This window comes from Zingiber officinale, chromosome 9A (assembly GCF_018446385.1).
Source record: "Zingiber officinale cultivar Zhangliang chromosome 9A, Zo_v1.1, whole genome shotgun sequence".
Lineage (NCBI taxonomy): Eukaryota > Viridiplantae > Streptophyta > Magnoliopsida > Zingiberales > Zingiberaceae > Zingiber > Zingiber officinale.
Window position 1 is genome coordinate 66,881,739 of NC_056002.1, and position 72,089 is coordinate 66,953,827.

At 40.2% G+C, this 72,089-nt stretch overlaps 1 protein-coding gene across 1 annotated transcript; it reads left to right on the forward strand.

Moving 5' to 3' along the window:
• The first annotated feature begins 15,636 nt into the window (after window positions 1-15,636).
• Window positions 15,637-30,322, forward strand: LOC122020488. The gene is made up of 5 exons (XM_042578435.1): window positions 15,637-16,475; window positions 27,133-27,491; window positions 29,199-29,356; window positions 29,704-29,770; window positions 29,857-30,322. Exons 1-5 carry the CDS (start codon window positions 15,698-15,700, stop codon window positions 29,896-29,898), a joined length of 1,404 nt encoding a protein of 467 aa, XP_042434369.1. The 5' UTR covers window positions 15,637-15,697; the 3' UTR covers window positions 29,899-30,322.
• The last annotated feature ends 41,767 nt before the right edge of the window (window positions 30,323-72,089 follow it).

A 72,089-nucleotide genomic window follows, 5' to 3' on the forward strand; every position in this document is an offset into this window, starting at 1 on the left:
TTGTGCATTTTTTGTATACAGGAGTCGAATTTAGTGAAGATTCTACATTCTTGGACAAACTTATGAGCTAAGCATTGGAGAAAGCACTTGGCCGTGTGACACACACGACCCTGCCTGGGTGGAGTGCTCTGGCCGTGTGGTCAACTAGGAGAAGCAGACAAGGAACTTGGCCTGGCCAGTGTGAACCTCACACGACCGTGCCAAGTTTTGAAGCAAATCAGAGTTCAATCCTTACATAGCAGCGTGGATCTACATGGCCGTGTAAGGTTTCCAGAGACCTAGAAGGCCTTGGCCGTGTGCATCACACGACCGTGCAGGGTTCCCAGCGCTTAAAAGTGTTCTGGCCGTGTGCACCACACGGCCGTGCCAGGTTTCCAGAAGCTGGGGCAGTCCAGGCCGTGTGGATCTACACGACCGTGCTTGGAGGTCTTGATGGGAGTTGTCCACGACCGTGTACACCACACGACCGTGTATAGATGGCAGAGAGGGGAAAGGCTCTGGCCGTGTGAACCTCACACGGCCATGCCTCGGGGCCGTGTGGCGCCCGAAAGCCCCCTCTATTTAAAGCCTCTTTGAAGATTTGAAAGGGGATCTTCTCCCCTTTGGGAGAAAGCAAGATTTGGTGGATTCCTCCCATTCTTGGGAGGATTTTTGGGCGATCTAAAGGGAGATCTTGGCGAATTCGACTCCGGGAGCGAGGATTGGATCCGAAGATGGAGCAATATTGTAGATAAGTTTTCTTTCTCTCCTCTTCTTGGATTAGGATTGAAGAAATGCTTGTAATCTTCTTATCTTTGGTTTTCTTTCTTCATTTTATGGAGTAGATCTTTGTGTTCTAGGATGGAGGGAGTATTTGTGAGATAAATTGATGTAAACTCTTGTGGATTTGCCATTTCTTTGTTTCTATGATATTGCCTAGTTTGTATCGATTGGATCTTGAATGATTAATTGTGATTAGGGCTTAATTCTCATTCTTGATTGATTATTTAGATATCTTATAGACTTTGTAGAGATTAACTCTCACTCAATTTTCCGAGGGATCCACGTGACAGGTGCAAGCCTGTGTAAGGACGTTTGAGAGATAACCTTGAAGGGGAAATGAGAATATTCAAGAGGGTAGGATAGATTTTATGATTCAATCCTTCTATCTTTATGGGTTAAGAAGCTATGAACTTCTATGTTGATATCCGAGGGAAGCATAGTAATAGGTGTAATCCTGTGTAAGGACAACGTAGGTTCAAATCTAATTGATCACATTTAGGTACATTTTTTAGTCCTAAGCCGGTTATCTATTGCAAGAGAGAACCGGCAACCTTCTACAAATATTAGACAATTGAGAAATAAGAATTGGTAAACCATATGTATTCAAGAGATCTTACAAAGAAACCAAAACTCCTAGAACCTCCCTTTATCATAACTCAAACCCCAAACTCTTGTTTGTTAATCTTTCATTTTAGATTTATTTTTCATCCTTAGCATTTGAAACCAATTGATTAGTTGTTTAGCTAATTCGCTTTGAGATATTTCTAGTGCTTATTCCAGTCCTTGTGGATACGATAATCTTTTATATTACTTGCGACATTTCCGTACACTTACGGGTTAATAGAAAGCTTTAGTTAAAAGAGGGTGATGAAAAATCTTGCTAGAAAAAAGAAATCTATATTCTTTCAACTTGAGTATTGGAAATATCTGCATGTTTGACATGTTCTTGATGTGATACACATTGAAAAAAATATTTGTGAAAGTCTCATTGGTACGTTCTTGACATTCTAGGAAAAATAAAGGATGGAGTAACAGCAAAACTAGACCTCATGGAGATGCATCTGAAGATTGATTTGGCACCAAAGATGGGGGAGAAGAGAACGTATTTACCAATAGCCTGTTATACACTATGTAAGGCTAAAAAAGAAAAATTTTCAAGTCTTTGTTTGGAATAAAGGTCCCTACATGTTACTCATCCAATGTTCAAAACCTTGTGTCGATGAAGAACTTGAAACTTGTTGGCCTAAGTCGCATGACTATCACACTTTGATGCAATAATTGCTTTCAATGGTCATCCAAGGTATTTTACCTAAACATGTTAGAGATAATATCACTCAGTTGTGTGCCTTCTTCAATGTGCTATATAATAAAGTGATAGATATTTCAAAGTTGGATGATTTGCAAAGAGAGATTGTGATGCTATTATGTTTACTTGAAAAATAATTTTCCTCATCTTGTTTTGATATAATGATTCATTTAACTGTTCATCTTGTACAGGAGATCAAATTGTGCTGAATGATTTGGTATAGACATATGTACCCATTTGAAAGATTCATGAAGATCTTGAAAGACTATGTGTGAAATCGCAATTGGCCTGAAGGGTATATAGACAAAAGTTATATTACTAAAGCGACTTCTTGCACTTTTCTTACATTCAATTGGTTAACTTATTCCTAATCATTTCATCAAGGAATACATGGCATTTTTTAATATACAATTTTTGCATAAGGCTAAGTCCAAAATGTAGGTGCAGCGGAGGCCGACAAGAGGGGGGTGAATTGCTTCTGAAAAAAAAATAAAACTATACCCTCCTCAGATTTTAACTCAAGTAGTGCAATAGCAATAATGAAAATAAAACAACAAAGAAATAGGAAGACAGGAATTTAACCTGGTTACAACCAAGAGGGTTGTTAATCTAGGGCAGTGAAGAGCGCACTAGAAAAAGTCTCCTTTACTGAAGACGGAGAAGCCTTTTACACTCTAATAGCTCAGAACTATTGCTAGGAATTGATTACAGAGTTGATTGAATAATCGTTATTGAATTCCTAGCTCCAGGGGTCTTTAAATAGCCTCTTGAAATTTGATCTCGAGGGTCCAAGACGCCTCCAATAAAGGTCCAAGGTGCCTCCAAGGGGTGAGCGGATAAAACTTTATCCGCAGCTTGAAACGGTCATTTTGACCAGTTGGAGGTGCCTCCAACAAGACTGGAGGCGCCTTCAAGTTGGAGGCGCCTCCAAGCCTAATGGAGGCACCTCCAAGCTGGCAGGCTGCTTTTCCAACTTCCTTGCTTCAGCTTCCGATGCTCCGTTCTTTTGGGTGATTTCGGCCAACCGAAATAGGGCTCACCCGAACCCAATTTCTGGCCTTCTTCTCGAGCAGTCTTCCTCCCCGGCTTAACATCCCTCGAACACCGTGCACATTCTTCTCGCCCACCGGTGTACTCTTCTGCAGCTCTCTCATCCTTCGGACGCACCGAGCCCGTCGGCTCCCTTCCCGTGCCGTCCTTCTCGCTAGCTGCGTGTTCCGCTCAACTTCCTACGCTCCTAAGTTCCTGCACACTTAGATACAAGGATCAAACACAAGCAGAACCTAACCAACTTGGTAAGATTGTCAAAGTAATTTTTTTTTAAAAAAAAAATCCAAGCAAGATTGTCAAAATAATTTTAAAGAAAAATTTTTTAAGAAAGATTGTCAAAATAATTTTAAAGAAAAATTTCCTAAATAAGATTTTCAAAGATATTTTAAAGAAAAAATTTCTAAAGAAGATTTTCAAGCTAATTTTAAAGACAAATTTTCCTAGGAAAAATTTTCAAATTAATTTTAAAAAAAAATCTAAGAGAGATTTTCAAAGTAATATTAAAGAAAAATTTTTCTAAGAAAAAAATTTTCAAAGTAATTTTAAAGAAAATTTTTCTAAGAAGGATTTTTAAATTAATTTTAAAGAAAAATTGTTAAAGTAATTTTAAAGAAAATTTTTCTAAGAAAGATTTTTAAAATAATTTTTAAGAAGAATTTTCCTAAAAACTATTTTTAAATTAATTTTAAAGAAAAATTTTCTAAACAAGATTTTCAAAGTAATTTTAAAGAAAAAGTTTTCAAAACAAAATGCTTTCAAAATTTTTAGGTAAACATTTCCAAAAAAATTTTAGTAAATATTTTCATAAAAATTTTAAGTAAGACACATTTTCACAATAATTTTAAGAATACCGATTCAAAATAATTTTCCAAGTTTTAAAAGTTATCTGATTTTTCAAGAACTTTCAAAATTATCTATTTTCAAAACAAATTTTAAAACATTTTTAAATTGTCCAAGTAAATCCTCCCTTTTGACCTGATATTATTAAAAAATAATATTTATCTAAAAATTATCATTAAATGTCTAACTGTTAGTTACTAACTAACTATTAAAAGATAGTAGTGTTTACTTGGTTTGTCAAGTTAAGTAATAATGTCTAGTTAAAAATTTATTTAAAAAGGACTACTTAACTTAATCAATGTATTGTTGTATTTATAGCGCAGACTTATTTTAATGTATTAATATAAGCATCTGAAGTCTAGGCAAAATACCTACGTATTTCACTCCATTTTATGTTCTTGAATATACAATCAAGATAGACCTAGTATGTTTATGAGATACTCATTCCCTAGATCTATAGGATCATGCTTTCTATGGGTTCGATCTAGACAAAGGCAAAATAATTTTTGTAACACTAGAGAAATGAGAAATTTTTAGAAAATATAAAAATTAGCTTAGAATTTGAAAATAATTTAAAGAAATATACTCCCCCTTAACCTAAGGATATACTTATGATTATTTGTAATTTTATTTAATTTAAATTTGATCGATCCTTATTCATTTCACCCTATCTATATTTTCAATCAGGAAATCCTATAATTTTATGAGATGAGTTAAGTTGAATTTCAAGGTTTGGTTTAACTTGTGTTAGATTTAAATTTAGCTTTGAGTTCAACAAATAGACATTCTTTGGACAAACGTCTAAGCTGTGGTGAGTCACTAAGACATCATTAGAGTAATCACGCCTTTAAATTTTTTTTCAAATATCCTACCCACTGAACTTAGTGCAAAACTTTGGTTTAACCAGCTAGGATTAGTAAGGGGTAGCTTCGATTAGTTCCACTAAGACAAATGCATCAGGTCGAAGCCATATCTTCCTAGACATGGATAGATAGAGCTTTCCTAACATTCAACACTTCTCCAATATTATTTGTCAAGTTAATCTTTTGTCCCTAATTAAACTAGTCTTAATTACCCAGTCAGGTAAGTTATTATTTTGATGTGCTCACAAATTTGGAATCTCCTCCTAAATTATATAACTTTTATTTTATTTTATTTAATCTTAATTACATTTTAGTTAAGGTTTAATTAATATTTAATTAATTATATTTTAAGTTCAATTTAAATTTTTTATTTTGAATTAATTAACTTGATTAAATTATCCTTCTTTAGAAAAGTGTACTTAAGATTTAAATTTTCTTTTAATTTTTAATTTATTAAATTATTTAAATTATTTTTTTTTAAATGTTTATTTTTTTATTAATTATTAATTTTGAAATATGATATAGTTTTGATTTTATCAAATTAGTTTTATCTATAGGTTTATTCTTAAGATTTAAATTCTTATTTATTAAATTATTTTTATTTTGGATAGAAATTTCTAAATTAACATTATCTAGATTATCAAATATTTTATTAAAAAATTATTAATTTTATAGAAATCAATATTGACTTCGTCATTTTTATCATTTGAATTTTCAAATCTATTTAAGTATAAATTTTTGTAATTATTTGAATTTTTAAGATTATTATTTATTTATTTAAATTCAAATTGAGATTTGGCGAATTACTTAAATTATATATTTTTTTATTAATTAGTTTATTTAATTTTAGATTTTATGATTTAATTAAATCTAAATTGTTTAATATGTTTATAGGAGTATTTTAATAAATATCTAAATCATCATGCATATTTATAGAAAAATTTTCTAAACTATTGTGTACATTATTTAAAGTGCTACTAACAGTGATATTTTGGTGAATATTACTAACTTTAAGCACAACCCCTAATTCTGTAGGCTTCTCCGTTAGATTTAACTTGAGTCTGAATTCATTTTTGTCTTGTTCCTCCAGCTTCAACAACTCATGAAGCTTGGTCAAGCAAGTCCAAAACTCATGGACATCTTTGACCTTTCCTATCCTTCATGTAACTTTACTAAGTAATAAATTTGAAATTAACTTTATTTTCTTTTGGTTTGCTTCGGTTCTGAGAAGATTGCTTCAATGCCATGCCACCATCGAAGTCGTTCATCAAGATGAAGTTTTCCATTTCCATCCTCCATAAATTGAATTTGTTCTTCTTGTATATCTCGTATGGAGGTGGTTGGTTGACGTTCCGCTCGAGCGTCTCTTTGTGCTCCATTTCACTTACACAACACAATTTTATAGAGAAATTCCAAGATTATATCTTGAGGTAAGTAGTGTGAGAGGATGATAAGTATAAAAAGAAACTCGATTGGTGTTGCACCAATTAAGAGCATTTTGCAACGCGAAAAGCTTGTCCAAAAGAGGTGATTGCACCAATTTGAACTAGGTCAAAAATCTTAAATCAAACGAGAAAAAAAGGAAGAAAACAAGAGAACCCCCCCTCCCTCTTACTTGATTGGTGGTTACACTAATTCAAAGTGGTACCTCACTCTGATACCATTTGTTGGATCGTAAAGACGCTAGAGGGGGGAGGGTGAATAGCGTTCGTTGCTTTTATGAAAGTCGAGATTACGCAACAGAAAAGAATCATGAAAATACAAACGCTAACACAAGTAGTTTTACTTAGTTTAGAGCCTTTCATTATTCCTATTTCAAGGCCCACACTCGTTGAATACTTTCGTTGGGAAATCACTATCAGTTCAAAATTAAATTACAAACTTTAAGTATACGAGCTGCAAAATGTAAGATTGCCTACAAGAAGAAAGTAGGAATAGAATTCCTTAATCGTAGGTTGTCAGAGCAGCTTTTCAGGATCGTTGGAGCCTTCTTAGAGTAGCGCGCAAGAACAAAAGTCGTAGCAATTGTTATATAGAAGTTCTTGGTCGAAGGTTGCTTTTATAGCCTCGTCTGGGCACCTGGATCCCTTCTTGGGTGCTTGGACTGTGCTGACGTGGCGATCTCTCATTAAAACTTCATCCTCAAAGTTTATCCACCTCCGGGAGCCTGGATCGTTGACGAGGGTGTTCGACAAGTCATCGCACTCCAACTCAGTTTCTGGATGAATTTTCTGGTCTGAGTGCCTCGACCAACTCTGGACGCCGAGACCGCTAGGGTACCTGGCCAAGCACCTATTCGGGCGAATCTAGTCTGGGCACCCAGATCCCATCCGAGCACCAAGATCCCTTCCGGGTGCCTAGATCCCTTCCGATCACTAGGACACCTCTTTTTCACACTTCTTTTCCTAAAAAAATAAGTTAGTCTAGGCAACCAAAGCATGTTTATCTTGTAAAGTAAAGTTAGCACAATAAGATAGTAGTATTAATTAGATTCTGTCTCCCCAAGATTAGAATCTATTCAAGGTCTCAGCTTAGGTTTCCCAAATAGACCTAAGCAGGACCGAAGCCTACTGTTCCCTCAACTGGGAATGCGTCCTTACTGGACCTCTCCTCCAGTAGTTTACATTTTATTTCCAACTACAGTCGTTTGACTTACCTTTGACCCACCAGGTCATCTCACTAGTTGTCAGACCTAACTAGACTTCGATCGGTTGTCAAGTCCCGCGGACCTAATCAGTGTCACGCCCCCAAAGGAGTCCCTGTCCGAAGGAATTTCGGCAGCATCTCCCCTGTACGGGGGACAATCTGAAACATTACTACATACAAAATATACATCAGCCACACTCGGCTGGAATATATGCACAAATAGAAACAACATAACACGAAGTTTAATATACTCAGCCTACCCGGCTGGACAAAATGAAATAATGCATAACCACCATCTATAACCATCAGCCTAAACGACTGGAACAAAATAGAAACACACACAACGGAAGACAGAATGATAAATACTCAGCCGTCACGGCTGGATGTAAACGCAGCGGAAATCACAAAAAGGGAACAAATGTATGACCAACAAAGTCACTAACTAACTTACCTGCAACCACCAGACTAGACTCCAAAATCCATATCGAAGCATACAATACCAAGTTCACAAAAACCAAAACATAAATAGCGGTTGCAACCAAAACCAGAAAAAGAAACTATCCTCGGATGTGTCGTGGGACTGACAGCTGGGACTCTCCAAGCATCCATGACTCACCTACTGCTACCTGGCGGAAGAAAACCAATTTGCGAGGTGGTGAGTATTGAAACTCAGCGGGTATAGAAAGATAGTGCATGAATATAACATACAACTAGGAAGTGAGCCAAGAGTATACAGTCTCATAAAGGAATAGTAGACACTAAAATAAAGTCATAATAAATGCTCATACCTGAAACCATATCCTATGCTAGATATAGTAGGTCAGAACTGGTACTAAACTGCTACAGTACTGCTCATACTATAGAGGTAATAAGCAAGATATATACATATTTCCAATGACTAAACGTCTACAATGAGAATATATCTCAACCTAAGACAACATATCAGCATACGTGAACCACAGCAAGAAACAACGGCAGCATAAATATACCACATCAGCATAAGTAAGCAATGATAACATAAGTAAACAGCAGCAGCCAAAGCAGGCATAATAACAGCGTATGCACGGATGGTCACCCCGTCCACCTCTCTGCACCATGACCCCTGTATGGTCGAGAGGCCGGATCAATGACAACTGTACCACCCAAAGGCCGCCACTCCCGCGAGTGACCGGATGGACAGGTGCTGAGTAGCTAACTAGCTACACAGCGAAGGGGGTCTCTGCTGCTCGCAACTCCAGCTACCACTACCCACGCGTGGCCGAGTGCAGCACGACAGGACAAGCGACATCAACTCCAGCTACCACTCTCTCGAGTGGCCGAGGATGCGGCATGCATGCAATGACATGATGAATAATGCAACAGTCATCATATATATATAAGCAGAAATAGGTATGCTACATGAAGCCAGCATGCTCAATATCGTACATAAATAAGCAACAGTCAAAACCTACAAACATGGTATCTAATATCTGCTAATTATCATGGACAACCACAAGAGACTGTATAGATATGGAAACGAATATCTCAAAGATCACGTGGAAGTATCAAGCGCAGGAAAAATAAGAGTGGAGTCAAGGTAAACAGTCCTTATCCAAAATATTTCATGCACCAAGGTCAAAGTACTAAAAGAAACAAAGCAAGAAGTACCCGCCTTTATATGTAGATCGTGTCAACCGTCTTCAATCAACGTCCTGCAAATCACGTGATATACAATTTAGCTAATCATGTTATACATCAACTAACTAAACCTAGTTCCCAAAACTGATAAGGTAACTCTCTATCGCGATGATTATTAATCAACACTAATCGTCGGTTTACCTTGATTAATCCAACCAGTAAATCCTTAATTAAAAATCCACACCATCTGAATCTATCCCAAGAGAAATCAGAATCACTAAAGGCAGAGACTAAATCACAGAACTTAAATTAGCTATAAGGAATTAAAGTATGACCACACAAATTCGGCAACCTCACATGACATAAGGAACAATCAACATTTGAATTCATTACAGAACCGCAACAGATCGAACTAAAGTCTCCATTTGCCAAAGGAACAGATCTACTTCTGCCAAGGCATAGGCAATCACAAGTTAACGAAAACATTCGTGAACCCAAAACTGTCAATGGACTAAAACTGCACAGAGAGCAAATCAACACTATCAAGAACAGCAACTGAAACACCGAGGTAAAAAATATCATGGATTTAGCCTTCCATCGTCCATCCGAAACTTCCGAAAACTCAAGGAGAAAACAGATTGTTCTTAAAATTGACTCGGCAACCTCAAGAAACCAAAAACAAAATTCAGAAATCCACAAAGATCAACACGCAGCTTCCATCTCTATCTAATCTCTCAGTAGGCATTCAAGCAAACAGGTAGCATTCAAATGGCTCGGTGAATTTCTAGAAATCATATGCACCAAATGAGGATTGCACTAACACCTTAAGACGAATCAAACTCCACAGAGGAAACTCGAATCAAAACCAACACCCCGTCGAACCTTTAACCCAAAAAATAATCACCATAGAAGGTACCACAAAGTCTAGCCATTCCATTCCCAGTTGCAAACGCTGAAATCCATTGCGAATACTCAGAACAACCATTCGGACATCATGGGCAAGCCGATCGACACCTCCTAGCTACTCATCCCTTACTTCACAGATCTTATACCGTCATAGAAGAGGGTACTTACTGGCTAGCCCTCGTCGTGGCCGGAGGTGGCAGTGGATCGGGCGGTCGGTGCTAGGGCAGAGAGGAGAGGTCGTCGCCTGTGCTGCTCGCGTGCAAGGAAGGGAGGGGACCGACAGCTGGGCTCGTCTCGGGTGCTGGCATGAGGAGGAGAGGGAGTCGGCGCATGAGGGCTCGGGGAGGCGGCGTCGTGGGCTGGCTGGGGAAAGATACAGCGGTGAAGGAGAAGAGGGAGATTAGGTTTTTATATAATTTTGAACTTAGGCTTAGGGAAATTAAAATCTTTTTCTCAATCAACTCCCTAATAAATAGGTATTCCAAATAGACCTTTTCCAAAGTCTATAATTTTATCCCCTCAAAATACGCCCTACGGAATCCGATTAAATCCCCAAAAATTTCTAAAAATTCCCAAAAATCCCATTAAGGCTATTAGCCTATTAAACCTTATTATTTAATTATTATTTGGTTCGGTATTTTACATTCTCCTCCACTAATAAAAATTTGGTCCCCAAATTTACTACTCAACTCAGGGAATCATCATCCGAGGGTAACAACCAAATAACACACCCATATACTAGTTCATCATAGTATCATGATCAAATCCTTGCTCGAAACGGACGCTTTTGTGGGTTATGAGCTCACCCTGCCTCCACTGCGCCACTCTGATATTCTACCTTCGCTTGTCGACACACAGAGAATCAAACTTCAAAGTTCACAATATCAACCTCTGCATTTTCCCTTTCCATAATTGCTATATATACAGGGAGTCTTAGACCTATGAAAGAGTAAGTCGGTCTCCTACTGATCAGGCTAATTAGAGTAAATCAGTCCTCTGCTGGCCAAACCAACGCGAGTCAATCGATACTCTATACATCGGGTCCATAAAAATATATAGGGCACTGTAAACTTAAATAGCAATATCAAGGACTCCTCATGTTCGTACAACAAACATACCCAAAAATAAGATCACTGACACAAAGTCTGTAATCTAACCTTCAATTACAATTGCCAACTTCATAAATATCAAGGCATTATACTCTTTAAGTTACTATCAACATCAAAGACTAAATAATAGACCATCAAGTCTAATATCCACTAATAGATCATCAAAAGACAACTAACAGATCATTAAAGGACAACATATCACCATATCTGATCTAACTAATGATTGACACTACAAATCATACATGATATAAACACATGGTACCAACAACTAAAAACACACATGGCATAAACAACTACCCGAGTACTAGCAAAAGTGTATGATAGCGGTATACCACATACCTCCTATAGCTTGGAGATTCCTGCCGCTGCCTGGTCCCACAACTCGAGAGTCACATCGAAGGATCAGCTTACAAAGGGAAAACAAAACAATCGGAACACCGAAAATCATAAATCGAAACAAGATCCAAATTTCAAAAACAAAACACAGCATTTGACTCGAACCATGCTCTGATACCATTAAATTGGTATCAGATAAACTCGAAAATCCACAATACGAAAAATGACATCGCAAACCTAGCTCTGATACCACTAAATTGGTATCAGACTAACTCAAAGAATCCAAAACGAAAAGCAAGTATTGCAAACCCACTCTGATACCAAAAATTGGTATCAGATTAACTCGAAAATAATCATAAATTAAAACAAGATCAAAACTGCTCTGATACCACTAAATTGGTATCAGATTAATTCAAAAATACACCACGCAAAAACAAACAGACATCGTATACCTGCTCTGATACCACTAAATTGTCACGCCCCAGAGGAGTCCCTGTCCGAAGGAATTTCGGCAGCATCTCCCCTGTACGGGGGACAATCTGAAACATTACTACATACAAAATATACATCAGCCACATTCGGCTGGAATATATATACCATAGAAAATGGAAACAACATAACCATGCAATTTAATATACTCAGCCTACCCGGCTGGACAACAATGAAATAACGCATAACCACCATCTATAACCATCAGCCTAAACGGCTGGAACAAAATAGAAACACACACAACGGAAGACAGAACGATAAATACTCAGCCCTCACGGCTGGATGTAAACGCAGCGGAAATCACAAAAAGGGAACAAATGTATGACCAACAAAGTCACTAACTAACTTACCTGCAACCACCAGACTAGACTCCAAAATCCATATCGAAGCATACAATACCAAGTTCACAAAAACCAAAACATAAATAGCGGTTGCAACCAAAACCAGAAAAAGAAACTATCCTCGGATGTGTCGTGGGACTGACAGCTGGGACTCTCCAAGCATCCATGACTCACCTACTGCTACCTGGCGGAAGAAAACCAATTTGCGAGGTGGTGAGTATTGAAACTCAGCGGGTATAGAAAGATAGTGCATGAATATAACATACAACTAGGAAGTGAGCCAAGAGTATACAGTCTCATAAAGGAATAGTAGACACTAAAATAAAGTCATAATAAATGCTCATACCTGAAACCATATCCTATGCTAGATATAGTAGGTCAGAACTGGTATTAAACTTACAGAGGTAATAAGCAAGATATATACATATTTCCAATGACTAAACGTCTACAATGAGAATATATCGCAACCTAAGACAACATATCAGCATACGTGAACCACAGCAAAAAACAACGGCAGCATAAATATACCACATCAGCATAAGTAAGCAATGATAACATAAGTAAACAGCAGCAGCCAAAGCAGGCATAATAACAGCGTATGCACGGATGGTCACCCCGCCCACCTCTCTGCACCATGACCCCTGTATGGTCGAGAGGCCGGATCAATGACAACTGTACCACCCAAAGGCCGCCACTCCCGCGAGTGACCGGATGGACAGGTGCTGAGTAGCTAACTAGCTACACAGCGAAGGGGGTCCCTGCTGCTCGCAACTCCAACTACCACTACCCACGCGTGGCCGAGTGCGACACGACAGGACAAGCGACATCAACTACAGCTACCACTCTCTTGAGTGGCCGAGGATGCGGCATGCATGCAATGACATGATGAATAATGCAACAGTCATCATATATATATATAAGCAGAAACAGGTATGCTACATGAAGCCAGCATGCTCAATATCGTACATAAATAAGCAACAGTCAAAACCTACAAACATGGTATCTAATATCTGCTAATTATCATGGACAACCACAAGAGACTGTATAGATATGGAAACGAATATCTCAAAGATCACGTGGAAGTATCAAGCGCAGGAAAAATAAGAGTGGAGTCAAGGCAAACAGTTCTTATCCAAAATAGTTCATGCACCAAGGTCAAAGTACTAAAAGAAACAAAGCAAGAAGTACCCGCCTTTATATGTAGATCGTGTCAACCGTCTTCAATCAACGTCCTGCAAATCACGTGATATACAATTTAGCTAATCATGTTATACATCAACTAACTAAACCTAGTTCCCAAAACTGATAAGGTAACTCTTTATCGCGATGATTATTAATCAACGCTAATCGTCGGTTTACCTTGATTAATCCAACCAGTAAATCCTTAATTAAAAATCCACACCATCTGAATCTATCCTAAGAGAAATCAGAATCACTAAAGGCAGAGACTAAATCACAGAACTTAAATTAGCTATAAGGAATTAAAGTATGACCACACAAATCCGGCAACCTCACATGACATAAGGAACAATCAACATTTGAATTCATTACAGAACCGCAACAGATCGAACTAAAGTCTCCATTTGCCAAAGGAACAGATCTACTTCTGCCAAGGCATAGGCAATCACAAGGTAACGAAAACATTCGTGAACCCAAAACTGTCAATGAACTAAAACTGCACAGAGAGCAAATCAACACTATCAAGAACAGCAACAAAAACGCCGAGGTAAAAAAAATCATGGATTTAGCCTTCCATCGTCCATCCGAAACTTCCGAAAACTCAAGGAGAAAACAGATTGTTCTTAAAATTGACTCGGCAACCTCAAGAAACCAAAAACAAAATTCAGAAATCCACAAAGATCAACACGCAGCTTCCATCTCTATCTAACCTCTCAGTAGGCATTCAAGCAAACAGGTAGCATTCAAATGACTCGGTGAATTTCTAGAAATCATATGCACCAAATGAGGATTGCACTAACACCTTAAGACGAATCAAACTCCACAGAGGAAACTCGAATCAAAACCAACACCCCGTCGAACCTTTAACCCAAAAAGTAATCACCATAGAAGGTACCACAAAGCCTAGCCATTCCATTCCCAGTTGCAAACGCTGAAATCCATTGCGAATACTCAGAACAACCATTCGGACATCATGGGCAAGCCGATCGACACCTCCTAGCTACTCATCCCTTACTTCACAGATCTTATACCGTCATAGAAGAGGGTACTTACTGGCTAGCCCTCGTCGTGGCCGGAGGTGGCAGTGGATCGGGCGGTTGGTGCTAGGGCAGAGAGGAGAGGTCGTCGCCTGTGCTGCTCGCGTGCAAGGAAGGGAGGGGACCGACAGCTGGGCTCGTCTCGGGTGCTGGCATGAGGAGGAGAGGGCGTCGGCGCATGAGGGCTCGGGGAGGCGGCGTCGTGGGTTGGCTGGGGAAAGATACGGCGGTGAAGGAGAAGAGGGAGATTAGGTTTTTATATAATTTTGAATTTAGGATTAGGGAAATTAAAATCTTTTTCTCAATCAACTCCATAATAAATAGGTATTCCAAACAGACATTTTCCAAAGTCTATAATTTTATCCCCTCAAAATACGCCCTACGGACTCCGATTAAATCCCCAAAAATTTCTAAAAAATCCCATTAAGGCTATTAGCCTATTAAACCTTATTATTTAATTATTATCTGGTTCGGTATTTTACAATCAGACTTCCCACCAAATATCATGCCACTCCTAGACTTATTTGAACTTCGCATCAGCTATTAGGTTCAACAAACCTAGTTAGATTTCAGCCTGGTGTCAGGTCCTCAGACCCGTCAACTCCTATACACTTGGTAAAATAATTATATTCATCTTGTCATTTATCAAAACTTGAGTTAAATCATTAGTGCCACTTGCACCAACGTATTATATATATTTAGGATTTAAGATTTTTTGATTTAGGAGTTGGATTATTATAGATTTGAATCAATAAAATTTTTCCCTTTAGTAAGCTTCCTGCTTGGGTTATATTGTTCAAGATTAAAAACTTAAGATGTTCACGGAGTATATTATATATATTTAGAGTTTAAAATTTTAAAATTTAAGGATTGAATTATAATGATTTTAAATTAATAAATTGTTTTTAATAGGATTCAGACTTCTTTTTGAATTTTAATATTTAAGATAAAAAATTTTAAATTCTCACATCGTATAATGTTCTTAAAATAAAAAAAAAGCTATTGATTTTAAAAAAATAATAAAAAAAATAAGAATCGAGATGCTTCGATCATTTTATCTTGCATATTTTTTTTTTCGCTTTTTAGGTCAGAATAATTAATTCATATCTTTCGAGAGAAGCCATTAGGCATTAAATTTGCTTTCATCTGGTTGAACTTGAAACCGACCAACCTCTTCGGCTTCGGCTTCGGCTTCGGCTCCCCCCTCTCCGCCACGATGTGCGAGATGCTTGATTCGGTGGTAGCGTCGTCGATCCTCGAGTTCCTCCTCCGCCGCTCAGACTTCAGCACCTCCCTCGCCGGAGAATGCCTGATCGCACTCCCCGTCTCCTTCCCTCTCTCCTCTCGCCTCGAAGCCTCTCTCCTCCTTCGTCGTCTTTCTGCCGATCTCTCTCGCCGATCTATTTCACTCAGCACCCTCCACACCCTCGAGCACCTCTACCGTCTCCAACGTTTCCCTTCCCTACTTCCTGCCTTCGCCTCTGTCGCCGTCGAGTGCACTGTCGCTCCCCTCCGCCGCCGCCCTTTCTTCTCATCCTCCTCTAACAATGACGCCGAGTTCTTCGACGCAGTCAATAGGATATGGAATTGTAAGGTGTCTGACATCGAGCAGTCGGAGGTCTCTGAATTGGTGTCTCCGGCGATGAGAGAGGCGAGAAAGGAGATGGAGGCCGCAGTAGTGGATCCTGCATTGAGGGAGGAATTGGTCCGGCGAGAGACTAAGGAATCGGCTCTGGAGGCTGTCATGGTTTTTGTGGAGGAGGCGGGGAAGGAGATGGGTCCGACGTTTCTTGAGGCTGCCGCGGAAGCAGTTCTGGGTTGGGAGAGGGAAGATAGCAGGGCATTAAGCAACCTTGACAGATCTTTGAGAGCACTGCAAGGAAAGATCAAAACTTTGCATTCCTGTAAGTTCCAGCCAACAGAAAATGATGCTGAAATGCATCGCGCACCAAGCAAGATGAACGCATCAGGATCAAAGGTTCTGTCCGACCAAGGTAACCTTTTAGACTTTTTCCTCCTGGTCTACACAAAGTGTCACGCCCCGAGAGAGTCTCTGTTCGAAGAAATTTTGGCAGCATCTCCCCTGTACGGCGGACAATCTGAAACTTTTCTACAAGCACTATATACCTCAGCCACATGCGGCTGGAATAATAACAATAAAAGAAAACAAACACCACGCAGTTAAAAATAAAGCAGCCCACTCGGCTGTACCAAAACCAAAACACAAAACTGTTAGCCGGCTAGGCTTACACAACCAATAACAAATACAAAACACCACATAACAACATCAACCCTCCAAAAATAAAACCAGAGTACAGAGCTAAACAAATTGATACATAAAACAAACAAAACATACGTGAAACCGATAAGTCCTCTGATGTGACGTGGGGACCAGCAGACAGGATACTCCAAGCGACACCAAAACCAACCTGGTACCTGAAAAAGATAGTATCAACGGGGGTGAGTTCAACAACTCAAAGAATACCAATGGACATGAGTAGTAAGATATATCTAACAGCAACAAACATGGAATACAGCTTCCTAATCATATATAGGGAATACGCAAAACTGAAAGGTAACTGAGGAAGCTGTACTCACCAGAAACTCCTATCCAGACAAAAGGGTCGTCAAACCGAAAGTGTCAATAATCCTGTATGCAGGTCAAAAGTATGTATCCAACCAAAATGCAGCAACCAAATGCAGCAAACACAATCATAAAAATATAAATGCATCAATGCATATGATGCTAATGATGCGTCCTGGTCACCCCTCAGTCATCTCACACACAAATGGTGAGACCGAGTGGGTAGGGCTGACCGTGCACTCTGTCGTCACTACTCCCGATGAGTGACCGAGTGGACGGATGCTGTCGGAGTGTCCTGTGACCCCAAATCATAAATGGGGAGCTCAATGCTCTCATCTCTGTGACACGATGACGGGAGGTATCTCTGCCGGCTACCACGCTGAGTCACCGACCAACGGAGCCAAACAGTCCATCGTCACGGCCATTACGCTACACTAAATGCCACGAGCCAAACAGAAGGAATCGATCACGGCTACCACTGGGTCATGTGACCAACTGAGCTAAACAGTAACCGCCACACACCGCCTCGATATACCACTAAACCATGAGTGGGGGTGTGTGCAGTACATGTAACTGGCGATGGGCTCAACCATAGTGGAGCCGACAATCGCACAACATGCAATCATGATGCATGTCACTATGCATAGCAAAAACTGATCAACATAACCATATCCATATATACAAAATGGGTACTGTAAAAGTGATGGTCACATACCAAAATCTAAATTACACAGGTCAGATAGAATATCAAAAAACCTATGTCCTGAACATAATAAGTATAGAATATCCTGATCAGCATAGAAAAAATCCATATATACATAATATGGGTACCACAGTATCAGTAGGTCAATCCACGGATCTAGAGTATACAGGTCCTCTAGGGTATAACAACCTAGATCCTAAACATATCCCCCTTCCATAGCATATGTACTAGCAATATGCACAGATCAAAGCCACAAGGTTTAGGTACACGAATCATATATGATATACTAATAGAAATACACAATCCAGGCATGACATAAAAACCTAAGTATCAGATAATTTGGATATATATGTCAGAAACAAAAATCCAAAGTCTAACCCTAACCTCAGTAAAGCATGGTATGTCACTCTAGAAACTAAGATACTCATGGCAATAAGGTACTCATGACAACAAATCACGAGATATAAGTACGGATACTTCACAGGTGACAAATCTAACATGCTATGGATATCAAACAGTGACATACCAAAGGCAAACATATTCATTGCTTGTAGTTATAAAATACTATGCATATCCAATGACAATATCATAAAAGATAAGTCAAGAGGTACCCGCCTTTAACTGTAGATCCAATCCAGTCAAATCCAACGTCGAGATGCTCGTCTCGCGTCAACGTCCTGTGTCACCAATAAATATATATTTTATTTAGCTACATTCCTATAATTAACTAAATAAAATCTCGTACACTAAATTAGGGCAAAACTCTAGTCAAACAAAATCAGTGGGTCCACTAGGGTTAGTTCCTTAACCCTAATCATCCTTGCATAAGGATTAAACCTAACAAACGGAATATCACTCACCTGAGTTGAATACCTCAGTAGAATTTCACAGCCACTAGTTTGTACTGATATCAAGAGTTGCTGGCTGGAAACAAAACAAACAAACCAAATCAACAATTCTTCAAGATCCTTGAACTTACAGAATTTCCAACCAAAACCCAACCTTACCGTGATTTTGATCCAGACAACGGGCACTAGGGCAACGATGTCGGCACTGTGCAGAGGTGCGGCGGTCGTGAGCACAAGGAGGAGAGAAAGTCAGGAGTCGGCCTGACCTAGGGCAGAGGAAATCACGGCGGTGTAGGCTGTGGATAGAGCTCGAACACCAGAAGGAAGCTCGGACTGCCGGCGGTGGTGCTCGGGTCAAGGGTCGGCTAGGGCAGGGAGAATTCTCGGCCGCGTCGGCTGTGGGGGGCGTCGCCGCTGTTCCGTGTGGTGGTGGCGGCAGTGGAGCAACGCTAGGGAAAGGCGGCAGTGGGTCGGCGGTGGCCGGCGCTACGGCTCGGCGGTCGACTGTAATGGCGTCGTCGCTCGGCAAAAATGGCGAAGCAAGGTGGCTAGGGCAGAGGAGGAGAGGGACATAGCCGCCGCCGGTTAGATCGCGAGGAGAAGGAAGAGGCGTGAGGCTTAACCACTGCTCTCGTACCGGAGAGGAAGGGAAAAGGAAACTGCCGGTGTCGCATGGGTTAGGGCACGAGGTCGGGGGAGATCGGGAGAGGGAAACGGCGTGGGAGAGGAGAAGAAATTAAATAAAAAGAAAAGGAAAAGGAAAAGAAAAAAATTAACTTTTCCTCACTTAAATGGGGTAGCCTAAACATGCTTTACTGGATCCCATTTTTATCCCCGTAAACTCATCCGTACGAGTTCCGAAAAATTCCCGAAAAATTTCTAAAAATTCCCTTATCAATATTTGCCTATTTTCGGTATTTTACATTCTCCCCCACTAATAAAAATTTGGTCCCCAAATTTCGTTATCTACCATCAGCAAACACTAATAACAGGTAAAGCGTATAAATGCTGAACGGTAAATTAAATCACATACCTCAAGGAAAAGATGGGGGGTATCGAGCTCAGATAGTATCCTCGAGCTCCCAAGTAACCTCCTCGTCCAAATGATACTGTCATCCGACTTTAACCAGTCGGATAGTCTTGTTCCGCAACTAATGCTCTTTTCGGTCAAAAATCCGTACCGGAACCTCCTCATAAGTGACGTCAGGATGAATAGGAACTGAGATATCAGACAACACGTGAGCTGGGTCTGCTATGTATCTCCTCAGCATAGATACCTGAAATACGTCATGAACTCCTGCCAGGAACGATGGTGGTGTCAACCGGTAAACTACCACTCCAATCCTTTCCGAGATATGGAAAGGTCCAATGTATCGCGGAGCTAGCTTACCTCTGAAGCCAAATCTCTTCGCTCCTTTTGTGGGTGAAACTCGCAGAAATACATAGTCGTAAATGGAGAACTCTAGGGTCTCCGATCAGTATAACTCTTCTGGCGGTCCTACGCCTCTGACATCCTCCATCTGATAATACGGACCAACTCTACCTCCTACTGAGCTGAGGTCCCAACAGCTGGGCCTTCCTAACCTCATCCCAGAGGGGGGGTGTCCGACAAGGTCTACCACATAACACTTCAAACGGTGTCATCGGGAAAGCCGAATAAAAGCTGTTATCATAGGCGAACTCTATCAATGTCAGATGATCCTCCCAACTGCCTTCAAAATCCAATACACAAGACCTCAGCAAGTCCTCTAGAGTCTGAATGGTCTGCTCTAACTGTCCATCTGTCTGCGGATGGAAAGTTGTACTGAAACAGAGCTGCGTGCCCAAGGCCTGCTGCAGACTATGTCACAAACGAGACGTGAACCGGGGCCTCTATCCGAAATAATAGTCAATGGAACATCACGTGATCTGATGATCTCCCGGTAAAACAGATCTACCAATCGATCCAGGAAATCAGTCTTCCGGATCGCTAACGAGTGCGCGGATTTGGTTAATCGATCAACGATTACCCAAATCGCGTCATAACCTCGTCGTGTCCTCGGCAAACCCACCACAAAGTCCATAGTAATGTGTTCTCATTTCCACTCAGGAATAGAAATCTGTTGAAGTAAGCCGGCAGATCTCTGATGCTCGGCCTTCACTTGCTGACAGACGAGACATCTAGCTACAAAATCTGCGATGTCTTCCTTCATGTCATTTGCTCCACGGATTGAAACATCTAATCTTCAAGCTATTGTACAAATAACTTTCATGCCATGAATTCAAGAATTTTATAAATTTATCCGAACAGGTATCTCAGTTTAGCCATGGATCATCATCTCGTTTGTGGCTATACTAAGGTTCTCATCGAAGCTATCTGGCTGCAAATAACCCGCAACTACAGCCTAGGGCTCTCGGATCCTCGTCCTGATCGACGACTGAGCAACCATGGTAACCAGTCTGTGACCACAACTCGGTGGCAAGCTAAAGTCACTCTAGACTTCCAGCTAAGCGTGTCAACAACCACATTAGCTTTTCCTAGGTGATAGCTAATGGTACAATCAAAATCCTTCAGGAACTCCATCCATCTCCTCTGTCGGAGATTAGGTTCCTTCTAAGTAAAACAGATATTTGAGACTCTTATGGTCAGTGAGAATCTCAAATGTAACGTCATATAAATAATGTCGCCAAATCTTCATGGCAAAATAATGGCGACTAGCTCCAGATCATGTACAGGGTAATTCTTCTCATGCTTCTTCAACCGACGAGAAGCATAGGAGACTACTCTATCGTGCTGCATCAAAACAGCGTCCAAACCCAGTAGAGATGCATCGGTATCGAGCACAAATTCGTCCTCTCCAGAAGGTAAAACCAAAAATCGGAGCCGACACTAAACTCCGCTTCAGCTCCTAAAAGCTGGTCTTGCAAACCTCAGTCCAAGTGAACTTCACGCCTTTCCTGATCAGGCGTGTAAGTAGCATAGCAATCCGTGAGAAACCCTCAACGTATCTCCGGAAATATCGAGCCAAACAAAGGAAGTTGCGAGCCTCTTATATCGACTCCGTCTACTCCCAACGGTAACAACCTCGATCTCCTGTGAAACCACGGTATACTCCTACTGGTGACCGTGTGTCCAAATCATCATCACATAAGACAATCCAAATAAGCACTACTGATCATCACATATAGATGTTCTCGTCGAAACATCTCTAGATCTAAGCAAAGGTGGTGTACGTGACTCACCTCGGATCCGAAATAGATCACAATATCGTCAACAAAGAAAATGGAAACCGATCCAAACATTCTAGGGATACCCAAATCATCGAGTCCATGATAACATCTAGGGCACCGCAAGAACTAATGGTAAAACCAAGACACATAATGTCCGTATCACAGACATTCCTAACCATAAGATCCTCAACAATAAACAGATCTAATCACCAACGATATATAATCACCAAAGAACAGAATCTCCAGTGTGAGAGCAATGCTCTATCACACGAAATACCACATATGTGGGAGCAACGCTCTACCACAAACAATCCGTAATATGTGGGAGCAATGCTCCACCACAAACAAACAATAATATGTGGGAGTTACACTCCACCACAAACGATCCAAAAATATGTGGGAGCTACGCTCCACCACAAACAATACATAAATGTCCAAGGCACCTAACTATCACACTAGAGACTGCATGAGATCTCTCTACCACAGATCAATGTGGGTAGCCTAGGGTATAATCACCCAGTAAGCAAATCAAATCCATAGTCAACTCTATCATCCTCCTAGTGGGTCGGTCACCCACTAATGAAAGAATTAGTTGACAGGGTAAAACAACCAATATCATAATGTAGACATTTAATACCATACACCTGACACACGTGCACACACAACATATGTATGATCGTCACAATCCTCCAATTAGTACACACCAAAAATACTCACATCATAGGTATAAATCACTGTGATACCTCCAACAATGTATACCGAACCCGTGTGCACATATCATCGTAGGTAAAATCAACAATACCCTCAAACAACACTCACATGACAAATATACACATATGCCAAGAGTATAATCAACATATACTTCCAATAAGGCATACTAAACCCAGATGCACTCACAAATCACACATAATCAACAAGATACCTCGGATACCACACCAAACACATATGTACATATCACAACACCGATGTAATAGACAAAATACTTCCAACATGACACTCACACCCATGTACACATACCACGACACAGATTTAAATAGATAAGATACCTCCAACATGTCAATCAGTCACGTACAGCTAACTAAATAGCTATAATCCACAAGGAACCTACAATAACCACATCAAGATGGGAATACCCACACTATCTGCAAATGAACTATCCATCATAGAATTCCTTCAACTCATAACAATCATATCTACACACCACATAAATATGCATAATCAATATATTTTAAATCCAATCTACCACACAAACCCTACGCCACCTTCTAAGTTATCCTACAAGGTACTTACAGTCTAAATTTAAAGTACCCACGGAATAGGATAAATCAATCCTCTAAAGACTGACCAAACCAACAACGATATACGGCTAATTCAGTCTTTTCCCACGTCAGTAACAGTCATGTACTCCAATGTGCTCATAATATCCAACTAAGCACGAAAAAATCAAAAGATTCGAACCTCTAAAAATAGAATATAATTGTCCTCTACTGATCAAACCAACAAAACTAAATCAATCATCTTCTAACTAATCAAGAATACCTTAATTCCCCACAAGCAACTAAGGTATATCAATATACGACTACCCAAATCAATAAGTGTAAATCAGACTCCTACTGACTGATCTAACAAGAGTAAATCAATATTTACTGATGAAATTAACTAAGATAATATGATATACTACTGGCTAGGTCAACATAAATAGGTAAATACTATCCACTACATAACTAATAAAGAGGCTGGTATGTGCCTCAATCTGCTAACCAAATAGTAGTAACAGAAGCTAAAGCTACTAGGGGTATGATATGTAAAATCACCAAAGCCTATAATCCTTAATCTCTATTAAGGTCAATCAAGATCAGTGGCTAACCCATCACATATAATATATGCTACAACAACCAGACAGGTACTAGTAAAGAGTGCTAATACATGTCATAGACTGTAATAATAAACAGGGCATAAACTAATCAAAAGGTAGGATAACATATACCAACATACCTCCTATAGTTTGGAGATGTCCTGCTTCTGCCAAGTCCCAAAATCCAAAAAGTCACATCGAGAAGACTAAAACATGAAATCCGAAACACGAGAAATAAAACTCGTAAGCCGATCTCTGATACCAAATAAATTGGTATCAGATAAATCTAAAAAATCCAGAATACGTAGCAAGTATCGTATACCTGCTCTGATACCACTAAATTGTCACGCCCCGAGGGAGTCTCTGTCCGAAGAAATTTCGGCAATATCTCCCCTGTACGGCGGACAATCTGAAACTTTTCTACAAGCACTATATACCTCAGCCACATGCGGCTGGAATAATAACAATAAAAGAAAACAAACACCACGCAGTTAAAAATAAAGCAGCCCACTCGGCTGTACCAAAACCAAAACACAAAACTGCTAGCCGGCTAGGCTTACACAACCAATAACAAATACAAAACACCACATAACAACATCAACCCTCCAAAAATAAAACCAGAGTACAGAGCTAAACAAACTGATACATAAAACAAACAAAACATACGTGAAACCGATAAGTCCTCTGATGTGACGTGGGGACCAGCAGACAGGATACTCCAAGCGACACCAAAACCAACCTGGTACCTGAAAAAGATAGTATCAACGGGGGTGAGTTCAACAACTCAGCGAATACCAATGGACATGAGTAGTAAGATATATCTAACAGCAACAAACATGGAATACAGCTTCCTAATCATATATAGGGAATACGCAAAACTGAAAGGTAACTGAGGAAGCTGTACTCACCAGGAACTCCTATCCAGACAAAAGGGTCGTCAAACCGAAAGTGTCAATAATCCTGTATGCAGGTCAAAAGTATGTATCCAACCAAAATGCAACAACCAAATGCAGCAAACACAATCATAAGAATATAAATGCATCAATGCATATGATGCTAATGATGCGTCCTGGTCACCCCTGACGCCAGTCAGTCATCTCACACACAAATGGTGAGACCGAGTGGGTAGGGCTGTGACAACCGTGCACTCTGTCGTCACTGCTCCTGATGAGTGACCGAGTGGACGGGATGCTGTCGGAGTACTCCTGTCCTGTGACCCCAAATCATAAATGGGGGAGCTCAATGCTCTCATCTCTCGGTACACGATGACGGGGAGGTATCTCTGCCGGCTACCACGCTGAGTCACCTGACCAACGGAGCCAAACAGAGTCCATCGTCTGCCGGCTACTACGCTGCTACACTAAATGCCAGCGGAGCCAAACAGAGCGGAACTGACTGCCGGCTACCACGCTGGGTCATGTGACCAACGGAGCCAAACAGCAGAACCGCCACACACCTGCCTGATATACCACTAAACCATGAGTGGGGGTGTGTGCAGTACATGTAACTGGCGATGGGCTCAACCATAGTGGAGCCGACAATCGCACAGCATGCAATCATGATGCATGTCACTATGCATAGCAAAAACTGATCAACATAACCATATCCATATATACAAAATGGGTACTGTAAAAGTGATGGTCACATACCAAAATCTAAAGTACACAGGTCAGATAGAATATCAAAAAACCTATGTCCTGAACATAATAAGTATAGAATATCCTGATCAGCATAGAAAAAAATCCATATATACATAATATGGGTACCACAGTATCAGTAGGTCAATCCACGGATCTAGAGTATACAGGTCCTCTAGGGTATAACAACCTAGATCCTAAACATATCCCCCTTCCATAGCATATGTACCAACAATATGCACAGATCAAAGCCACAAGGTTTAGGTACACGAATCATATATGATATACCAATAGAAATACACAATCCAGGCATGACATAAAAACCTAAGTATCAGATAATTTGGATATATATGTCAGAAACAAAAATCCAAAGTCTAATCCTAACCTCAGTAAAGCATGGTATGTCACTCTAGAAACTAAGATACTCATGGCAATAAGGTACTCATGGCAACAAATCACGAGATATAAGTACGGATACTTCACAGGTGACAAATCTAACATGCTATGGATATCAAACAGTGACATACCAAAGGCAAACATATTCATTGCTTGTAGTTATAAAATACTATGCATATCAAATGACAATATCATAAAAGATAAGTCAAGAGGTACCCGCCTTTAACTGTAGATCCAATCCAGTCAAATCCAACGTCGAGATGCTCGTCTCGCGTCAACGTCCTGTGTCACCAATAAATATATATTTTATTTAGCTACATTCCTATAATTAACTAAATAAAATCTCGTACACTAAATTAGGACAAAACTCTAGTCAAACAAAATCAGTGGGTCCACTAGGGTTAGTTCCTTAACCCTAATCATCCTAGCATAAGGATTAAACCTAACAAACGGAATATCACTCACCTGAGTTGAATACCTCAGTAGAATTTCACAGCCACTAGTTTGTACTGATATCAAGAGTTGCTGGCTGGAAACAAAACAAACAAACCAAATCAACAATTCTTCAAGATCCTTGAACTTACAGAATTTCCAACCAAAACCCAACCTTACCGTGATTTTGATCCAGACAACGGGCACTAGGGCAACGATGTCGGCACTGTGCAGAGGTGCGGCGATCGTGAGCACAAGGAGGAGAGAAAGTCAGGAGTCGGCCCGACCTAGGGCAGAGGAAATCACGGCGGTGTAGGCTGTGGATAGAGCTCGAACACCAGAAGGAAGCTCGGACTGCCGGCGGTGGTGCTCGGGTCAAGGGTCGGCTAGGGCAGGGAGAATTCTCGGCCGCGTCGGCTGTGGGGGGCGTCGCCGCTGTTCCGTGTGGTGGTGGCGGCAGTGGAGCAACGCTAGGGAAAGGCGGCAGTGGGTCGGCGGTGGCCTGCGCTACGGCTCGGCGGTCGACTGTAATGGCATCGTCGCTCGGCAAAAATGGCGAAGCAAGGTGGCTAGGGCAGAGGAGGAGAGGGAGATAGCTGGCGCCGGTTAGATCGCGAGGAGAAGGAAGAGGCGTGAGGCTTAACCACTGCTCTCGTACCGGAGAGGAAGGGAAAAGGAAACTGCCGGTGTCGCATGGGTTAGGGCACGAGGTCGGGGGAGATCGGGAGAGGGAACGGCGTGGGAGAGGAGAAGAAATTAAATAAAAAGAAAAGGAAAAGGAAAAGAAAAAAATTAACTTTTCCTCACTTAAATGGGGTAGCCTAAACAGGTTTTACTGGACCCCATTTTTATCCCCGTAAACTCATCCGTACGAGTTCCGAAAAATTCCCGAAAAATTTCTAAAAATTCCCTTATCAATATTTGCCTATTTTCGGTATTTTACACAAAGATGGGTGAACCTTTGACACCAGCAATTGATATTTCAGACGGGAGCAATAAGGGCTTTAAGTTGACAGGGTGTAGTTCTAGGGGAGATCATGGAGAAGATGGAATGGTTGCTGCAGAGCAAGATTTCTGCATCGACAATCCCACAACTTCTCGAGGAAAGGGTGGCGATGATAAAAATAGCAATGATGAGTTCCGGTTAGAACACTCTAGTCCACTTCCATCTGATGCGAATGCTACAAACAACAATGATGAGACGGATTTTTCCAAGAAAGTTTCTCTGTCTGATGAAAAACCTAGATGCAACTTTTCAGATGCTGATACCGCTACCAGTTTGGATGGGTTTAAAACTAAGAAGCGTAGTTTAATGGACAGGAATGCAACTGCTTCAACATATGAGGTAGGGACTCATCTAAGTACCTTTAACAATTCTATTGGTTCTATTGAAGATTTATTCAAATTCTTTTCCTTGTTCAAGTCTTTGCGGAGCTTGGTTGGTTTGTCCTTATAAATCCTTTTTTTTTTTTCTTGTTGAACATTTAAACAAATCAAGTGAAGAGTATGGAATAATCATCATTTATACCTTATGAATAATTTGGCTAAAATCACAGCACATGATCATGCAAGCCATGGAAAAAAAATTTTACTTGAATCCTTAAGTGCTAGGAGTATGCAATGATGCAATAAAAAACTTTGTTGGGGCCACCGAAGCACCATTTGCTGGTATATTATTGACTTATTGGACCGATCCTATCTAGGTAATGTTTTAATCTTCTACCTCAAATTGCTCTTTGTAGAGTGAATTGGATGTGTCTAGGGCGTGAATGCCATCCCCACCATGAAACAACACTAGGATCTTCATCTATAATGGAAAGAAGCAACCTCTTTGAACAATTTATGTGTTGTTGAGAACCTCCTCATTAACAACAAGATAACTAACACAAATAAATATTGAAAAAATAGTGATATAATGTCGAGAGAATCCAACCCTGAGTAGATAAGTACATGCTCACAACCTGTATAAAAGACCTCTTAGTTTGCATTAGAATCCCATGTCAACATTGATGGAGAAGAGTAGTAAAACTCACTGTACATCGGCTATGCGTGTGTCCTCATGGCCAACTGACCAAGCACAGTCTGTTATCACAAAACTCTATATTCTTTTACTCATCAATACCCTTCTCTATCTACCTGTGTTCCTACAAGTAAATTGTGTTCGATTGTGCCATTCCTTGGATCTCCACATTTGTTTGATTTCCCAGATTCAAGGTATTAGTCCTTATGTAGTGATTTAATTATATGTACATAATGATTTTTAAAATCATGTATTCATGCTTCACAAGATCTCTATTTTCTTCCATGTGCAGCCTGTATAATATCCTCCTTAGATGTCCATGGTCAATAACACTATTTGCCATGTAACACTCCTATAATTTTGGCAGCCCCTTTTGGAAACATTATTCTCAAGGAAAGCTATGATTGATTATTGCTCATTTCTATTATGTTTTAATCACTTGCAATCGCTCTTGCTCAATGACTTACATTTCTTTTTTCGGAGTACCTCATAGTCTCCTGTGCCTGCAGATGTTATTCCCTAATTTGCATAAAGAAAATTTAAAATTTTTATTGAGTCTCATCTAATAATTTTTGAAGCTCATGTAATACTCAAAATAAATCTATCTACATTAATTCCCCACTCAATACGAAGTTTGAGCTGCAACACTCTTCTCTGAAAGTGCTTGTTGCATTGATGATTAATTTTTCTTATGGTAATTGCCTGCACTCGAAGCAGCTGGGTCACATTGTTAATGGTAAAGTATAGATGAAATCACAATTAACTACTCATTAATATTTCAGAATGTGGGACGAGAAACTTGTAGCTTAAGGGAGATGCTATTCTCAAAACCCTTTGTGCCGCTTTGAACTTGAGGCATATATTGGATTAGAAAAACTTGGTGCGATATATTTTCACACTCTGAGCTTGATGAACTATATTAATAATATCCTATCAACCACAATATTACAAAGTTATTGTTTCATAAGGAGATGACAATGATACTTGTTTTTCCTACTCCACCCCTTGTTTAACAACCTCTTGCATCTATAGTGGGATTCTGGTGAAACCGAATTTGGGCAATCCCTACATCGAGGAAAGGAAATGAACAAATTGAGACCAGGTAGGTCAGGTGAAGGATTGTTTTTCAGGAGGAGAAGAAGGATATGGAATCCACACGAGGAAATGACTCTAAGAAATGCTGTCGTGCAGTAAGTATTAATATTCAATTTCAAATTAATTAGTTGTTCACTCTATATTTGTGAAGGGAAGCTTTGGCACAACTGTAAAGTTGTTACCGTTTGAGTTGCGAAAACAATCTCTTGTAAAATAGGATAAGATTACCCTACGTAGAATAGATCCTTCCTCACGATCTTGCATTGGTGGGAGCTTTGTGCACCAGGCTGCCCTTTATTCACTCTTATATCTAGTCGACTAACATTCTCATTTTGTATAACTGATTCATACCATACAAGGTTCTACTCGTATAATTTTCCTAATTATTCATTTAAATGTATGATTTTCTTATTTCTTAAATTCCTAATCTCTATGATGAAAGGTATGGTGCTGGGAACTGGAAACTCATAAAGGCCAGCCACTCTGAAATATTTAGTAAAAGAACTGAGGTACTCATTATGTTGGCAGAAAGAGCATTTCGTATTAGTTTTATCATTTATGTTTTTATTTATTTCACTATGCTACTATTGAACAGCACGATCTGAAGGACAAATGGAGAAATATGACTAAATTTTGAAATCTTCTTAGCCTAGCAGTTCGCTGTCGAAGAAAAAACCCAGAGAGATTGCTTCTGCAAGCCTTGACATTAGTTCTCTGTAGGAATTTCCAAGAACAGCAACTACGTCTCCCTCGATGATTTGTTGATCTCAGAATCTCATTAAACGGTTGTCTCTAGACCAATGCCATTTTCACTTCTCCATGCTGATCTTCTATTTGCAGGGCCAAGCTTTTGCGACTTGTAAATTCCTATTTCGTCTCGATCAATTTGCGAAGTTGGATCGGTGGTGTGTCATTGAACTTAATGGTAATTGCAATGCTCTCGCTCCCCCTTTAAGTTAAAAGTTTTGCTAAATGGGAAAGTGAAGCTGCATGTTGATTCTTACTGTGAAATGTTGATTAGTTAACAATTTTACACATGAAAGTATATTTCGATTTTGAAAGATTTGTTCTTTTGAGACTAGTGTTCTTGAGTGGAAATATAAGAGGGAACGAGAGACAGAACATGAAAATGTGCATAAATGATTTACAATTTTATGAAGTTTTTCCACGAATAGGTGTTCTGGTCAATCACTATTATCTGATGCTTCGTCTTTAATTATTCGCATTTCGATCGCTTGAATTCACTTTCGGTTGCTCGAATCCATGTGTCAATCTCCGTCTAGATGAGCTTCCGTTCTATCTATTCATCGGATTTTTTGGTCGTCTAGATCATTTTCGTTCATCTTGATTCAAAATTTATTCCGTTACGCCAGCATTTATTTTGACTTGAAGCTTATTAAGGACTTTGATCACTTGTATCTGCTTCTGGTTATTTAGAGATCTAGACGCTGGGAACACTAATTCATCCTACAGAATAGAGTTAGTCCACGAGCATAGGTAGTATATAACTTATGTTAAGATTGTTAAAATTGTTTGTCTAGTTTGACTTTGAAACACTTATTTGTTTTTCGGTCACTTCAAACCTTATATATTCTCCCCTTTCATAAATATCAAAATATGAATAATATTAAAATAACACTGATATCAATTAGGTATTGGGTTAATTTTCAGTGGACCTAAAATATTTTATTAGGTGTTCATGTAAAGGATTGTTGTGTTAGGATAAAATATCTCTATGATTTATCTATTTATATTTTATCATGGGACTGATATTGATTCCTTAGGGTTAGTTATATCATCTTTTTCTTTAAAAATTTTGATCAAAATCAATTTGAATATTTTGCAAAATTAAGTTAACAATTCATTTTCAAAGAATTTTTTTTGGCAAAATCAATTTTTAAACCTAATCTTAGAAAAATCTTTGGCAAAGAAATTTTGTAAAGACTTCTAAGAAATTTTCAAATCTAATTTTGAAAAGTCTTGTAAACTCTTTCAAAAATAATTTTTAAAGGCTATTTGCAAAAGTTTTTTCAAAATCTTTATAAATCAAGTGTAACAGCCTTTTGCAAATTATTCTTTTTTTAATTAGAACTTAATGTTTGTTCCTAATATTGTATCAATACACTAAAAATTTCGATCAAAATCAATTTGAATATTTTGCAAAATAAGTTAACAATTCATTTTCAAAGATTTTTTTTTTTGCAAAATTAATTTTTAAATCCAATTTAAAAAAAAATCTTCGGCAGAGAAATTTTGTAAATACTTCAAAGAAAATTTCAAATCTAATTTTGAAAATTTTTGTAAACTCTTACAAAAATAATTTTTAAAGGCTATTTGCAAAAGTTTTTCAAAATCTTTAGAAATCAAGTGTAAAAGCCTCTGCAAATTATTCTCTCTCTCTCTTTTTTTTTTTTTTTTTAACTAGAACTTAATGTTTGACCCTAATATTGTATCAATACACCAAAACACTTGACCTCCCTTATAGCCTTTACTCTACTCCTTGATCTAGGATAGGTTCCATGGTCATATGGTATGATGGGATAATATATTATCTCTATACTTTTATTTGTATCTCAAACGTTTCTTATCCTTGGGTAATTAATGTCTATTGAAACTAGTTTTCCCCTCTTAGATCCCTTAGATACATTTGTCATCTTCCTAAGGTCATCTCCAGTTGATGAGTGAGATTCAATCACAACTAGCAACCCTATAAAAGAGGGTTACATGGAGATTTTATGACACCATATTTGAGGTTACATTCTAGAGCCATTAGGAACTAATCAAAAGCAAAAAGAAAGCGAGCAAACAAAGTTTCATTGTCTAAAGTATTTTTTTGCATTGTATTTATCTTTCATTTGTATCTTTGTCTTCTTTATCGTATTGTTTGTAAGAATAGATCTTGTAGGATGTTTCTCTGCATCCAAAAGGTGTCTGATAAGAAAAAAGATAATGGTGTATCACTAGGACTCTAGGTAATTAAGTAGGAACTAGGGGTTTAGAACTATGTAAAATCCAGGTATGTTGAGTTTTGATTTTGGTGTGTCTTATCTTTCTATTTTCATTGTGCTAGTGACTATAGATAATCACAGGATCAAAGAATGTGAAACGAGATTTGCTATGTGCCCTCATCTAGGATACCATCAAATTAAAACAGATTTCTTGGCAACTGATCATATTTGAGATCTGCGGAGATGACACGTTGAGCACGGTGGATCAATAATTGACTGTTAAAAGACCTTTCTCTTCAAAAGAAGTTTTTCCTTTAATCCTGCACACAAAGAGGCGATCCAATAAAACGACAGTACCTAGAAATCAGGGAGGAGTCCCTAGCAAAGATCCTCCGACACTCAAGTCAGTCCCAGTTCAAACGAATGGAAGAACCATTAGAACATATATGCGAAAGTAGAGTTGCAGATATCAGTGAGCGTACCTTCTTCACGGAGAGAACTCCCCTTTTATATACCACCTTATGTAACCCTGACAATCATGAGGTGGCAAAATATGTCAGAGTTTGTTAAGCAGTTCATCATAATCGTCCGAGTAATCTTTATTTTACCCACATATGTACCCCTTTTGTTGTTTATAGCTTCTATTATTACTACATTGCCAAAGAATATGTTGTTATTATTGGTCTGCTGATAGAAGACATGATAGCCCCTGAAGAAATTTCCACAAGAATATTCTCTGACACAAAGTTGTTATTATGACAAGTTGTCAGGATATTGTCTGCTGAGCATAATCCGACCGGTCCTTAAGCCTACCACCCTGTTGACATGATGTTATTAACTGAATACAATCTGATCGGTCCTTAAGCCGACCATCCTATTAGGATGATGCCATTGGATGAATATAATCTGGTTGATTCTTAAGCCGATCTCCTTGTTAAGATGAAGTTGTCGGCTGAATATGTCTCAACCTGTCTTTAAGCTAGTGTTGGGTCTTTCGGGCCGCGAAAACTATTTTTTCGCGTCGTGGAAATCCCGAAACCCCGCCACCGGATCCGTGTGAAGAATAAAACTTTCGAAAAACTACAAGTACGAGTTTACCAACCTAGAGATCTACGCTAGAACTATATGTTAAAGAGTTTTACCCTCGTAGCGTGCCCTTCGCGAGTCCCGTTTGTCCAAGGAGATGCTGGATCTCAAGTTGTCAAGGTAGACAACTCTCTATGCGTATCTACACGAACAAATCGATGGAGGGAGAACCTTAGAGTGTGCTAGCACTCCAAGAAGGTCTCAGCAAGATGAGGAGAGGGAGAGCAAGAAGAGAGAGCAAGGAAGAAGATGGAATCAAAAATGCCTTGAATGAAAATGAATCCCATTCATTCCCCTTAGTGGCCGGCCACAACAAAGTGTAACTCCTCTCATTAATGTGGCCGGCCACATTAAAGCAAAGGGAATTTGTAAACTCCATTAGGTGGCACACACATGTGTTAACTATGATGATGTGACACATCATCATTGACCACTTAATGCCAAGTCACAAATGATGTGGCATAAAGTCAAGTCAAACTTGACTCTTCCTCTTCCTCTCAAGTCAAGTCAAACTTGACTTAATCTCTCTCATGGTTGATCTAATCCAACCATTTAATTTAAGCCAATTTAATATAATGAATCTAATTCATTTAATTAAATTGATTCAATGAGTCATAATCTAAATTAGACTCATTGAACACATGAATCAACTTGAGTCCAACTCAATTAGCCCAATTAGGATTACTCTTAATCCAATTTGATTCATCACATGAATCTAATCCTCTTGGTTCATCATATGAACCTAATCTCCATCTAATTGTCCTTAGTGTGTGACCCTATAGGTTCTTGTAACGTTGACAATGCCCCTAAACCCATTTAGGAGCATAAATAATGAGCGGTATCTAGCAACACATTATTACTACCCAAGTTACAAGAATGTTGAGATCCAACATGACCTTGTGACTACTAATTGTGACTCCTCACAAAATATGACAAGTGTCCTTCTATCCTAGACATCTAGATTGATCAATGTGAGGCATAGACCGTGTCATCCTCTGACCAATTTAAATCTTGATCTCCAAGTAGACTCACTCAATCAAATGAGCTCAATATCTCATATTGACTCATTTGGGCATGGCCATGCACTTCGTGGTCTCACTCTATCAAGAATATCGATGTCGCTCCCGTCATATAGGAGGGATAGATCCCATCTACATTACTCACATCCTTCTGCATAATTTGTTACATACCCAGTAATCACCTTTATAGTCCACCCAGTTACGGGTGACGTTTGATGAAACCAAAGTACATAACTCCTTATGTAGGGATCCATGGTGACTTCAGGTCCAAGGACTAGTAGTCATACTAATAGCCACATGAGAAAGTATATGACACTCATATAACGATCCATGATACTTTCTTATGGCGGGTCATTCAGTATACATTCTTCAATGCATACCCATGTGTCAACTTAATATCTCTATATCCATGACTTATGAGATCAAGTCATCGAGTTGACCTACATGCTGGTCTTATTGCATTAACATTGTCCCTAAATGTTAATACTCGACTAGGAATGATTAAGAGTAGTGTTCCCTTTATCATCTCACTATCGGTTCAACTAACCGATTGATATAGGTGAGAACCTTCTACTCAAGGACGCTATTATACTTAGTTTATTTGGCACCAATACAAGTAAGTATAATAACCAAAAACAAATGCCTTTATTTAAATAAGAATATGATACAACAAGTCCATAATACAATCATCAAATGATTGGCTCTAGGGCTATAACTAACAATCTCCCACTAGCACTAGTGTCAATCAGTGTAGGCTCTAAGCCCTAATGACCTAGTGTGACCATCATGCTTCCTCTGTGCCAAAGCCTTGGTCAACGGATCTGCAATGTTAGCCTCTGTAGGTACTCTGCAAATCTTCACATCTCCTCTCTCGATAATCTCTCGAATGAGATGGAAGCGCCGTAGTATGTGTTTGGTCCGCTGGTGTGAGCGAGGTTCCTTCGCCTGTGCTATAGCTCCATTGTTGTCACAATAGAGCTCAATAGGGTCAGCAATGTTAGGAACCACGTCAAGTTCAGTGATGAACTTGCGGATCCAAACTGTCTCCTTTGCTGCCTCTAATGCAGCAATGTACTCGACCTCTGTCGTAGAATCAGCGATTGTGTCTTGCTTCGAACTCTTCCAGCTCACAACACCACCATTAATGCAAAACACGAACCCTGACTGCGATCGATAATCATCCTGATCGGTCTGGAAGCTGGCATCACTGTAACCCTTTACAGCTAGCTCATCATTGCCTCCATATATCAAGAAATATTCTTTAGTTATTCTTAAGTACTTAAGAATATTCTTGACTACTATCCAGTGACTTTCACCTGGATCTGACTGGTATCTGCTCGTCATGCTCAAAGCATACGAGACATCAGGTCGAGTACATAGCATGGCGTACATGATAGATCCTATGGCTGAGGCATAAGGGATCTGATCCATGCGGTCTCTCTCCTCTCTAAAAGAGGGACCTTGAGTCTTCGAAAGACTCACGCCATGTGACATCGGTAGAAATCCCTTCTTGGAGTTCTGCATGGCAAACCATAGGAGTACCTTGTCAATATATGTACTCTGACTTAGGCCAAGCAATCTCTTAGATCTATCTCTATAGATCTGTATCCCTAGAATGCGGGATGCCTCACCTAAGTCCTTCATTGAGAAGCAACTCTCTAGCCAGGTCTTAACAGATTGAAGCAAAGGGATGTCCTTCCCAATGAGTAGTATGTCATCCACATACAATATGAGGAAGACAACTATATCCCCTACAACCTTCTTGTAGATGCAATGCTCATCTTCGTTCTTGATGAAACCAAACTGTTTGATTGCATCATCGAATCGAAGATTCCAGCTCCGAGAAGCTTGCTTTAGTCCATAAATGGACCTATGCAGCTTGCATACTCTGCTAGTATGCTGTGGATCTATAAAACCCTCAGGTTGTGTCATGTACACATCCTCGAGCATGTTTCCATTCAGAAACGCGGTTTTGACTTCCATCTGCCATATCTCATAGTCATGGTATGCTGCAATAGCAAGCATGATCCGAATAGACTTAAACATCGCTACTGGAGAAAAGGTTTCATCATAGTCAATACCATGAATCTGCTTGAAACCTTCAGCTACCAAGCAACCCTTATAGATAAGTCCATCCATGTCAGTCTTTCTCTTAAAGACCCACTTACACCCAATGGGTTTTACCCCTTCAGGTGGATCAACCAAAGTCCATACTTGGTTGGTGTACATGGATTCTATTTCGGATCTCATGGCCTCTAGCCATTTCTCGGAATCTGGTTTTATCACAGCTTCCTGATAGGTGGTAGGCTCATCCTCTATGAGCACAACGTCATCATGGTCAGACAAGAGAAATGAGTATCTCTCAGGCTGACGACGTACCCTATCAGACCTGCGAAGAGGTATGTCTACTTGAACTGGTTGTTGTTCCTCAACTCTTTGTGGAACAACATCATCCACAACACTTTGTGGTTCCAGTTCAACTTCCATCGAGGTTTCAGTGCTATGGTCCACATCTTGAACTTCTTCAAGATCGAACGTACTCCCACTAGTCTTTCTAGAAACAAAGTCCCTTTCTAGAAAGACCCCAGTCTTTGCCACAACTACCTTGTGCTGACTGGGAATGTAGAAGTAATATCCCTTAGTTTCCTTGGGATATCCAATAAAGTAACACTTGTCGGATTTGGGTCCTAATTTGTCTGAGACTTGACGTCTAACGTAAGCCTCACAACCGTATATCCTCATAAAAGACACCTGGGCATCTCTCCCTGTCCATATCCTATATGGTGTCTTTATCACGGCCTTGGATGAAACTCGGTTGAGTATAAAAGCTGCCGTACCTAGAGCATAACCCCAAAGAATTGTCGAAAGATCTGTGTGACTCATCATAGATCGTACCATATCTAATATGGTACGATTCCTCCTTTTGGATACACCATTCCACTATGGTGTTCCAGGAGGAGTGAGTTGGGATAGAATCCCACACTCAGCTAGATAGTCACGAAACTCATGGCTTAGGTATTCTCCACCTCGATCTGATCAAAGTATCTTAATACTCTTGCCAAGCTGGTTCTGTACTTCGTTCTTGAATTCTTTGAACTTTTCAAAGGATTCTGGCTTATGTATCATCAAGTACACATAACCATATCTACTGAAGTCATCAGTAAATATGATGAAGTACCTATAACCGCCTCTAGCAGCGACATTGAAAGGGCCACATACATCACTATATATAAGTCCTAACAAATCAGTCGCTCTTTCGCTGTGCCCACTAAAGGGAGTCTTAGTCATCTTGCCTAGTAGGCATGACTCGCACGTCTCATAAGATTCAAAATCAAATGAGTCCAGCAAACCATTCTTATGGAGTTGAGATAAGCGCTTGTCATTTATATGACCGAAGCGACAGTGCCAGAGATAGGTTTGGTTTATGTCATTTGACTTGAACCTCTTGGTATTTATGTTATAGATAGGGCTTTCAAGGTCTAGAATGTAGAGTCCATTCATCAGAGGTACACTACAATAGAACATATCTTTTAAATAAACTGAACAACATTTGTCCTTTATTATAAAAGAGAAACCTTTCTTGTCCAAACAAGAAACTGAAATTATGTTCTTAGTTAATGCAGGCACATAACAACAATCATCCAACTCTAATACAAGCCCAGAGGGCAGAGATAGAAAATAAGTCCCTACAGCAACAGCAGCAACCCGTGCTCCATTGCCAACGCGTAGGTCCACCTCGCCCTTCGCCAATGCCCTGCTATTTCTCAGCGCCTGCACATTATTACAAATGTGAGATACACATCCGATATCTAATACCCATGATGAAGAAATAGATAGATTGACTTCTATAACATATATACCTGAAGTGGAAGTCTCACTTCGATTCTTCTTAAGATCTTCCAGGTACACCTTGCAGTTCCTCTTCCAGTGCCCGGTCTGACCGCAGTGGAAATAGGTAGCATCCTTGGCGACCCCTCCTTTAGGCTTCAGTGCCTTGCCTTTGCCCTTGACTTGAAACTTTCCTTTGCCTTTGGGCTTGCCCTTGCCCTTGTGTTTCTAAACCATCAGAACAGAATGGGGCTTAGCCTTCTTAAGGTTCAGCTCAGCAGTTCTTAACATGCTAAGCAACTCGGGCAGTGACTTGTCAATTTCGTTCATATTATAGTTTAGAATGAATTGACTGTAGCTATCCGGCAAGGATTGCAAGATCAGGTTAGTGACCAGCTCTTGGCCAAGCGGGAATCCCAACCTCTGTAGGTTTTCTATGTACCCAATCATTTTGAGTACATATGGGCCTACGGGAGCCCCATCTGACATCTTGCACTGAAATAGTGCCCTTGAGATCTCAAATCTCTCATGCCGCGCTTGTCCTTGATACAGTTGACGAAGATGTTCAACCATATCGTAAGCGCCCATCAACTTGTGTTGCTTCTGAAGCTCAGAGTTCATGGTCGCGAGCATTAGATATGACACATCTAATGCGTTATCTTGATGCTTCTTATAAGCATCTTTGTCAGCTCGCGGGGCATTGGCAGGAGGAGACTCCGGAATGGGCTGCTCCAGAACGTACAGTTTATGTTCCTGGGTGAGAACTATTCTTAAGTTCCTGTACTAGTCCAGGAAATTTGCTCCGTTGAGCTTGTCATTCTCAAGGACAGAACGCAGGGAGAAAGAGTTCGTATTCGACGTCATGGTTATCTACAACAGAAAAATATAGAAAATAAATATCATATTCTTTTAAATCATTTAATTAGGCCTTTAACTAAATGATGCTCCCACTGAATTCTATAATTCATGTGGGACAAGATCCACATCATACTAACCCTTGAGTTAGCTTTGGCTAATACGCCCAAGATTTAGTATGATCGGTAGGTAACGATTTACCAATTACATCTCTATGCAACTCTTGTTTATATGATCATTATCCGCAGTTATATTAAAACTTGAGTTAACTTTGGCTAATACGCCCAAGAATTAATATAAATGTGATTTATGTCCTATCTTTCCAACTATTGGAAGAATGCTTATAGTTGTACTCGATCCAACCAAGTTAACTAGGAATACTCAATCTAATTGAGTTTGTACTCGCCTATGCGTTGATAAGCGGGACCAAGATTGTCCCTCCGTACCCTACCAAGATAATATGTGTTGCTATGCTTTGGTAGATTCAACAACACATGTGATCGAGGTAGTGATAGGTATCATGACACGGTAGGCATTAGAGTTGATGCAATTGAGATCTTATCTAATCGAGAGGGTGCATCTTGTACACGATTTAGATCTAATCTAATCGTTAGGCACTAATTAATTACTAATCATGCATTACATACACACAAGCAATTAATTAAATTTATTTGTGATTAGTCATGACCCTACTACGATCTTCTCAAGACAATGAGAAGATCGGATGGTCAACCTAGGGTCAACAACTTCTCAAGCTCCTCCCTTTGACCACCTTGTGTTGCTCGCGCCCTCCTCGTAACTCCGTCTCGAGTGGACCTTCCACAGCTCCAATTTTGTACATTAAAATTTTGAAACTCGAGTTACATTCGAGCCTAAACTAATTTACAACAAGAATAAATGGAGAAAGGCACGACGCGCAGGTCGCGTATCAAATATATAGCACACACAACACAAATGACGGCTCGTAGGCCGTAATATGAATTACAACACAAATCCAATCAGATTGGGTCTTTTTGGGCCATGACTATCACAAATTATACGTAATTCTAAATTATGTAATTTCCATAATTTTATGTAATTTTAATACTAATTTTTACAATTTTTACGAGTAAAATTTTCCGGCGGTCCCGTTTAGCGGTTTTCGGGCGCAATCGCGGAACGAATCCCCTTGCGGGGCCAGGGGCAGCGCTCCTACCCGCGATCTAACCATCACGAGTGTCCCTAAGCGATCCTCTAGTGCCTTAGCCCGCTGTCCCAAAAAGATTTGGGGCGAAACCTTGCCGTTTCGGAAAAATCTTCTCGGTAGTCGAAGCCTACAAGTGTCGAAACACTTGTGCTTCGCTTCTACGAGAAAAATACCTATAAAAACCATAAAATACTTAAAATTACAGAATGTTACAGAATCTATATTTTTCATAAAAAAATAAACTAAACTCGTACAAGTCTTCGCACATGGCTCTGATACCACTATTGGGTCTTTCAGGCCGCGAAAACTATTTTTTCGCGTCGTGAAACCCTGAAACCCCTCCACCGAATCCGTACGAAGAATAAAACTTTCGAAAAACTATGAGTACGAGTTTACCAACCTATAGATCTACACTAGAACTATATGTTAAAGAGTTTTACCCTCGTAGCGTGCCCTTCGTGAGTCCCGTTTGTCCAAGGAGATGCCGGATCTCAAGTTGTCAAGGTAGAAAACTCTCTATGCGTATCCACACGAACAAATCGATGGAGGGAGAACCTTAGAGTGTGCTAGCACTCCAAGAAGGTCTCGGCAAGATGAGGAGAGGGAGAGCAAGAAGAGAGAGCAAGGAAGAAGATGGAATCAAAAATGCCTTGAATGAAAATGAATCCCATTCATTCCCCTTAGTGGCCGACCACAACAAAGTGTAACTCCTCTCATTAATGTGGCCGGCCACATAAAGCAAAGGGATTTTGTAACCTCCATTAGGTGGCACACACATGTGTTAACTATGATGATGTGGCACATCATCATTGGCCACTTAATGCCAAGTCACAAATAATGTGGTATAAAGTCAAGTCAAACTTGACTCTTCCTCTTCCTCTCAAGTCAAGTCAAACTTGACTTAATCTCTCTCATGGTTGATCTAATCAAACCATTTAATTCAAGCCAATTTAATATAATGAATCTAATTCATTTAATTAAATTGATTCAATGAGTCATAATCTAAATTAGACTCATTGAACACATGAATCAACTTGAGTCCAACTCAATTAGCCCAATTAGGATTACTCTTAATCCAATTTGATTCATCACATGAATCTAATCCTCTTGGTTCATCATATGAACCTAATCTCCATCTAATTGTCCTTAGTGTGTGACCCTATAGGTTCTTGTAACATTGGCAATGCCCCTAAACCCATTTAGGAGTATAAGTAATGAGCGGTATCTAGCAACACATCATTACTACCCAAGTTACAAGAATGTTGAGATCCAACATGACCTTGTGACTACTAATTGTGACTCCTCACAAAATATGACAAGTGTCCTTCTATCGTAGATATCTAGATTGATCAATGTGAGACATAGACCGTGTCATCCTCTGACCAATCTAAATCTTGATCTCCAAGTAGATTCACTCAATCAAATGAGCTCAATATCTCATATTGACTCATTTGGGCATGACCATGCACTTCGTGGTCTCACTCTATCAAGAATATCGATGTCGCTCCCGTCATATAGGAGGGATAGATCCCATCTACATCACTCACATCCTTCTGCATAATTCGTTACATACCCAGTAATCGCCTTTATAGTCCACCCAGTTACGGGTGACGTTTGATGAAACCAAAGTACATAACTCCTTATGTAGGGATCCATGGTGACTTCAGGTCCAAGGACTAGTAGTCATACTAATAGCCATATGAGAAAGTATATGACACTCATATAACAATCCATGATACTTTCTCATGGCGGGTCATTCAGTATACATTCTCCAATGCATACCCATGTGTCAACTTGATATCTCTATATCCATGACTTGTGAGATCAAGTCATCGAGTTGACCTACATGCTAGTCTTATTGCATTAACATTGTCCCTAAATGTTAATACTCGACTAGGAATGATTAAGAGTAGTGTTCCCTATATCATCTCACTATCGGTTCAACTAACCGATTGATATAGGTGAGAACCTTCTACTCAAGGACGCTATTATACTTAGTTTATTTGGCACCAATACAAGTAAGTATAATAACCAAAAACAAATGCCTTTATTTAAATAAGAATATGATACAACAAGTCCATAATACAATCATCAAATGATTGGCTCTAGGGCTGTAACTAACAGCTAGCTTCCCTATTAGGCTGATGTAGTTTGCTGAATATAACCTGGTCGGTCTTTAAGTCGGCTATCTGGTTAGAATGATGTTATCTGCTGAACATAACTCGACCGATCCTTAAGCCGACCACCATGTTGGGACGTTCAGTTGCATTCTACATAAGTTGCTTTATCGTGTGTTATACTGCATGTATCTCGGTTGGTCCTTAATCTGACTGCCTCATTATGCTGTTGTTTTCTGAGTATATTTTGGTCTATCTTTAAGCTGCTCCATTATATTTTATGCAGCCTTGAAACATTCGTTTGAGAGTTATATAATGTCTTAGTCATGTTGGAAATAAGCTGCTCCGTTATATTTTATGCAGCCTTGAAACATTCGTTTGAGAGTTATATAATGTTTTAGTCATGTTGGAAATATAACACCTCATGCTTCCTAGAAGTCCTTCTGATAACATATGTTTTGCTGAAATCCTGCTCAGGTGATAATACGAGGATAGGTACTGCAGGCCCGATCATCCTTTTCCTTTCCAGGCTTATAATGGACTACCGAGAGATGCATCTATATTCTGAGAAGTCCGGTTAGTATATTGAGCTGAACTACGTCATGTCATTGTCCGACCGGATTTTTATATGGCCAGGGTATATATACTCATCTGACTCTGAGACTGGATAGATGCACATTCACACTGTCACTTATGATCGGTATGTTGTGGAGTGAGTCAATCATTCCAGCCGATATGTAAGGTCAGTCGGCTTTAAGCTTGACCGCCTTAAGATATGGATGCCCTTGAGATACGAAACTCCCTGGTTCGCTCAGCTTAAGGGCTGATCATCTTTCCCCGACCGGATTATAACTCGGTTTGGTAAAATCTATGAAGCTTAGCATTGGGTGATTTAAATCAAAGCTGGATGAGGGGATTTTACTCCTTCTAGAGTGTGCACTATCACCTCATATTGACTTTGACCGCCACGTTACCTTTTGGATCCACTTATCACAATCCATATCAGCAACTATATTGGAATTCTTTAGAAATGGGAAACTACTTAAGCAATGTAACCACACACTCATCTCCTTTGTCCCTAAATTAGCCCATGCAATTTAAGTGAACGACTACAAGCCCATCTCATGTTGTTCTGTGTTTTACAAGGTAATCTCCAAGCTCTTAGCTGTTGGTTGCTACTAGGAATACTGTCCTAGTTCCCTTGTATAAAAATTTGTACAAGCATAGAACTATCCTAGCTACCCATGTGCTCTACTGAAGTTAAATTTGGATTGCAAACGATGCTTAACATTATTAATCCACATTGTCCTTTAGAAGTTAAATTTGGATTGGAAACGATACTTAACATTTTTACTCCAAGTTTAACCGATGTGATCTTCCTAAGTTAAACCATATTATAGAAGTTAACAAATATCTATTTCAAAGATCGGCTTCCAGGTTAAACATGGTGAGACACTTAACCTTCTTGGGTATGAGATTATCCATCACTTCCTAGATAAAGCCTCTCAAAGAAATCGGATATTTAACTTCTTACAGTAAAGTAGGTTTTGTAGGACCGTTGGGCCGGCTAGAAGGGGGGGGGGTTGAATAGCCCTGAATAAAACACAACCCTTTCTCGAACAATTAAGCTAACACTTGAAAAATAGATTAAGAAAAAAATAAAGTATAAAAACGAGGCACCGGATTTGACTTGGTTACAACCGGGGAGGTTGTTAATCAAAGGAAGATGGTTGCACTAAGAACTCTTTCAGGTGGAGAAGCCTCGTTTACAGCAGTGTAGGCACAAAAAGAAAGAAGCTAATCAAAGCAGTGGAAGCACACAAGTGTTGTTACAATTTCTGAACTGATGAAAAGCTTCTGGACCAAAGCTATATTTATAGCCTTGGTCGGGGTGCCTGGAAGGGTTCCGGGCGCCCTGGGGGGATAAAACTTTATCCCCCAATGTTTAGATCGCGTAAATCGCGATCTTGGTCAAAATCAGGTCCGGGCGCCCGGAAGGGTTTCGGGCGCCCCGGAGGGCTCCGGGCGCCCCGGAACCCAAAGTCAACAGCTGTTGACTTTTTCATCCGGGACCTCTCCTCTGGTTCAGTCCCGCCTCGGTCCGGTTCTTCTCCTCCGGATCCGCTCACTTGGGTGATCTCTGCCATCCGGAAAAGGGCTCACCCGAACCCAACTTCCGGTCTTCTCGAGCGGGCTTCCCTCCGGCTTCTCGTCCCTCGGAATTGCCGCGTGTTTCCTTCTCGTCCGCCAGCGTACTCATCCGCAGTCTTCATCCCTCGGTCGTCGACCTTCTCGCTAGCTGCGTCTCTTGCTTCCCGAGCAATCTTCTGCTCCGGCTTTCGTCCCTCGGAACCACCGCGCGCTTCCTTCTCGTCCGCCGGTGTACTCTTCCGCAGCACTTCGTCCCTCGGACTGCCGTCCTTCTCGCTAGCTGCGTCTTCCGCTCGACTACTTGTGTTCTTAAGCTCCTGCACACTTAGACACAAGGTTAGAAACAAACAGGACCTAACTTAACTTGTTGATCACACCAAAACAATCTTGGGGTTCCAACAATCTCCCCCTTTTTGGTGTGATCAATCCAAGTTAAGCTAGGGTTAAAATAGACATTAAATAACATTAAGTAAATTAACTTAATTTTCAATTTAAGTGCAAAAAGATAGAAAAGATAAAATCAAATTAAATCTATCTACCTCCCCCTAGACTTATACTTTCCCTTCTCCCCCTTTGATCACAAAAAAAATGGGGTTCTAAGAAAAACAATCTAAGGGTTAAAGACTTAGAAAAAGTATTTAAAAAAATTCCTAAGTTTTTAAGAGATTTAGAAAATTTTTTCTAAATAATTTAAGCTGAGATTTCTAGTTTCAAGAAAAAGTTCTTAACTTAGGAAAAAATAATTTTTGAGAATATTTCTAAGAAAAAAAATCCAAAAAAAAAAAAATTGAATTTTTTAAAAAAATCTTAACTTACATTTTTAAGTATATATATATATATATATATATATATATATATATATATATATATATATATATATATATATTTTAAATTGACCTAGGCAAAAAAAATTTCTAAGTAAGTAAATTTCTAATTTGAAATAAAATGTTTTGAATAACCTTTTTCAAGCACTAATTAATTCTTGTATTAATGCTTCATTAGTAAGTTAATTAAACATTTATTTCAATATTTTGGCTTCCAGGTCGTGGCAAGGCACTAGACCTTCTTGGTTATTGGAGCAACAACCACTTCCTTAGACAAAGCCTCATAAAGAAATTCTTTGTTTAATTTTCTGACTTAAAGCGCTAATTTTAATTTTAAAATTAATTTAAGCATGACTTCGGAACCCAATATAGGTTCTAGCCTACTGGATTAACTAAAAAGTTTTTAGGAACATATTTTCTTGAAATGTTTCTAATTTGTCCAGAGTGATATTTAAAGTACCAATTTAAATTATTAAATCTTCTAACATTGGTTTTAGATGAACATGCATAGTTTCTCAAGTTATCTACTTGCATTTTCAAGTCATCATTTTCAAGTTTCAAATTTTCATTTGCTAGTTTTAATTTATCTAATTCTTCTAAGGGACAAGACTTAGCTAGAATTACTTTTAAATTTTTATTTTCACTTTCTAATTTGCAGCAATCTTTTGTTAAAAGTTTAACGAACTTAAACATTTTATCGGGAGGAAGAGATCGTACCTGACTTACCTTGTCGATCTCGTTGTCCGTTTCTCCCCCTAAGCTGCTGCTTTCTTCCGACGTGTCTCCCCCTTCATCGATGCTCTCGATGCTCATTTCGGAAGAGCTTGAATTGCAGTCGTCGTCTTGATGACTCGCCATCAATGCGAGTCCGGAGAAAGCTTCGACTTCCGATTCGGACGATGTATCGTCGCACGTGGCCTTTAGGGCTTTTCGCTTTTGGATAGGCTTCTTACCCTTCTCCTTGTCCTTGTTCTTCAGCTTGGGGCAGTTGTCCTTGACGTGCCCTTCTTCGTCGCAGTGGTAGCAGCGGATCGTTCTTCTCCTCTTTCCCTGCGGATGGTTAGTAGATTTGGATTTACAAAGTTTCTTGAATCTTATTACCATCATTACCATTTCCTCGTCGTCGAGAGAGGATTCCGATTCTAGTTCGTCTCTCAAGGCTTTGAGGGCGACGTTGTTTTTAGGCTCCTTCATTCCTGCACATCTTGACTCATGCACTTCAAATGTTGAAAAGAATTCTTCTAATAAAATCTTTTCTAAATCTTTAGAAATGTAAAATGCATCTACTAATGATGCCCATTTGGTATTTCTAGGAAAGGAATTTAAAGCATACCTGAGCGAATCTCGGTTACTTACCTTTTCTCTGAGATTCGAAAGACCGATGATAATTTCTTTTATTCTCGAGTGTAGATGCGCGACTGACTCGTCTTCCCCAAGTCGCAGGCTGGTGAGCTGATTGCGAAGCAGATCTTAGCTTCGGACGTTCCTTCGTGCAGCTCGAGGAACTTCTCCCAAAGTTCCTTTGCAGAGTTGTATTTACCGATCCTGTTGACTTCTTGAGGCGGAAGAACGCTTAGCAGATGGTATTCTGCTTTGCCGTTCGCTACGAAGTCGGCCTGCTCCTTTTTTGTCCATTTATCTATCTCCTTGTCCTCTGGAGCTTGAAAGCCAAGTTTCATTGTTAAAAATAATTCAATATCTGTTGTAAGAAATACCTGCATATGTTTTTTCCAAGTGGCAAAATCCCCTTCGAATTTTGACAGGTGAATGCTTGGTCCGGCCATCTTGTTGCTTTGTTCGGCGGTTAGTCCTCCTGAAGCGCCTTGGCTCTGATACCACTTTTAGGACCGTTGGGCCGGCTAGAAGGGGGGGGGGGTTGAATAGCCCTGAATAAAACACAACCCTTTCTCGAACAATTAAGCTAACACTTGAAAAATAGATTAAGCAGAAAATAAAGCATAAAAACGAGGCACCGGATTTGACTTGGTTACAACCGGGGAGGTTGTTAATCCATGGAAGATGGTTGCACTAAGAACTCCTTCAGGCGGAGAAGGCTCGTTTACAGCAGTGTAGGCACAAAAAGAAAGAAGCTAATCAAAGCAGTGGAAGCACACAAGTGTTGTTACAATTTCTAAACTGATGAAAAGCTTCTGGACCAAGGCTATATTTATAGCCTTGGTCGGGGCGCCTGGAAGGGTTCCGGGCGCCTGGAAGGGTTCCGGGCGCCCTGGAGGGATAAGACTTTATCCCCCAACGTTTAGATCGCGTAAATCATGATCTTGGTCAAAATCAGGGTCCGGGCAGCCCGGAGGGCTCCGGGCGCCCCGGAGCCCAAAGTCAACAGTCGTTGACTTTTTCATCCGGGACCTCTCCTCTGGTTCAGTCCCGCCTCGGTCCGGTTCTTCTCCTCCAGATCCGCTCACTTGGATGATCTCTGCCATCCGGAAAAGGGCTCACCCGAACCCAACTTCCGGTCTTCTCGAGCGGGCTTCCCTCCGGCTTCTCGTCCCTCGGAATTGCCGCGTGTTTCCTTCTCGTCCGCCAGCGTACTCATCCGCAGTCTTCGTCCCTCGGTCGTCGACCTTCTCGCTAGCTGCGTCTCTTGCTCCCCGAGAAATCTTCCGCTCCGGCTTTCGTCCCTCGGAACCACCGCGCGCTTCCTTCTCGTCCGCCGGTGTAATCTTCCGCAGCACCTCGTCCCTCGGATTGCCGTCCTTCTCGCTAGCTGCGTCTTCCGCTCGACTACCTGTGTTCCTAAGCTCCTGCACACTTAGACACAAGGTTAGAAACAAACAGGACCTAACTTAACTTGTTGATCACACCAAAACAACCTTGGGGTTCCAACAGGTTTAACTACAGAGACCTCAATAGAAACACATTATCGAAACATGAAATCAAAAAATAAAATCGATAACAAAAAATGATAACTTAAAACCGATAACCTCTTGTGTTTTATTTTTCAAGATCTATACAGAAGATGAACTAGTTATGATGCGGAAACTAATAACTAGTTATACCTTTTGTAGCTTATAGACCTTTTGATTTTCTGCTGTATTCCTCTCCTTCTCTTGGACGTCATGTGAGTGACGATCTTCCAAGATGAAATCCACCCATGCTTCTTCCTTTGCTTCCAAGATCCGGCCACCAACTAACCTCCAAGGGATGCTAGACAAGAGAGCTTCCTTATCTTTTTCTTCTCCTTCAAGCAACCGGCCACCAAGAGATCACCACACTAGATGCCGCCGACCTCTAAGGAAGAAAACAAAAGGAGAAGAGAAAAGGAAGAGGGCCGACCACCAAAGGATTGGAAGAGAGGAATAGAAGATGTGTTATCTCATGAGACACCCCTCCATCTCTTTTATAATCCTTGTCTTTGCAATAAAGGAAAGTTTTAAACATAATTAAAACTTCTTTATATTATTTGTCAATGACTAAAAAGGAAAGTTTTAAAACAAAAAAAATTAAAACTTCCTTTAATGCTTGTCATGGTCGTTCTTATACTTGTGCTCCAAACAAGGAAAGTTTTAAACACAAAATTAAAACTTCATTATTTGTTTCCGGTAAGAAATTTTAATAAAAAATTTCTCTTTTAAATCCCTTGTTGGTTATAAAAGGAAAATTTTATAAATTAAAATCTCTCTTTTAAAACATGTGGATGGTTACAAAAAAGGAAAGTTTTATAAAAAATTAAAATCTTCCTTTTAACTACAAATAAGGGAAGATATCAAACCTCTCTTTTAATCCTTTGTAGAAAGCTATAAAAGGAAAGATTTTAAAATTTAAAAACTCTCTTTTAAAATTATGGCTTCCACAAAAGGAAAGATTTTAAAATTTAAAATACCCTTTTATTTTAATGTGGTCGGCCACCTAGCTTGGGCTTTAAGTTTGGCCGACCACAACTTTGCTCCACTCTTTGGCTTGGCCGACCCTAGCTTGGGCTCCAAGCTTGGCTTGGCTGGCCACAACAAGATGGGTAAAAAGCTTGGCTTTAAGTGGATATAAGGTTTTATAAATATGAGGCTACAATAGGGATCGAGAGGAGAAATTAGTTTTGGTCTCCCGATGAGCTTGAGCTTCCCGTGTTCGCTCCGAACACCCAACTCAAGTTCATCAATAATAACTCATACCACTAAAGAGTTATTATTGCACTACCGCACCAATCCCATATTACAATATGGGCTCCTTCTTATCATGAGTGCGTTAGTCTCCCTGTGTTTAAGATATCGAATGCCCACTAATTAAATGAGTTACTAACAACTCACTTAATTAATATCTACCTCCAAGAGTAGTACCACTCAAACTTATTGTCATGTCGGACTAAGTCCACCTGAAGGGTTTACATAACAATCCTTATGAGCTCCTCAAGGGGGCATCATCAACCTAGATTACTAGGACACAGTTTCATTCTATAATCAATAACACACCATATAAAAAATATCGTTTTCCAACTTATCAGGTTTATTGATTTAACGAACTAAATTTCACCATTTGATAAATTAAAGAAATAAATATTAAGTATACATTCTTGTTATTATATCATGATTAAGAGTATGCACTTCCATAATAACAAAGATTTTATTCTTTTATGTAGTCAGTATAAAAAGAAACTACCTCAAATGGTCCTGCTCAATACACTCATAGTGTACTAGTATAATTTTATAGTTAAGATAAACTAATATCAAATTACACTACAACCATTATAATGGTTTGTCCTATTCCATCTTGGTTGTGAGCTACTATTTATAACTTATAAGGAACTGATAACATGATCTTCTGTGTGTCACCTCACACCTTGTTATCTTCAATATAAATTAAATGGACAACTACACTTAGCATAAATGTAGACATTTGACCAATGTTATTCTTATTTCAAAATAAATGTTTATACAAAAAGCTAGACTTTTAGTATACACTCTAACAATCTCCCACTTATACTAAAAGACTATGCTGCCATAAATACTACCATACATCTGATTCCAATCCCCTTAACATGCCGATCAAATGCTTTCGCCGGAAGGGCCTTAGTTAAAGGATCTACCAAATTATCTGTTGATGCAATCTTGGCGGCAACAACTTCTCCTCGCTTTACGATGTCTCGTATCAGGTGGTACTTGCGCTCAATGTATTTACTTGCTTTATGGGCTCATGGTTCCTTCGAGTTTGCTACTGCACCACTATTATCACAATAAATTGTGATGATTTTGGGCAAACCAGGGATCACATCTAAGTCCATTAAAAAGTTTCTGAGCCATACAGCTTCTTTGGCTACCTCAGAGGCTGCCACATACTCAGCTTTCATGGTTGAGTCTAAAACGCATTTCTGCTTAACACTCCTCCATGCTATGACTCCACCTTCTAAAGTAAACACATAACTTGAGGTAGACTTACTATTGTCCCTATCTGATTGGAAGTCAGAATCCGTGTAACCCACAGGGAGCAAATCATCTGTGATCCTGTCTGAGAAGCTGGACAAAACGGAGAGCCGGGAGAAAAAACCTACTGCTGATGGAGAATAATACCTATGGAACGTCTGATCCGAGAAACCCAAAGCGGATCTAAGAAGATGAAGCCACAAATTTGATCCTGTCTAAGAAGCTGGACAAAACAGAGAACCGGGAGAAAAAACCTACTGCTAATGGAGAATAATACCTATGGAACGCCTAATCCGAGAAACCCAAAGCGGATCCAAGAAGATGAAGCCACAAGAATGTCCTCTCGATGCAAGATACCAATGGCGATGAAGAGATCCAATCGAAGAACACTCAGATTCGGAGCTCCCAAGGCTTCCTGTGCACAAGAGACCAACCAACACTACTGTCAGTGACCTAAGACCGGGGTGGGAATCTCTGGCTAGGCCCTCCGACGCTCAAGTTAGTGATCTCTCTTGGTGTGGAAGAAGGAGGAAGAAGATGAACAGTAGTTGAAAAATAAGGATTATGAATATGCGCAATGATGTGAACTTACCTAGCCAACGGAGAGGATTCCCCATTTTATACCACTTCATATAACCTCCGTAGTCATGAAGTGGACCCCGGTTTGTTAGAGTTTGTTATGAGATGACGTAAGCTGTGTACTTGTGGTAAATGACTTTTTAAGGAATCTTCTTCATATCCCAGATGTACCTTCTTTGTCGTCTAGCACCTGCAAAACAGTCTAAAAACACATTTCCCGCCAAAATATATAACACTGGTTATACAATCACATACTGCAAATATCTTCAGGAACTACTTTATTCAAAATATTACTTCTCTTCTATCTCACCAGTTCTTTTTCAAAGTGTTTCTATCCTTCCTACTCGCCCCTCCTGTTTTTGCTACATCAAAGATAGCTTAATATACTAATGTTTCTTGTGTTGATCGGGGTTAAGCTTAATTATGTTTGATCAATTACTATTACCTCTCATGAGGCTCCTTGGACAATGCCTGTTCGTGCTCCTTTACGTTTATTATCCCAGCTAGCATTGGGCTATGTTTTATCAAGTATGTAATTTTTATCAAGTATCTTTTCCAGGTATTATTCAGCTTAGCCGGTATCTGGCTTTCTTTCTTAAAGGTATGTCTCAACCCATATTGGCCTACCTCCTTTGAGGTATATCCCGACCGAAATTAGCCTACCACCTTTGAGGTAAATGCTGATCGATGTGGTTCTGCCTCCTTGGAGGCATATCCCGGCCGATATTGGTCTTCCTTCCTGAAAGTATGTCTCGATCGATATTGGCCTACCTCCTTTGAGGTATATCCCGACCGATATTAGCCTACCTCCTTTGAGGTATATGCTGATCGATGTGGGTCTGCCTCATTGGAGGCATATCCCAGCCGATATTGGTCTACCGCCTTTGAGGAATATGCTGATCGATGTGAGTCTGCCTCCTTGGAGGCATATCCCGGCCGATATTGGCCTACCTCCTTTGAGGTATATGCTGATCGATGTGGGTCTTCCTCCTTGGAGGCATATCCCGGCCGATATTGGTCTTCCTTCCTGAAGGCATGTCTCGACCGATATTAGCCTACCTCCTTAGAGGCGTATCCCGACCGATATTGGCCTACTTCCTTTGAGGTATACGTGGATTGATGTGGGTCTGCCTCCTTGGAGGCATATCCCGACCGATATTGGCCTTCCTCCTTAAAGGCATGTTTCGACCGATATTAGCCTGCCTCCTTAGAGGCGTATCCCGGCTGATATTGGCCTATCTTCTCTGTTTGGTTATCTACTTTCCCTTTCTTATCGGGGACCCATGAAACCTAACCCATATCACTAACCTTCCCTTCAAGTCTAGTCGAAGGAGGTGTAGACGACTGACTAGACACAAGTCTGATTTTGTTTCTTCCTACCCGTGACTCTGCCACAGATATTGAAGTGACCTTACAAATTTTGTGTACAACTATCTGGTGAACCTGAGTATAGTGATCCCGTGAACCTCAGTACAGTGATTCCTTGGGTCCTTTGATCCTTTAAATAGGGTTACAACCTTCTCTTCGTTCACCACCCATCTTAGTTCTTTTCCTTTCTTGTTAACTTTCCCTGCTAAGAGTATGGTCTTGGATCCCCCCTTCTTCGGGGGCGATTCTTGTTGGACAAGGTGAGATCTATGTATAAGTTTTATTCAAGTTTCTACTTCGGCTAACTCTAGGGTTCGAGAAACTGTCCCAAGAGATAAAGTTCCTCAAAGCCCAGAATTTTCAGCCAAAGGTGCCAATGCTCTGAAGGCTCAAGAAACTTCAGAGAGGTTTTTGTTACTCATGGAGGGACGACCACATAGCCCCTGGGTATCACTACAAAGGCGTAGCCCAGGTTACCCTTGGGCTAAGTTTGGTGTCTCTAGTTGCAGAATTCTAGGGCTTGAGCAGGAATAGGGGATCTTTCAGACACCTTTCCGCCAAGGCATGAACAAATTTGTCCCTCTTTTGCTCATGTACCCATTCTGCTCATAGTTTCCTTTATCTTCGTGAAATATTACTCCTTCTGCGCCTTGACAAGCTCGGACTAGCTTCCTCTGCGCTAGGTAAAATGTTCCCACTTCTGCTCCATGGTAAGTTTGACTCCAGTGGGACTGAAAATTTCTAAGCATCTCAAGAGCTTATGTTTGTAATTTTTGTTATCTGTTTGAGGTTTAATGTTCTGAGGGGGAATGTAATGTTATGTACTTGACCAGATTCTAAGTGTAGAAACAATATTTTGTATTGAATCGAGTGACTCTATTGATTCCTTCTAATTCATAAGAATAAATATGATGTTGTGCTCATTACCCCTTTGTATATCCTGTGTGTTGTTATCTCGAAAAATACTTTTCATTTATCATGGCCAAGGCTATCTTGACCGCTGGAATACTTCTATATTATAGCTAATGTTATACCAACCGATATTAGCTTATCTATCATAAACAAGACTGTCTTGGTCGATGTTATATTTATCTATTGTAACTGACATTATACCGACCAGTATTGGCCCGTTGATCACAAACAATGTTATTTAAACTGATATTATACTTGTCTAGCATAGCCAAAGTTATGTCGGCCGATATAAATAAAATTATCTTGATTAATGCTAGTTTGCACCTTATAATGACATTAATTTAAAATCCGTTATGCGCCTAAATCGTTCTCCTTAAATTTTCTTGTCCTTAGCCTAGGCTTAGTCAAACTCAGTCCCTCTCCCTTTATTATGCATAGTTAACTACGTCTCCTTTCAAAACTTCCTGGTTGATGATTGACTCTTTCTCTGGTAAGAGAATGTTGAAAACGTATAACGAGGTGTTACTAACCCCAGCGTGATCCGATCTGTCACATCTAGCATAAATGTTTTTTTTTTATGATTATGTGACACATGCTCTCTCTCTCTCTGTACGTCACGTAAGCTTTTGCCTTTTTCCTGTGATCCTCAGCGTTTACTGAGATAAAATGTTTTGATCTGACGACGGCTGTGTGTTTTTCAAACCCTAAACCCTTTTCCTTCTTTTCAACTTTGTCCCTTCTTTTCTTACCTTAGCACTCTTTTCTTGCTGCAGTTTTCGACCAAACCTCGTGCTCACCATTTCTCGACGATCTCCTTTCTTGCTTTTAGTAAGTAATCTGTTGTTTTGCTAGCCTTATGGCTGAGGAAGCAATTACCCCTTGGTATGTCCAAATGTCTTCTTCCTTTGATAAAAGGGCTAGGTTTACCATCCGTCGTCAATATGAAATTCCCCGGGAATATGGCATTATAATCCCGAAACCGGATGATCGTCCTCATCGTCCCCTTGCTAATTGCGTGACTTTTTTCAAGGATCAGTTGATAGGAGGTTTAAGGTTTCCCATTCCTCCTTTCCTGATCGAAATACGCCAGTATTTTGATATTCCTTTGCAACAACTTGCTCCTAACTCCTTTCATTATCTATGTGGTGCTTACATGCTGTTTCGTTTGCTAGATATTCCCCCTACTCCTCAAAATTTCTTCATATTTTCTTACCCCAAGTGTTCGAAACCTGGTGTTTTCTTATTCCAGTCATGAACTAAAATGGTTCTTTTTGAGGATATGCCCTTGTCTCTTAAAGCTTGGAAATCCCGCTTCTTCTTCATAAAGTTTCCCGGACCCATTCCTTGGTCTTATGCTTGGAAATCCTCCTTACCCTCTTTGCCCGATATCAGAGAGTTCCATCTCCATCCTTCTTTTCCTATTTATTGTGAAAATTTGTTAAATCGTCGACTTTCTATTCCCAAGTGGCTGAGAGTCGATCTTCTATACTTGTTTGTCCTAAGCCCCGTCAAACCTGATACATAAGGATCTTTAGGTAAAACCCTGTTTCTTTCTTGTTGATTTTAACTAACTAAACTATTTTTCTTTTCTATGTAGTGGAGAGATTTTATGACGCTTTGATTGATGAAGAACTGTGTCTGGAGGAGGACACAATTCACGTCAAAGAAAAAGAACTTTTGGCTGCTATTACTCCGCCACCTTCAATCGGGAGCCGACTCCTTTAGCTGAGGTACCCAGCTCTTCGGGAGTTCTTGAGGCTCTTGAAGGTCTTCCCGCAGAAATCCTTGCTGTTTCTTTACCCGTTGTTGCTTCTCCAGTGGCTACTGCTACCTTATCATCCGCCCCTCTTCTTATCATTGAACTCACGTCTCCTGGTAGCCCAAGCAAATCGATAGTTGAAATTGCTATCGGTAAGCGTTCGGGGCGTAAACTTACTAGAGTTCCTCCATCAAAAAGGAGGCTTATCCTTCCTGCTGACGAACTGGTTTCAGAAGGTTTTGTTCCTGCTGACCTTCCTTCTGATGAGCCTACGCTGGCTGAACTTTACCCTTCTCTTAGTTTTCCTGCCTCACCTTTCTCCAATACCAATGCTTCTGGCGATGTCTCTTCTACCTTTCCATTGTCTATTCCAGCATCCGGATCTTTACCCTCCTCACCTTCTTCTTATTTAGTCTTTTCTCCTCCATCTATTCCTACTTCCTCCTTCTCTGCTGGTTCTTCTACTATTCTTGTCCTCCCCATATTGCTAGGAGGTTCTTACGCCAGCGCTTAGGATAAAGTTCGTCCCATTTTTGAAGAACTCACTACTCCCGAAACAATTGATCGTTTCTCCCATAATGAGAATCAGATATGTTTACTAACATCTACTTTCTATTTCTTAGAGATTATCTCATGGTCCCTCATTATATTTCTAGCGATGGATAGAAAACATGGGCTTATCTCGGCTGATGCACAATTTATACGACGATAACAAGAAGCTGAGATCTGAGAATGATAAGCTGAGACAATAGGTTAATGAATTATCTTCTGCCTCATTTTCCACTGCTGCCAAGAAGCAACTTGAAGCTCAGATTGAAAGTCTTCAAGCACAATTCCAATCAGCTACGGATCTTAACCAAGAATTAACTTCCAAAATTGGCGAACTAAAGGCTGATTATGGAGCGGAATTGGCTGAAAAACTCAAAGTCCTGTAGCTGAAGGAAGATGAAATAACTTCCTTGAACACCTCCCTTAATTCAGTTAAAATCGAAGTTTCTGTCAAAGAAAACAAACTGAAGACTTCCCAAACGGCTCTGGTGGTCTACAAGGCGAACGAAGATACTCGTTACAAGGAACGGGCCACCATCATGATTGAATCTCCTGAATTCAATAGGCCGATCGTGAAGTCAATCTTAGCGGCCTTTACTGCGGGAGCTAAAGGGGCGATTCTACAATTGCGAGAGGAAAACTACTTATCTCGCGATCCTCCTCCTCACTTCCTGAATTGTCGCAAACTTATTGAGGACACGCCTCCTGATCTATTCCCTCAGCTGACCTTAGTATGACTTTCTTTTCTTATTTAAATTCGAATCCTTGTAAAGGGGGACCAAAACTTTGTGATGACAATCTAGCGAACTCATGTAAAGTTGATTATCCCTTTTTATTGTTAAATTTACTCATCCTTATGACGATCGCCTGTTTTGTTTAAATATGTTAAATGTCGCTTGGCTGGTCATCATAAAACCTCACCCAACATATTATTATGTTTATCTATTTAGACTGTTTCATCATGACCGGGCGGTATATATCAATGCTGACAAATACCGTCCGATATTTTATAGATTAATTGTGTCTCGTTCGCTCTAGTACAGTCCTATTGCGATATTCTCAATATCGGTCGATTTGTTCTACTTGATTGATTTACGCTCGTATCTATGTGTGTCATCTTATGTATTAACCAAATTTCATATGGTTTTATCATTGTGTATGCCATCATGATAAGCCTTTGGTCGACATATTTGAATTGCATCTATCTCGGCCGATCTATTATGATCGACTGATTCATATTTATGAATCTCGTCCGATATCCTTTAACCAGGTCCCGTCTATTAACTAATGCCTTGCACCCAACTTTTGCCTAGTCTTATTATATCCCTTTGGGTTTTTTATTAGACAAATAATCCAAACGTATAGTACTTGACCAATTTTTCTTCCTTCTACTGTTTCACTACTGTTTCACTATGGCAACTTTCCCTCCTGCGTGGTTTCTTTCGTGTCTTTCCGACCTTATAGAGACAGAAGAGGTGGATTTGAAGGCGACTTATGGTTTTCCTTCTTATATAGCTCGTCCTACTCCGCTGGATAGTCCACATCTTCCTCCTTTAGGGTGTATATCTATCTTCCGAGATCAAGTCCTACACAGTTTTCGATTTCCTCTTCACCCTTTTTTTTCTAACGTTAGCCTTTATTTTAACATTCCGCTCAATCAGTTTGTCCCTCATTCCTTTTCTATCCTTATGGGTTTTATCGGGGTATCTAAACTGTTAGATTTTCCCTTATCTCCTCATCTTTTCCATCACTTCTTTGTTCCTCGTCAAGTAGATGTTGGTGTTTTCAAATTCCAATCTCATCCCAAGGCCATTTTGTTCAACCGAATTCCTTCTCAGGGGGAATGGTATCACAAATTTTTCTATATGCGTCTCCCTTCTCCTCCTCCGTTTCCCATTCAATGGATATATGATCTACCTCCGATTCCTAGTACCCATAATCTTCTTAACGATCCTTCTGCTGCCTTTGCCCTCTCTAAACTGAGGGGAGCAAAATTTAGCTTGCCGCATCTAATTGTAGAGGGTTTGATGTTTCCTTTTGAGATAGACAATATTGACACTCCCTTGGATGACTCTTTTGGTACGTATAAACATTTCACTCTGCATTTACTGATTAATATATCTCTTTTATAATGGTGTTTAATTCCTGTGTTTCAGCTGATGCTCTTTTTCCAGCTTTTATGTACAAGAATCCTACTATGACTAAGTTCTTTGTTAATAATCTTGGAGAAGAGTGGTTGCGAGCTCGCCGGGCTAATCCTAATTCCTCCACCTTGGGCTTGCTATCCGAAGAGGAGCGACAGGCAGGGGCTGTCGCAGCCATGGAAGAGGAAGAAGAAGAGCCTTTTATTGCCTTAGTCAAAAAGCCAAAGCTTACTGAGGATGCCTCCTTTGGCGATCTTTTTGGTACTTTTGTGCAAACTTCTCAGGTTCCGGCGCCCATTTCTCTTGAGAGAGGTAAGGCTCCGATAACTCCTACCCATATTATTTCTAATCCTTCTCTTAGGATGATGAGACCTGGTTTGCTCATCCCCTCTTCTTGTGCTATTATTTCAGCTCCTTCTACTTCTGAGATGGCCATTATCCCTTCTATGCCTTCTACTCCTCTTGCATTGGCCTTGCCTACTTTGACTTCTAGACCCCGAGCCAAATGGACGCCTTGCCAGAGATCTTCTCCTAGTGCCAGGCCCTCAGCTATTCGCGTTTCCACGACTGCATCAGTATCCCTTGCATTGTCACCTTCTATTCCATCTAGTTCTTCTTCTGCTGCTCTTGTTTCTACCACTTCTTTCCCTTCCATTTCTTCTTCTTCTTCCCTACCTCCTTCTTCCTCCGTTCCCTGGCTTTTCTTTCCTACCTCCTTCTCAATTGGGACAGACCTCTGATCCACTTAGCTATGGTTCTCTACAACTACAAGGCCTATTGGCCGAATCTTGGCTACAGGGCCAAGAACAACTGGGGGGCCTTAGTCTTCCAAATCGAGCCGACCACCACAGTCGTTAGGCAGTAGTTGTAAGTATTCTTGGTTATATGTTGTCAACTTCGCATCCTTATCTTTAATTGTATCATCATTTTGTTTAATTCCTTGCCTCGAGTCTGCATATCAACCAGCTACTTATGGCTCGGGACCGGGAGAATAATAAGTTAAAAGCTCAACTAGAGACATTGAAGGCTACTTTATCTCCTTCTAATAATGACCTGGCTCAGTTACAAGAGAAAGTGATTTTGCAAGATCAACAATTAGGGGCATTGAGACAGGAATTAGAGGAATCACAACAATTACTGAAAGACAAAGAGCTTGCAAGGAGAACTCTGGAATTACAGGTGGATTGACTACATTCTGGTCTCCGACTAGAAATTACTTTAAAGGAGAAAGCTCTCTTAGATGCTTCTCATAAAAGTCTTATTTTAGAGAAAGTAGAGAACCTTCATAATGCCTGTCTTTCAGAACAAGCTCAAGACCTAGCCTCTCATGATTTCACTATCCTACAGGAACAAGAGCAAAGGAAAGCTCAAGATGTTGAGTTGTCACTGCTCCAGAAGGAATTGGAACAACTTAAATTGGAAAAGGATGCTTTAAAAGATCAAAACACTAAACTGCAAGCTGATTTTCAAAGATATAAGGAGCAAGAGAAGAGTCGATGGGAAGAGTGGCGTCTGACTTATCTAAAGTCTTCGGCGTTTGCCCAAGAATTTGTCCGTTGGATAGTGGGTGCTTTAAATCATTTTGTATCGGGAGTTCTTCAACAATTGAGAGAGGGTGGTTATCTACCCAAGGAACCTCCCTTCTCTTTCATAAGTCGTTGCAGACTTAACGAAGAACTGCTCGCAGATTTAAAAAGTCCTTTTAATTAATCATGTCTATGTATCTAAAAAGATTGTCCATAAAAAGACTTGTATTGGAAAAACTAGTAATGAAAAGAACTGTAACCAAAAACTTGGTAATTAAGGGATTGCAATATATAGGAAATTTTTGATACTTACCTATTTCTCCCTTGTGTTAGTTTGAGAATGCCTCTTTTGAAATGCTTCCGAGTATTGAGTAGAAGTTTTATTCAAGAATTCCTTGCTTACCTCTTGAAGTTAAATCTTGTCTTAATGAATCTTTTTGCAGATAATATCTAGTGTGCTCCATATTTCAAAAGAATGAATAATCCTGAGTGATTTTAGATAAGAAATTGTATAAGACTCCTGAGTTTCGAGCTGAGTATAATACTCCAAGCGATTCTAAATAAAGATTTCCATGTGAGTGGGCTTCCAGATAGAAAATGTGACATATGCAAAGAATCCTTCTTGAACCCTGGCTTCTGACCCAGTGTAAAATGTCAACCGATTTTGTGAATAAATCCATGTAACTTCGCATTTACTATGCCCATGAAGACTAAGTTCTATGATAGTTTAAAGTCTTCGGTTCTTCCCATGAAGACCCGTCCGAGTTATTTCATGAGATTTCCCAATCGACTATGTTCTGTGATAGTTTAAAGTCTCCGATTCCTCCCATGAAGACCCGTCCGAGTTACTTCATGAGATTTCCCGATCGACTATGTTCTCTGATAGTTTAGAGTCTCCGGTTCCTCCCATAAAGACCCGTCCGAGTTACTTCATGAGATTTCTCGATCGACTATGTTCTCTGATAGTTTAGAGTCTCCAGTTTCTCCCATGAAGACCCGTCCGAGTTACTTCATGAGATTTCCCGATCGACTATGTTCTCTGATAGTTTAAAGTCTCCGGTTCCTCCCATGAAGACCCGTCCGAGTTACTTCATGAGATTTCCCAATCGACTATGTTCTCTGATAGTTTAGAGTCTCCGGTTCCTCCCATGAAGACCCGTCCGAGTTACTTCATGAGATTTCCCGATCGACTATGTTTTTTGATAGTTTAGAGTCTCCGGTTCCTCCCATGAAGACCCGTCCGAGTTACTTCATGAGATTTCCTGATCGACTATGTTCTGTGATAGTTTAAAGTCTCCGGTTCCTCCCATGAAGACCCGTCCGAGTTACTTCATGAGATTTCCTGATCGACTATGTTCTGTGATAGTTTAAAGTCTCCGGTTCCTCCCATGAAGACCTGTCCGAGTTACTTCATGAGATTTCCCGATCGACTATCTTCTCTGATAGTTTAGATTCTCCGGTTCCTCCCATGAAGACCCGTCCGAGTTACTTCATGAGATTTCCCGATCAACTACGTTCTGTGATAGTTTAAAGTCTCCGGTTCCTCCCATGAAGACCCGTCCGAGTTACTTCATGAGATTTCCCAATCGACTATGTTCTCTGATAGTTTAGAGTCTCCGGTTCCTCCCATGAAGACCCGTCCGAGTTACTTCATGAGATTTCCTGATCGACTATGTTCTGTGATAGTTTAAAGTCTCCGGTTCCTCCCATGAAGACCCTTCTGAGTTACTTCATGAGATTTCCCGATCGGCTATGTTCTTTGATAGTTTAGAGTCTCCGGTTCCTCTCATGAAGACCCATCCGAGTTACTTCATGAGATTTCCCGATCGACTATGTTCTGTGATAATTTAAAGTCTCCAGTTCCTACCATGAAGACCCGTGCGAGTTACTTCATGAGATTTCCAAATCGACTATGTTTTCTGATAGTTTAGAATCTCTGGTTCCTCCCATGAAGACCCATCCGTGTTACTTCATGAGATTTCCCGATCGACTATGTTTTCTGATAGTTTAGAGTCTCTGGTTCCTCCCATGAAGACCCGTCCGAGTTACTTCATGAGATTTCCCGATCTACTATGTTCTTATACCAAATTATGATGTTTATACTGACCTTGTGATGGTTTTAAAATTTCTGGATTTTTCTTAGGGGAGCTGAATAGGTCTTTAGGATTCCCCACTGTTGATTGCTCGAAAATAGATTATGAAAGTTCTACCAATACTTGTCAATCTGTATGAACCACAATTATTTCTGTGGCAATATTTGTCTTGCATTGCATTTATTGAAAGAAATGGAGTACATAAACTATAAGAATACTTGTCTTCATCTTACTGGGAGCTTACTTCAGATAATTATGATTTGTTCCTTCTGACGTATTCTTGAGTGGCATGATCTTGTCAGGTCCGGTAAGGTTGTAAATGATTTGCACTCCAGGGACGTTCCAGAATTCTTCCTTCAGTATCTTGGAGATAATATGAACCTGATGCGAGCTTTTCCACCACTTTGTAGGGTCCTCCCCACTGTGGTGCCAACTTATTGACATCCCCGACAGGTTTAATACGCTTCCATACTAAATCTCCTACTTGGAAAAATCTGGGGATGACCCTTTTGTTATAATTTTGCCTCATTCATTGTCGGTATGATACGAGACGAGTAGCAGCTTTATCTCTAACTTCCTCTATCAAGTCTAGCTCCATGAGTCATCGACCCTCATTGTCTGCATCATATAATTGCCTTCTGTCAGATTCTACTCCCACCTCAATGGGAATTATTGCTTCTCCCCCATAAACTAATTGAAAGGGAGTGATTCCTGTAGCTTCTCAAGGTGTAGTACGATATGCCCAAAGAACGCTGGGTAATTCATCTACCCAGCTACCTCTAACATGATCCAGTTTGGTTTTTAAACCCCTTATAATTTCTCTATTGGTTACTTCCGCTTGGCCATTACTTTATGGATAAGCTACAGAGGTGAAGGCCTGAATAATACCATAACTTTTGCACCAAGCTAAGATTCTATCCCCTTGAAATTGTCTTCCATTATCAGAGACTAATTTATGAGGAATGCCAAATCTGCATATGATATTTTTCCATAGAAATTTAATAACTGCATCTTCAGTAATCCGGGCAAGTGGTTCTGTTTCTACCCATTTGGAAAAATAATCCACTGCTACCAATAAAAACCTTCTTTGTGCAGTCGCCATAGGAAATGAGCCTACTATGTCCATGCCCCATTGATCGAAGGGACATGAGGCTATAGAGGTTCTCAACAACTGTGTGGGATGATGCGAAATATTTTTATGTTTCTGGCAAGACATACAAGTTCTTACCAACTTGTTGGCATCCTCGTGTAGAGTAGGCCAGAAATATCTTGCTAATAAGATTTTACGGGCCAAGGATCTCCCTCCTACATGACTACCACATGAACCTTGATGAACCTCTTGTAAAATAAATTGTATATCTTCTGTGCCGATACACTTGAGCAGAGATCTAGAAAAAGCTCTTTTATATAACTGTTCTCCTACCATAGTGTACTGAGCAACTCTCTTCTTAAATACCCTTGCCTGTTCTGTATTACTTGGAAGAATACCTTGCTATAAATACAATATGATTTGAGCCCTCCAGTCACCTTGAATTTCTGCATCAGCTTGTCTCTCGATACAGGATATTAACAGAGTTTGTTCTACGGGCCGATCTAGACTCCATGGTACTATAGCAGAGGCCAACTTAGCCAATTCATCTGCTACCTGATTCTCAGATCGAGGAACCTTTTGTATATTTACTTCTTGAAACTGAGACTTCAACTTATCAAATGCCTCAGCATATAACTTGAGCCTGTCATTATTAATTTCAAAATTACCTGATAGTTGTTGGGCTGCCAATTGAGAATCAGAATAGATGAGGACTCGAGCTGCCCTTATATGCCGAGCGGCCTGCAATCCAGCTATCAAGGCTTCATATTCTGCTTCATTGTTAGTAGCTCTATAATTCAATCTGATAGAGAGTTGAAGTCTGTCTTCCCTTGGAGATATAAGAAGAACACCAATTCCACTGCCTTGTCTAGTTGAGGAGCCATCCACATAAACTTTCTAAATGTTTTCTTCCTCAGGGCCTTGAACTTCTATAATGAAGTCTGCTAGAGCTTGTGCCTTGATGGCCGAGCGAGGTTGATATTGAATGTCATATTCTCCAAGTTCAGTTGTCCATTTGACCAACCGACCTGATGCCTCTGGGTTGAGTAACACCCGTCCGAGAGTACTGTTAGTTAATACAACAATTTCATGTGCTAAGAAATATGGTCGCAGCCTCTGAGCAGTCAACACTAATGCGTAAGCCAATTTTTCTATTGTAGTATATCTACACTCAGCTCCTTTTAATAAACGGCTAGAAAAATATACAGGTTATTGTTCTTTTCCTTCTTGTCTGACTAATTCAGAGCCTACAGCATTTTCATTAGCCGACAAATATACCCAAAGAGTCTCTCCTACTATAGGCTTAGCTAATACAGGAAGAGTAGACATATAATCTTTTAACTCTTGGAAAGCCTTATCACATTCCTCGTTCCACTGAAATTTATTAGTATTTCTGAGTATTTTAAAGAAATGGAAACTACGATCGACCGACCTGGAAATGAACCTAGACAAGGCTATAATCCGGCCGGTCAGTCTTTGAGCTTCTCTCATGTTGCGTGGAGGCTCCATGTTCTGAAGTGCCTTGACTTTGCTCGGGTTGGCCTCTATTCCTCGCTTGGACACCATATACCCCAGGAATTTTCCCCCTTTCGCTCCGAATAAACATTTGCTCGGATTTACTTGAGCCCATATTATCTCAATGTCTTGTAGGTCTCCTCTACATCCCTGCACATATCAACAGCTTGAAGAGATTTAATTAAGATATCATCAACATATACTTCCATATTTCTCCCTATCTGCTTCTGGAAGACCTTATTCATAAGCCTTTGATAAGTTGCTCCTGCATTTTTTAATCCGAAGGGCATAACATTATAACAATAAGTACCTTCAGATGCTATGAAACTGACATTTTCTTGATCTTCTTTAGCTAAGGGAACCTGATGATAGCCTTGATAAGCATCTCATAGAGATGTACTCACATCCAGCAGTGGAGTCTACCAATTGATCGATCTTGGGTAATGGATAATAATCTTTAGGGCAAGCTTTGTTGAGATCCCGGAAATCAATGCACACTCGCCATTTGTTTCCTAGCTTAGAGACTAACACCACATTAGCTAACCAGCTAGGAAATTGTACTTCCCTGATGTAACCAGCCTCCATAAGTTTAGTTATTTCTTCTTTGATGATTTGGTTATGTTCCGCACTAAAATTCCTCTTTCTTTGCATGACCGGGCGGGCATCTGGGAAGACATGTAAGGAATGCTCCATGACTATAGGGGAAACGCCCGAGACTTCTTTAGGCATCTAGGCAAATACATCATTATTCTTCTTTAGGCATTGTACCAGTTCGGCTTTCAGAGTGGGATCAAGATCAGCCGCAATATACGTAGTACCTTCAGGCCGACCGGTTTGGATATGAACTTCTTCCTTTTCTTCATAAACCAGAATAGGCTACTTCTCCTGAATGACATTGACTTCCATTCTTTGAATATTTTGAGTAGCGTTAGCTTCAGCTCGAACTATTTCTACATAACATTTTCAGGCTGTCTTCTGATCACCCCGCACCTCCCCAACTTGGTCGTCAACAGAAAATTTAATTTTTTGACAAAAAGTAGAAACGACCGCCCTAAAATCGTTTAGGGTCGGCCGACCTAGTATCACATTATAAGAGGACGGGGTGTCTACCACCATGAAATAAGATCTTCTCGTTCTCATCAGAGGCTCCTCTCCTAGAGATATGACCAACTTTATTTGACCCAGTGGTTGTACTTCGTTGTCTGTGAATCCATATAGGGGAGTGACCATCTGTTGAAGTTCACTTGGGTCAATCTGTAATTGATCGAAAGCCTTCTTGAATATAATATTGACAGAACTGCCCGTGTCTATGAAGGTACGAGAAATAGCGTAGTTGGCTATCACGGCTTTAATGATCAGGGCATCATCATGGGGTATTTCTACTCCCTCAAGATCTCTAGGTCCAAAACTTATTTCGGGACCGGCTGCTCATTCCATGCTACACCCCACGGCATGAATTTCTAGTCTTCGGGCATGTGCTTTCCTGGCCCTATTAGAATCCCCATCAGTGGGCCCGCCTGTAATCATATTGATATTGCCCCGAATGACATTATTCCTGTTTTCTTCTTGTCGAGTTGTCATGGCTTCAGAATGAGCCTTTTCCGACACTTGATTTGTACCGACCAGGGTGGGCAATGCATCCTGCCGAGGCTCGACCGGGTGATATTCCAACTTGAGCGGACTTTGCTGTCTAGGGTACTGCTGTCGATAATAATTTTGCCTCTGATAACGCTCCCTATTAGCCCGTTTATTTCTTAAAACAAAACAGTCTTCAGTATAATGACTGCTAGTTTTATGATAAGTGCACCATCTTCTTGGTGCCTCTGGCTATATCTCCACATGTTGTACTGCTTGTGGATGATATTCTGGTTGACGGTGAGGTGGATGAGTCACTCTAGGCCCTCTTGGTGGAGGAACAGGGGCTGGAGCTTTCTCCTTAACCTGGATAGGAGAAGTAACACCCTCCTTCCTACGGGCGGCTTGAGCTTCTTCCACATTAATGAATTCAGTAGCATGCTCAATCAAGGAATCAAAATTAAAAGGAGGATTTCTCACTAAATCTTTAAAGAAATCATTATCATTTAAACCTTGAGAAAAAGCGCTCACTAAGATTTCTGTGGTAGCATTAGGTACATCGATAGCTACCTGATTGAACCTTTTGATGTAGGCTCGGATGGACTCTTTGGATGTCTGCTTAATTGAAAATAGACTCCAAGGAGTCTTATGATATCTCTTGTTGCTGGAAAAATGGTGCAGAAAAACTTTCTTAAAGTCTTTGAATTTTCGGATAGACTTCTCTGGTAGTCTCTTGAACCAGCGTTGTGCGGCTCCTCCGAGAGTAGTAAGAAACATTCGACATTTCACCCTATCAAAGAATTGTTGTAATAATTCTACATTCTCAAATTTCAACAGATGATCTTCTGGATCTGTTGTTCCAGTGTACTCGCTGATTTGAAGATTTTGATACCGCTTAGGAAGCGGATCATCCAGTACACTTTGAGAGAATGGAGAGATGACCTTTTCTGGTGAGCTATCACTAGTTATCATTTTGATCTTACTCTTTTCTCTGTCTGGTGCTTCACTAGAGGATTCCTGAAACACAGGCCTCTGACCCCCTTGGTCCATGGGAGTGCGAAGAAAGGCTCGTGGACGTCTTGTCGGAGAAATGACCACTGGGGGAAAATACGCATGTTCCTCCTCCTCCGGCTCTTTTCCTTTCGGATGCTCAGTAGTCAAAATCGCTGGATTATGAGCTGTTGGTAGAGTAGCTCCAGTGTGAGCTTGAAGTTGTTGTTGTTGTTGTTGCAAGGCTTTTTGTACATGAGAATTGATGAGAAAATCCAGATCCTCACGACTAATGGTGAGTAGGTTTGATTTTCCGGCCTCTTCCATCTTGTAGTCTCAGATTCAGGTGAATTTCTCACAGACGACGCCAAATTTTATCCTGTCTGAGAAGCTGGACAAAATGGAGAGCCGGGAGAAAAAACCTACTGCTGATGGAGAATAATACCTATGGAACGCCTGATCCGAGAAACCTAAAGCGGATCCAAGAAGATGAAGCCACAAATTTGATCCTGTCTGAGAAGCTGGATAAAACGGAGAGCCGGGAGAAAAAACCTACTGCTGATGGAGAATAATACCTATGGAACGCCTGATCCGAGAAACCCAAAGCGGATCCAAGAAGATGAAGCCAAAAGAATGTCCTCTCGATGCAAGATACCAATGGCGATGAAGAGATCCAATCGAAGAACACCCAGATTCGGAGCTCCCAAGGCTTCCTGCGCACAAGAGACCAACCAATACTACCGTCAGTGACCTAAGACTGGGGGTGGGAATCCCTGGCTAGGCCCTCCGACGCTCAAGTTAGTGATCTCTCTTGGTGTGGAAGAAGGAGGAAGAAGATGAACAGTAGTTGAAAAATTAGGGTTATGAATGTGCGCAATGATGTGAACTTACCTAGCCAACGGAGAGGATTCCCCTTTTTTTACCACTTCATATAACCTCCGTAGTCATGAAGTGGACCCCCGTTTGTTAGAGTTTGTTATGAGATGACGTAAGCTGTGTATTTGTGGTAAATGACTTTTTAAGGAATCTTCTTCGTACCCCAGATGTACCTTCTTTATAGTCTAGCACTTGCAAAACGGTCTAAAAATACATTTCCCGCCAAAATATATAACACTGGTTATACAATTATATACTGCAAATATCTCCAGGAACTACTTTATTCGAAATATTACTTCTCTTCTATCTCACCAGTTCTTTTTCAAAGTGTTTCTATCCTTCCTACTCGCCCCTCCTGTTTTTGCTACATCAAAGATAGCTTAATATACTAATGTTTCTTGTGTTGATCAGGGTTAAGCTTAATTATGTTTGATCAATTACTATTACCTCTCATGAGGCTCCTTGGGCAATGCCCGCTTGTGCTCCTTTACGTTCATTATCCCAGCTAGCATTGGGCTATGTTTTATCAAGTATATAATTTTTATCAAGTATCTTTTCCAGGTATTATTCAGCTTAGCCGGTATCTGGCTTTCTTTCTTAAAGATATAACGCAACCCATATTGGCCTACCTCCTTTGAGGTATACCCGACCGAAATTAGCCTACCTCCTTTGAGGTATATGCTGATCGATGTGGGTCTGCCTCCTTGGAGGCATATCCCGGCCGATATTGGTCTTCCTTCCTGAAAGTATGTCTCGATCGATATTGGCCTACCTCCTTTGAGGTATATCCCGGCCGATATTAGCCTACCTCCTTTGAGGTATATGCTGATCGATGTGGGTCTGCCTCCTTGGAGGCATATCCCAGCCGATATTGGTCTACCTCCTTTGAGGTATATGCTGATCGATGTGAGTCTGCCTCCTTGGAGGCATATCCCGGCCGATATTGGCCTACCTCCTTTGAGGTATATGCTGATCGATGTGGGTCTGCCTCCTTGGAGGCATATCCCGGCCGATATTGGTCTTCCTTCCTGAAGGCATGTCTCGACCGATATTAGCCTGCCTCCTTAGAGGCGTATCCCGACTGATATTGGCCTACCTCCTTTGAGGTATACGCAGATCGATGTAGGTCTGCCTCCTTGGAGGCATATCCCGGCCGATATTGGCCTTCATCCTTAAAGGCATGTTTCGACCGATATTAGCCTGTCTCCTTAGAGGCGTATCCCGACCGATATTGGCCTATCTTCTCCATTTGGTTATCTCCTTTCCCTTCCTTATCGGGGATCCATGAAACCTAACCCATATCAATCTGCTTGGTAAATCAGCATATAATCTCTAATCCTTCTCGGGTACTTTAATATATGTTTTACGACTGTTCAATGTCCCTGTCCTGGATTACTTTGATATCTGCTAACCATGCTCACGGCAAAATAGATATCCGGTCTCGTGCATAACATTGCATACATTAGGCTTCCTATAGCTGAAGCCTAAGGAACTGCCTTCATTTCCTCTATCCCTTTTGATGTCTTAGGAGACATCTTTTTAGATAAAGATACTCCATGCCGAAAAGGTAGAAAACCTTTCTTGGAATTTTGCATGCTAAAACGAGCTAGGATAGTATCGATATATGAAGCTTGGGATAAGCACAACATTCTTTTCTTACGATCCCTTATTACTTTGATCCCGAGAATATGTGTGCATTCTCCCAAGTCCTTCATATCGAATTTCTTGGACAACCACACACTTACTTTTGACAACACTTTGATATTGTTTCCAACTAACAAAATATCATCTACTTATAGTATAAGAAATACTACCACGTTACCATCACACTTCTTGTATACACAAGACTCATCCGAACACTGAATAAATCCATAAGACTGGATTACTTCATTAAACCGGATGTTCCAAGACCTTGAAGCTTGCTTCAGTCCATAAATAGACCGATTGAGCTTACATACAAGATGCTCTTTGCCCTTTGCAATAAACCCCTCTGGTTGCTTCATATGGATGTTTTCTTCAAGACTTCCATTAAGGAAAGTTGTCTTGACATCCATTTGCCAAACCTCATAATCCATATGAGCAACAATAGATAAAAGAATCCGGATAGACTTAAGCATGACTACTGACGAAAAGGTTTCCTCATAATCGATTCTCTCTTTTTGAGTATACCCCTTCGTAACAAGCCTTGCTTTGAAGGTTTCCACCTTCCCGTCTGTCCCTCTTTTTCTTTTGTAGATCCATTTACATCCAATAGCTTTTACACCATTTGATGGTTCGACTAGCTCTCAGACTTTGTTAGAATACATAGATTCTATTTCTGAATTCATTGCTCTTTGCCAAGATGCTGCATCTTTATCTTGGAGTGCTTTGTCATATGTTTGGGGATCAGGTTCATGTTTACCTGGGATCAAGTCTGAAGACTCTCCCAAAACATGAATCTTTCAGGTTGCCTCACAATCCTCCCATTACGACGAGGCACTGTCTGTAGTTGTGTATCATTTGTGATACGTGTTGTAGTTTCTTATGATATTTCATCTTGCACTGTTGGTACTAAAGTAGATGTGTCCTCTCTCATTTCTTCTAGAACAATTTCACTTATGAGCTTCTGATTTATTACATAGTCCTCTTCTAAAAATCAGGCATTAGTGGTAACAATGACCTTTTGATCTTTAGGACTATAAAACAAATCACCTTTTGTTCCTTTAGGATAACCTATAAATAGGCGAACTTCTATACGAATTCCAACTTATCAGCATCTCCCTTCAACACATGTGAGGGACTACCCCAAATCTGGACATGACTCAGACAAGGCTTACGCCCATTCCACAATTCTATGAGAGTAGAGGGTATTGATTTAGAAGGTACCAAGTTCAGAATGTACACTACCGTTTCTAAAGCATATCCCCAGAACGAATTTGGTAATTCTGAATACCTCATTATCGATCTAACCATTTCCATAAGAGTCCTATTCCTTCGTTCTACCACACCATTCTGTTAGGGTGTACCAGGTGTAGACAATTGGGATTGAATCCCAACCTCTGATAAGTAATTCCTAAACTCTCCTGAGAGGTACTCACCACCACGATCAGACCGTAGTGTCTTGATACTTTTACCGTGACGTTTCTCCACATCAACCTTGTACTCTTTGAATTATCAAAGCACTCAGACTTACGACGCATCAAGTAAATGTACCCATATCTTAAATAGTCATCTATAAAAGAGACAAAATATTCGAAACCACCTCTTGCCTGGATAGTCATAGGTCCACACAAATCAGAATGAACCAATTTCAACACATCTTTTGCTCTATACCCCTTGGCCTTAAAAGATCTCTTGGTCATTTTTCCTTCCAAGCAAGATTCGCTGGTTGGAAAGTTTTCCAACACTAATGAACCCAAGAGTTCATCGGCTATTAGCCTTTGAATCCTACTCAAGTTAATATGACCAAGTCTTAGATGCCAAAGATATGTTTGGTTCATTTTCGAAGGTTCCTTTCTCTTATTAGAATTAGAGGATGTGTTATTAATTTTCATTTGTTGCTTTGTGGGAGTTATTGGATTTAGAGTATACAAATTGCCAACTAATGTACCAGAATAGATAACTACCCTATTTTTCTTGATAACCACTTTGTCATCAAAAGAAACGGTATATCCATCCAAAAACAGTTTAGAAACTGAAATTAAATTCTTTCTAAAATTTGGTACATAAAGACAATTTCTCAAAATCAAAGTTCTATTCCTATCAAATGATAAGTAAACATCTCCCACTGCAACAGCCGCCACTTTCGTAGCATTGCCCATGTTGACAGTTATCTCTCCTTCATATAGTTGCCGGATTTCCTGGAACCCATGCAATGAATTACAAACATAATCAGTGACTCCTGTATCTACACACCAGGTACTGGTAGATAACACCGCTAAACATGTTTCAACTACTAGAGAATAAGATATACCTTTATTGTTTTCTTTCCTACGAGGATAGTCCACCTTCCAATGTCCAGACTGCTTGCAAATGAAACACTTGCCCTTTGACTTCTTCACTCTTGCTTTTAGTCCAGTACCTAGAGATCGATTCACTTTCTTTGCCGAGCCAACTTGTTTCTTCTTCTTTTTCTTGCCTTTTGACTTAGAAGTAGAAACATTTTTAGCAAAGTGAATTTGAGAATTATGACGAAATAACCTTTCTGCTGTCTGAAGTTCTGTCAGTAGTTCCGCTAATGAATAAATCCTTTTATTCATATTATAGTTCAGGAGGAACTGTTCAAAACTTTTGGGTAGCGTTTGGAGAATAATATCGACCTGGGTTTCCCCATCGATTTCAGCTCCAAGGATTTGTATCTCGTTAAAGTAAGCCATCATTTTAAGGATATGATCCCTTATGGGTGTTCCCTTTGACATGATGGCTGTCATTAAGTTTCTCATAGCCCTTTGCCTAGCAGCCCGATTCTGGTGTCCGAAGAGTTCCTT

Bases quoted from the DNA above. Each gene is read 5' to 3' on its own strand.
- LOC122020488 (XM_042578435.1), top strand. From the start codon at position 15,698: ATGTGCGAGATGCTTGATTCGGTGGTAGCGTCGTCGATCCTCGAGTTC. The intron at 16,476-27,132 runs GTAACCTTTTAG...TTGATATTTCAG, and splicing joins AAAGGTTCTGTCCGACCAAG to ACGGGAGCAATAAGGGCTTT. The intron at 29,357-29,703 runs GTAAGTATTAAT...CTATGATGAAAG, and splicing joins CTAAGAAATGCTGTCGTGCA to GTATGGTGCTGGGAACTGGA.